At 42.8% G+C, this 68,685-nt stretch overlaps 1 long non-coding RNA gene across 1 annotated transcript; it reads right to left on the minus strand.

The window, feature by feature from the left end:
• Positions 1-7,503: 7,503 nt before the first annotated feature.
• On the minus strand, positions 7,504-42,011 carry LOC119870255. Its single transcript, XR_005355589.1, has 3 exons — positions 41,625-42,011; positions 8,060-8,246; positions 7,504-7,615 (listed from the first exon to the last, which is right to left on the minus strand). It is a non-coding gene; the product is annotated as an uncharacterized LOC119870255 (long non-coding RNA).
• Between the last annotated feature and the right edge of the window lie 26,674 nt (positions 42,012-68,685).

Raw genomic sequence — 68,685 nt, forward strand, 5'->3', positions numbered from 1 at the left:
CAAAAACTCATTATTCACAGCTGCTATAGCGGCCTGTATAAAAAAATCCAAGGCAATCTATAGACAGACTGTATTAGTCGAACGGAGGCCAGTTATGCTGCGGTAACAATTAATCCTGAAACAACAGTGGCTGAACATAGCAGCAATTTATTTCCTTCTCATACAGTCTTGTTGAAATTCTGAGTGACTCTCCTCTGTGTAGTGTGATTCATCAACCCAGACTTTGCCACTTCAGTGCAAGGCGTCCACACCTGTTTCAGCAGAAGAGGAGAGAGAGACAGAATCATGCAGGAGCTTTTCACTGCCTCAGCCTGGAAGTGACCCATTTGAGAAGACCAATATAGGACTGCCACTCCCATCTCATTGTCCTCAGCTGGTCTTAAGTCCCCTACCTGCAAGGTACCTGGGAAGTGTAGGGGTTTGTTTTGTTTTGTTTTTCTGAATGCTCAGGGAGACCTCATCATATCTACCGTCCGTGTAAACTATTAAACAGTAAGAGCTCAGCAAGATCAATATACCCAAATCAATAGCATTCTGATACATCTGAAACAAACAGTTACAAAATGGAAATTCAAATACGTATTAACTTAAAATGCAACAAAAGCCATCGGAACAAACCCAACAAGATATGTAAGATCTTTGTAGGGATGATTATGAAACTTCATTGAAAGATCGAGATGTCAATCCTCTCCAAATTAATCCATAGCTTCAATGTAATTTTGATTAAAAGACAAGTAGAGTATTTGGTGGTGGTTAGTAAACTGATCCTATAGATGATATGGAATAAATAACCCCAAATAACTAAGATAATTTTATAGAAGTAGAAAGGCTATGTGTGGCAGGTTGGCCGTGGTAGTGTCACAAGTATAAACAGACCAATGTTGCAGAAGAGGAGTAGACTTGTATGTATGTGAGTGTGGTGTTTGCCAAAGGCATCCTTATGAATTAGTGCACAGAGGAGCAGCTGGGCCTTGGGATAAGGGGATACAAAATGAGTGATCATAGAGTGGAAATCATGGGAATTATTTTAAAACCAATCATTTTAAAACAAAATTATAAAATAACTTTCCAACCATCTTACAGCAAAAATAATATCTTTAGTGTGGATTCAAATGAATGTGGGCACATTCAAACATCAAACATCTTGGGGCCTCCATTCATGAGAATGGTCAACCGAGTCATAAACTCTTATTTCTGACATTGGATTTTCTGTTTGATCCTCATAGAGCATCCTCAGGTACTTGTTTGAATATCTCAGGAATGATGAAGGGAAATCACCACCTCTCCAGACAGATTGTTTCATCTTGGCTTATCTTTGGGTAAGGAGTGAGATAGAGCAGTGGGGAGCTTACAGTGATGGACTACCCACAGGTTGCACATTCACCCCTGTTGGAGCATGTCTGGTGACTCTGCTGGGTAGGGCTGTTGAGGGTGATTCACGTGAAAGACACAAGAACTCCCTGGAAGGAAACCACTTTAGGGGAGAGAAAGTCAAGGACACCAAACTGATCCAGAGACTGGGTCCTGGGGAAAAAGGAGAAGGTGGTTTTCAATCTCCCTGAGCACTGCTCAGGTGGACTTGGTATCTTCCCTGATTTGTCAGAACAATACTGAGTCCTTTCTGCACCTTTCCTTTAATTCACCACCACCAGGTCGCAGCCCTCTCTACGGATCAGCTTTCTTCTGCTCCAAGAAGAGTTCTTTTTTTTTTTTTTTAATTTTTATTTATTTATGATAGTCACACAGAGAGAGAGAGAGAGGCAGAGACACAGGCAGAGGGAGAAGCAGGCTCCATGCACCGGGAGCCCGACGTGGGATTCGATCCTGGGTCTCCAGGATCACGCCCTGGGCCAAAGGCAGGCGCCAAACCGCTGCGCCACCCAGGGATCCCTCCAAGAAGAGTTCTGATACACATTCATTACCCTTTTAGGTTTTCTCGTTTCCCCTCACTTGTCCCCTGACCGCTATCAACCAGAATTCCAGTGCAGGTAGTCAAATTGTCCTTTTTTCCTAATAGATTAGTGGTAGCCACAGACAGGAGCTTTCTCCAGGAGACAAAGGAGAACCTGGGAAGAGAAAGAGAATTCTAGAAAACAGAATGTTTCACTTGCCTGCTGATTTTGCTCAGAACTACCCTGTCTGCCCAACAACACATGAAGGAATGCAGGCTGTGAGGAGGCCTGTTGCCCCTCATCCCCATGACAGGACCATCTGTCTGGCTTAGTGGGACACTGGGCAGCCTTCACATGGGAGCTAAGCAATTGGCCTAGCAATGTTAACTTGGGAAATAATTCTAGACTCTGTTTGAGGATATCAGAAACACTGTCCTAGCTCTTATGGCAATGATGCAAGGAAGCAAAAGTCCCATGGGGGCTACAGGAGTATTGTGAGGAGGTATTGGGAGTGGGGACAGTTCAATAATTGACAGAGTTTCCTAGAGTGAAACCAGAAAGGACAACACTCATCTGTATTGATGAGGCATTATAATACAATATTGTGATTGATTTTTGTTATTGGCATGACCTAATTTTAAGATACAAGACAAAGATGACCTAATTAGAGATTCAATTACATGTTATTTAAATATTTCTTGCGGGGAGGTGCCTGAGTGGTGCAGTTGGTTGAGTATCTGGCTCTTGGTTTTAGCTCAGGTCGTGATTGCAGGATCATGAGATTGAGCCCTGAGTTGGGCTCTAAGCTCAGCATGGAGTCTTTGTAAGTTTTTCTCTCCCTCTGCTCTTCTCCCCAGCTCTCATCTCTCTTGCTTGCTCTCAAGTAAATAAAATCTTGAAAAAGATATCTCTTTGACTTCTGGCTCTAACATGAAGAATTAGAAACATATTTATAACAACACAGTAAGGAGAGAAGTTGAATCAAATCAAGTGGTAAAGCAAAGAGACTGGAGATTCTAAAACTCAGACCCAAATATAAGATAATGATACGATGTTAACATTTGGCAAGCATGGACAAAGCAACTATAAATTTGAGAGGGACTTTGTGTGTCCCGTGAATGTCATAGGCACAAATCCAGTTGGCATCTTGGCCTATGGCCTCTTTAATCACTAAGTAACCTAATTCAACTAAAAATGTAGTCCTAAAAATGGCTTGTGAAGGTTACTGCAAAATTGTTTGGAACTACATAATTCTTTCCTTAGTAGATATTCATCTCTTGACCCCAGGAACATTTTTAATTAAGTATATGTTTTTAAAGAAAATCAATCTATAATATTAATATTAGGGTATTTGTGAGTAATATGCACATATTTAGTATTTTGGGAAACTTGTAATGATTTACAGAATTTAGCTTATTAGAATATTAGGGCAGTGCTGTAATTCCAATTTAACATGAGTAGATTTGTGATTTTAAGCTAAATCTTTTTAGAAAAATGTGTTTGTTAGTTGGACAAAGGGTGTACCTAAAAAGGAAATTGAATATATGAAATTTATACACTCAGTTTAAAATTTCTAAAGCATTTTAATAACTAATTTGTAAATCAGACCAAAAATTAGTCGAGGGCCCTCTTAAAACCAAGTGTTAAAATTTGCTTGATTTTGCAGCAAAATAATCCTCAGAGCTGAGCTTAAAAACCAAATGTGTTTGAAAGTATAACCTTAATAAATTAAGTATCAGTTTTGAAAACAAAAGTAACACTCTGGATAGTCTTTTCTGAGCATAAAAAGTTGCATGAAAGATACAAAAAACTGATGTTGATCTTTTTTTTTTAACATACCAAAGCTTTCACATCCAGTGATTACCATTCTTTCAAATAGTCACCTTGAAGGACCCACTTAAGTGATACTTTTCTCCCTCAAAACTCTTTTCCATACTCACTTTTGAGATAATTTTCAGAGCCGCTTTGGATTCTTTTACCCTTTTTCAAACATATTCAGACACGGAGAATTAGATGACAAAATTATTTAACACCAAACTTAATACGGTGGTTATCTGTGATTTAACAGAGGTACCCCAAAAATAAGAACTCCAGGTGTGGTGGAAGAGTATTTCTTCTCCCCAGGTACTTCCTGACATCTTTCTACTCACATCTCTTAGGCAATGGACTTCCCTCTCTTCTTAAATAGCAAAGAGAAAGCTTTTCTAGCTGGAACTCAACCGAAACACAAGTTAGAACTTCAACTGAAACTAAAAATGACCAAAGGTTCTGGATTAGAGGGATGTGATCCAGAGCCACGAACAGAAGTGACGAGGTGTCTTGGTTAAGTGTGGGGATTTCTCAAGCGTTCACGACACCCCCCTGGAATGCTGTTCGAAGCTATTGCAAGAATCCAGAGCAGAGAGGCAGAGACAGCAACAAAAGGGTCCCAACGCCATCGTGACTCCGATCTCCAAGTCAGCTAGGATGTAAATGAAAATTACCTTCTGAATGTGGTTGACTCTACAATTCCCTTCCGTTCAAGTAGCCTAAGACCCAGGCGATAAGAGTAAGATTTGGGGAATGGGGAGAGGAGGCAGATTAGGAGAACAAATTTGAAAAGAGAAATCCTTCAGTTTGACTTGGGGTCTTAACCACCTCCACTGTGGTTTAGGTACCAAGTATCCACTCTTATTTACGTATATTTTTTTGAAATGTGAAACCTCACATACATTGTTTCCCCAAGAGTCTGAACCCTTGCACATCACTGCTACATAATTCCTCCCAATTTTATCTAGTTTGATTAGTTAAGAAGTGGGTCCTAGAATTGCGATTTCTCCATCTTCGATAAACAAAACAAAGTTTCTTTAAAAAAATGATATAGTCTCACCCAATTTTCTTTTTGATCCCTGTTAAATCAATGACGGTGAACAAAGGGACTTTTTAGTATTTGTTCTCAAGTCAATTGCTTTTAATGCCTGCCAGGTAATCCTAAAAACAAATTCTACCAACCTTGCAGGGAATTTCAGACAGAGGCTATGAAGAAGCATTTCCACAAATGAATTGTGCACTTTGCCCCTTCCTCCCCCGGCCAACTATGTGTAGAGCAGGACAATGCCAACATGCCTGGTGCACTGTTGACCTACTCCTCTCTCACATGTCCAGATCAACAGACCCTGAAGGAGACCCCAGAAGCCTCAAGGACCTTTCAAAGTCACTCATTCACTCATTCATTCACTTGTTCATTCAAATCAAAGCTTTATTAAACATTTAACATGTACAAGACACCATGCTAGGCTCTGGACACCATCTATTCACAGATTGGCAAAGTTTTACAATTTGATTTCTTTGTTCAAAGTACCATCAAGGACACAGCACCTCTCCAGAGAGATTCTCTACTTAGCATTGGAAATTAGAGAGTGGCTCTGCAGGCAAAGTAGATCACTAAAGATTAGCAAAGATATCAACAGTCTAAGGAGGTTCTAAGTTCTCATTTATTCCAGAATGACCCTAGGACCTCAATTAGAATATATGGATAATGAGGAGGAAATGCATTCTCTCCTGGGGATAATGATGGCAAATTTCTAGTGAAAATGATATCTGCATATATGAAGCAGGCAAGACAGTGTGTGTGTGTGTGTGTGTGTGTGTGTGTGTGTGTGTGTGTGTGTGTGTGTATTGGGAGGGGGGAGCTGGAGAGGCCTGGGTTCACAGGCTGGCTCCCACATCTGTGAGCTGGGGTACATGGGGAAAGCATTCAGCTTCTCTATGCCTCAGTTTGCTCATGTACAAACCAGATAACATGCCCTCCTGTCAGGTGTTGTGACAAACACATACCATGAGAGAGGAGCTTATCACTCTGTGTGGCACACAGCAGGTACCCAGATAAGCACTGAGGGAATGAACAAATGAAGGAATAGGAAAGTAGCTCATGTGGACACTAGAGAAGAGGAATGAGCATCAAGAACTCCGAAGAGGAAAAAGCAGGGTGTCTTTCTTTTTTCTCCCTGCCTTGTGCTTGCTTTCTTTTCTCTGTGGCTTAGGCCAAGGTCAGGAGGGCCATGCATAGAAAGATCCAGCGCTAAAAAATGGCTTTTCTGGATTCATGGGGACACACGTGAGAAGATGAGGATGCAGTGTTGTCTGAAATTGCTCAAATAGGATAGTCTTATTTCTACAGCCATTCCAGAATTTCAAGTAGCTATTATTAAAGATACTTGTATTGAAGAATTGCCCTACTTCTAATTTGGAAATGATACTTGGTGTTCACTTGGGCCTCTTCAGAAAAACAGGCCACGAAGATTCCTTCCAGTAGCCCTTGGAGTTGGCCCAACCATGGTCTCCCCTTACTCCTCCTGTGCCTTTCTTTCCCTTCCTACTCCTGGTGAGGCTGGGGTTAGAAAGGGGAGCGTCCTGAAGTTACATGCTCCAGACTCACCTGCACAAAGAGTTTTCAGGGATAACTGCACCTGTCTTTGAGGTGCTTGATCTCTGGCCTCCCCACACCCCTGCCCCCGGCCCCACCTTAATTTTACCTGCTCTGCTCTCCAGATAGTTTCAGGAGGTGCCATAGAGGATGATTTGTGTATCTGTAAAAAATTTTTAAAGTCATAGTACTCTTTAAAATGACTTCAGCCCAGGCACCTGGGTGGCTCAGTTGGTTAAGTATCTGACTCTTGCTTTTGACTCAGGTCCTGATCTCAGGGCTGTGAGATCGAGCTCTGGGTTGGACTCTATGTTGAATGCAGAGCCTGTTGACGACTCTTTCTCTCCCTCTCCCCCTCCCTCCCTACCATGTGTGCTCTTTGTCTCTCAAAAAAAATTTTTTTAATAAGAATTTTTTAAAATTAAAAATAAACAAAATCATTTCAGCCTAATTCCTTAATGTGACTCAGCTCCAGTATACTGATTTGTAAGATGGAACAGTCCCTCTGACACTGGGTGGTGAAATGAGATCACGTAGGAGGATCACTAGTCAGGAACCAGGTGCCAAGGAAAAGTCAATTTTGATTCTTGGTATCTCACACCACCTTGTGATGCTCAGTTCATTGTGTGGAATGAATTCATGGCCAATGTTTTTCATCAGCATTAGGCAAGCTGGAAGGGATGGGGTCACCTCATGTGAGACACAGGAGCATCTATAGCCTTGGGTGTGTAGCAGGAGGGATAGCGGGGGAACCACAGACCCTGGCCTGAGCCAGGCTGTCCTTTATGGAGCTGCCATTGGAGGTTGAGTCCTAAAGGGGACATTGCTCCCATCTCCATCCAGAAGATCTCACTTGAGGGATCCCTGGGTGGCGCAGCGGTTTGGCGCCTGCCTTTGGCCCAGGGCGCGATCCTGGAGACCCGGGATCGAATCCCACGTCGGGCTCCCGGTGCATGGAGCCTGCTTCTCCCTCTGCCTGTGTCTCTGCCTCTCTCTCTCTCTCTCTCTCTCTCTGTGACTATCATAAATAAATAAAAATTAAAAAAAAAACAAAAACAAAACAGAAGATCTCACTTGAGTCAGCAGGTTGGGCCATTTCCCGCTGCCCTCTGACCCCTCACTGTCACACTGTCCCTTGGGCATGGTGCTTCCAGCTGGCCCTCCTCATTGAAGGCAGGGTGTGTGCTCTTACCATGCTCACCCTTCCCCAGATCTCAACATGTCTCCAACCTCAGTGACAGGATGCAGAGTCCAGATTGATGGTGTAAAGGTATTAAGAGTCTAGATTTCTTCCAACAACACAGAGAGGAGTTTGAGCCTGTGGGGGAAACACAACCCCACAAGTCTGTACTCCAGCCCTTAAATTAGGGAGCTAAGGTGCAAGAAACTAGGGCCAAGTTTCAAAGCCTCAGCCTGGGGCTCCTGGGCCAGGGCGGTGCCTGCCAGGATGTCCACATCCATTTCTCAGTCTGTTTTGTCCTGGACTGCATCTTACTCCATCACATGGACAGTTTCCTTTTCCCATCGTTCCCCCATGCAGATGAGGACTTGGGAGTTACTAAGAAAAGAAGCTCAATTGTCCCCCTTGGCTTATCATTACTAACCAGGCAGAGGAAAGCTTCAGCCCACCATTGATTTAGATTAGCCCCTTCGTTTCAATATTATTAATTACCCAAGTTAGCATACAGCGTGTCAACATCAAACCCCTACTTTTTTTTTTTTTTTTGAATTAACTCTTTGATTTGCAGCTCCACTGCTGTACCTGTTTTCTTTCGGGCCTCTGTGACCAAAACAGAAAGACCTTGCAGATATGGTTGCAACTATCACAAGCAAAGTTATTAGGCTGGGGACCGACACAGGTCACTCCTTTCCTAGGATGCCACCAGGTCAATCTTTCGAGGTGACGTTTCCAGAAGAGCTTGACATTTGCCAAAGCTCTCTGTCGCATCCTGTGCAAAGTAAACAGAAGGGTTAATTTAGTTCTCTAATCTCTTGTTATAAGCCTAATTATTTTACATGTCTTCATTTCATTAATGAATTGCTGCTTTTTACATGCAGCTTCTTCCCCATTGCTTTTGTTTAAACCTCCTGGTGGGAAGGGATAGATTAATTTTGTTGTGCCTTAATGAAACTGTATGCTACATTAGATTTAACCATTTGGCATGCACTGCCAACATCACCATTATGCATAATGAATTATTTTTTGTGAGTCCCAAACTACTACAGGCCTTCGGTGTTCTCCTTCAGATGCTGTGATTATCCACCTGGCAGGCACAGGACAGCAACTTTGGTCATCGCCCCTGGTGTCTAAGGAAACGACCTAGTGCCCTTTTACTTCCTGTCACTTGCGTGGGAGTGTCTAGATTTCCCCTGGTCATGAAGAACCCAGCTCTCCAGTTGATTTCCACTGAGCATCTCAAATGAAACTAGTAAGTCAATTTTGAGGTTTTCAGAGCAAAACCCTGTGCTAGGCACCTGGAGGCAGGGCATATAGTTGTTCCGTCTTTGTCATCACAGTTTAAAACAAGAGTCATTCATTGTTGCCTCCTGTGTCTGCAGGTCATCTGAGCTCTGCTTGGCTCAACTGGTAGCCCTGCGTCAGGCTGCAGTGGCCAGGGAAGCCCTGTTCCTCATGTCTGCTTTTCCTTCTGGGACCCAGGCTAGTTAGTGTCTGTTCTTACACCAGTCACAGAAGTTCAAGAGGGCAGGTGAGGATGTGCGGGGCCTCTTAAGGCCTAGGCTTGGAATTGACACACAAATTACTTTTACCCATCTATTGTTGGTCAGAGAAAGTCACATGGCCAAGTGTAAAGACAAGGGGCTGGGAAGATTCTCCTTTGAGAATTGGCCATGGCAAAAGTAGAGTTACAGGAACTGGCAAATAATTGGAGCCAACAATTAAATGGTTCATATGTTTCTGACGGTTGGCCAGGTTCTGGGATGTGGCCATCCCAGTTTTCAAAGCTGGAGCCATTTCATCCCACAATTAAGGTCAGCCCCAGCCAAGACTCTGGAACCAGTCTTGTCTCTAAACAGTATTGAAGGATCTCAAGCCAACAACTCTCTGGCTCATCACTGAGTTAGTGCTGATCCGTGTTCCATCAAGCCAGAACCAAGTCCTGTTTGAGTACAATGGGGACTACAGTGGGGACTGCATTTCCTGGCCCTGAACTTGGGTTTCCCACATTTCTGTTGCTGGACCTACCCTAACATATTGTTAAGTCACCTTCTAAGTTACTTAAGTTGCCCTGCTGGCCAACCTTTTTCTTTTCTTTTCTTTTCTTTTCTTTCTTTCTTTCTTTCTTTCTTTCTTTCTTTCTTTCTTTCTTTCTTTCTTTCTTTCTATTCATTCATTTTTGAGAGACGGAGACAGAGAGAGAGAGAGAGGCAGAGGAAGAAGCAGGCTTCCTGCAAGGAGCCCAATGTCGGACTTGATCCCAGACCCCAGGATCACGCCCTGAGCCAAAGGCAGATGCTCAACCGCTGAGCCACCCAGGCATCCCTTGCCAATCTTTTCTGAATTGTCTTTGTGAATATTTGATCTTAGGATCATCAGCCATTATTCCTTGCCTGGCCTCCCCCACAGGACAGAAAGGAAGCTCCAGAATGATATCAAGATTCGAGACTGGGAACACCTGCCCTTTCTTTTGCTACTGGAATTTTCATGTCCTAGAGTTTAGCCTATATCTCTGATCTCTGATCCTGGCCTTCCCCTTAGCTGGTCTCCCTCACTACTCTGAAATCCTGGCTCCAGGTTAAAAACCCAGCTAGCAATACCATGTAGCCAATACCAAAAATCGAAAGAATGTTAAATTGTGTCATTATCAAGGTGAAGTCCCGAATTTCATGGCTACAAAGGCAATGAACTACAAATTTCACCTGGATGGAGTCTTGATGACACATGTGTACCCTGGAAGGTGTCCAGGTGACACTGTTGCTGTGCTGTTCCTAATTCTGTACTCAGATGTCACCTTCTCCATGACATCTTTCCTGACCTCCCTACTTGCTATTGCTACTCCTACCCCTCACCCAACCAGGCACTCCCTATCTTCCTTTCCTGCTTTATTTTCATTAAGAGAACTTATCACCATCATCTGCAGTTCACATTTTACTTTTTGTTTTGTTGATTGCCTCCCTTCAACACAGTAGATGTTCCATGATTTGTCTCTTCACCCCTAGAATGTATCATAGATGCTCCAGAAATATCTGCTGAATACAGGAAGAGAGGAAGGATAGACAGCAAGCAGGAGGCTGGCCAGAGTGGGCTGTCGACTAGAGACAGCAAAAATAAAAGCATGTGTAAATGCATGAACTCACATATCATGCTGAGGACACCACTGAGGTCAATGCAGGGGCTTGGAGGCATCGCTGGGCTGCAGCCTCCCAGACTCGGCTCGCTCCTCTCTGTCAGCCAGTAAGGCATGCTCAAGGTTCTCCATTCCTTGACCCAGAGCTGTCCTTGGCCTCTCTTCCCCCCAACTCATCCACGCCTCTTGAAAACTAGCCAGCCAGCCCCCTGCATATCCACATGCGTATCTCCCATTGACTTTGATTTAGACTTTGGCCCAGATCTGTCTGCTAACGGTCTCCCCACAGGGAACTCAAATGACAATCCCAAACTAAACTGCTATTTCCTCTGCCTTCAATCGGAGATCATCTTCCTCACCAACCCCCTTCATGGCAGGTCTGGCTGTTGACACAACATCTATTTGGTTGTGCAGAGAGAATCCAAAACATCTCCTTTTACCTTCCAAAGACTTACTGACTTCACCTGCTTCTCTTACCCCCTCCATGTCGACTGCTTCTGCTCCCAACCTCCTCATCTCTTAATTGGCGATAGTGTCCTAACTACCTTCCTTCTTCAAGTCCCCTTGAACCTCGTCCACTAATGTTTTCCAACATCTGGGGGCAAAGTCCAAACTTGTTAACAGGGCATATGAAGCCCTCCATGTTCTAACTGTCCCCTCTCCAGCTGCATCTCTCCTTCCTGTTTTTTTTTTTTTAATTTTATTTATTTATGATAGTCACAGAGAGAGAGAGAGAGAGAGGCAGAGACATAGGCAGAGGGAGAAGCAGGCTCCATGCACCGGGAGCCCGACGTGGGATTCGATCCCGGGTCTCCAGGATCGCGCCCTGGGCCAAAGGCAGGCACTAAACCGCTGCGCCACCCAGGGATCCCCTCTCCTTCCTGTTGTTATGCTGGATTTTCTCTGGCTTTTGTACAGACAGTCCCTCTGCTAGAAGTTCCCTCTGCTTCCCTTTAAGATTCAGCTCAAGTGTCCTTATGATTTTGCCCATATTATATACCACATGTTTACTGTTTTTAAAAAAGATTTATTTTAGAGAAAGAGAGAGAGAGAGCATGCACAAGCAGGGGGAGGGAAAGAGGGAGAGAGGGGGGAGAGAGAGAGAGAATCTCCAGCAGATTATCTGCTGAGCATCGAGCCCAACATAGGGCTGTATCCTTCAACCCTGAGACCATGACCTGAGCCAAGATCAAGAGTCGGTCACTTAACTGACTGAGGCTCCCAGGCACCCTACACTTACTTGCTTTTTAAAAGCCTTATTTTCAGTTGCATCAGTTATGTTCAGGAAATGATAGACATGGTGGGTTTTTTTTCCTGATACATAGTAAATGTATTGTTATTAAATTAAAAATGTCCACCCACATAAGCCCCAAAGATCATCTTGGGTACCACAATTACCCTACTTTTTCAAAATGGTGAGCTGGACCATCTTGCTTTTAAAATCATGGAGTTGGAGAGGGCTTTGAGAGGCCAATCATGGCGCCTTTAGTAAGATCTTAAATATTATGCTTAGGTGGCATAATATTTAAGTTGTTAACAATTGTTGAGTGACTCCTACATGCTGGACTTACTTGTATTCATTCATTTAATCCTCATGCTAATTCTATGAAATGGGACCAAAATCACCTTACAGAAAAGAACATGGAGGTGCACAGTGGTTAAGTAATTTGCCCAAGATCACACAGTTGATAAAGTCGACCCGTCTATTCAAACTGAACCATTTGCCAGAGTCCATACTCTTACCTTAACCATATAACATCACTTCTAATAGGTTTCAGTGCCTCCAGTATTCTCTAGATGAGACTGTTCTTGGCACCTAAGCTTTGCTGCAGTGCAGCCTTTTCTTGCTGCGGGGAGGAGGGATGTTTTGCTGGAAGGCTGGCAGGATACCCTGAAAAGGTGACCTCTTGGAAATGAGCAACTCAGTAGTTTATGCTTCTTTAGTCTTGGTTTAAGAAGTTCTTTGTGGCAGGAGCCAAGTTGGTATCACTTTGATAGAATCCCTAGCTGCTGGCCTTTTGTGCTATCCTATGCATTTTTTGGTCTCCAGAGATAGCCTGAACTTTCCAGATCTAAGCAAGAAAGTTTAGGAACCAGACCATCCAATTTCTGCCTGAAACTCCTAAGGCCAACCCATTGAACATGGGACCTTTGTGCTTCTGCATGGCAGGTTCTCCTACAGAAGAACCTCAATGCCAGGTGCTGGGCTCCTGCTTCACAGTATCTATACTTCCCTTGCCCTCTGTTAAAAAAAAAAAAAATCCTAGCTTGAATCATTTATGCACCTGATTGTTTGGGAGTTTTGTGGAACCTGTGCATGTCAATTAAACAGCTCATTCCTGTCAAATGCTTGTCACATTCGCTGGGAGCCTGTGTGTCACAGCTTTTGAAATGACACAGCCCAGATGCTATGGATCAGCTCAGTGTCTCTTGCAGAAACCCATGCTCAGCTATATCCCTGTGGGTGATAAACAGGATGGATGTCCCCATCTCCTGATAAAGCATTTGTATCTACAAATGTATAACTCAAAAGGAATTACCACCAATATTCTTTTAATTGGAAATATCTTTCTTCCTCCTAAGCAGATACGTGCAAGCTCCTTTTCTGCAGAAGCCATCCATAGAAGAGGAACATGTGTGTGAAAGACAGCCTGTTTAATCTTTCCGTGTAATCAGCTCCCTGGAGCCCAAATGCTGAGTCTGTAAAAGTTGTGAGCCCAGGCTGCTCTTGTATTCACTCCTGCTGAAGACTCACTCGGCCTGTCCTGCCCCTTCTTCCCAACTTTGGCAGTGGGGCTCCTTGGAAAGCCAGCCTTTTCTATCCTAAGGGAGATCCTCCATCAAAATCAGACACCCTAGAAAAATAGAGCTTAGGCGAAGCGGCTTTTCTGATCCCATTATTGATAAGCTCTTAGAGCTCATCAATGAAAATTAGAACTTGTTAATCCTGTACATTTCCCCCCTTGATTTTTAATTACAGAAGGAAGAAGTAATGGATAACTTATGGGGCTGCAGAGACACTGAGGCTGTCAAGAGAAAATTAAATTTACGGTCAGAGAGTTTTGTTTTCTCAAGTGTCCTTGTAAAATGCAAAAGAGGCTCCTGGCATCACCAAGGCAATTCAACTGGTTTCCTAAACTGGCAGAGTTTTCCTCGAAGAAGCCCTCCTTCATTTGCCAAGAGAGTGTATTAATGACAAGGACTGGACCTAAAGGGAACTCATTCAGAAGAAAACTGCATTAAAAGAACATTAAGGGTGATGTTTTAAAGTCTGATTTAAACTCATGAAAGCAAGGAGATTTATTGTTGAAGCCAAATCGCCAAGCTGACGCGCCCTGCCTGGTAATGCATTCCGATTGGAGCATGGGGGATTGAATCTGTTCAGAAACATCACTCACGGGGGCCCAGGAGCTCCTGCTGGGGGAGAAGAAGACAGCCACAGTGGGGGCAGCCACATTTCTGAAGGCAGATGGGACAGGCTGGCATCCCACAGGGTCAACCCGCCAGGGAAGCAGGAGGAGGGTGCGCCAGCTGAGGTCAGCCTTGACATTAGCAGGTAGCTGAGCAGCCTTTGAGCTTCCCGACACCAGCCTGTGGCCGCTGGGGTGCTGTTCCCCGGGGAAGCCAGAGGCTCAGCAGGGTGTCCCACCCCTCTCTTCTGAATCCTCTTTGGGACCCCTCCTGGGAATCCTCTTGGGCAACCCCTCCTGCATGCAAATAGACCCATAGCAGAATGTCACCTACCCCCCACCCTGCCCCACTTGACCACAAGCAAAATAGAGCTTTGAGTGATACCATGCAGGTGTCTTACCTGGGCTGCAGACCTGGACTCCAGCCAAAAGGCCAGCTGCTTACCGTCTTGCAAGTGAGGATCTGATTTCTAGCTTAGAAGCATTAGTACCCATGTTGGAAAGGCACAGCGGAGCCACCCGAGAGAAATCAGAGAACGCAGCCCCAAACGTGTGCTTTCCCTTCCCTTCCCAGGGCAGGGGTGCAGCCAGCATACCTGTCATCCCTCCTGATGCCAGCTTTTATAGCTCAGCCCTCCATAGCATCGCATTCTATTCCAAGTAGCTGTAGCCCTGCAGTTTGACTTAGTACTTTTTCACTAAGCCTTGGAACTGATTCTGTTCCTGGTATTTCAGTGCCTGGACACTCATTTCCTGGTGTCTGTGCCCCTCTAAATCTTATAGAATCTTTACCATGTCTGGATGCAGGCTTGTCTTTGTAAACGGTTGACTTTGGACAGCTAAGGGACTGTAGGGATGTGGATATGAGGTAATCTGCCAAAATTAGAGGAGTCGAGAGCATCACAAGAGGAGAGATAGAAAAGCCTTTGGTGAAGACAAGTCAAGGATCCAAGACCAGGAAAGCCCACTGGAGTCAGGGTGCAAACGTGTCTCAGAGGACCGGGTGGCTGGAGGATGGGGAGGCTCCACAGTTAGCATGGGCTGTGTGATCGTTCATTGTGTATCGCCTTACTTGTACATCAAGAATTTCATAACATCACTGAGCATGAAGCTGTGGAAACCAATCAGTGTAGTAAAATGAGATAAATAATAGGACTGTACAAATTATAGGCAGACACAACTGGGGAGGAGGACATCCCAGAGGCGGTGGCAGCTGAGTTGGGCCTTGAAAGGAAAGTAGAAATTTGCCAAGAGGGGAAATGGGTAGGAAGTGGGGGTGGGGTGAGGTGAACCTCAGAGCATGACCAGAGTGGAGACATGTGGCCAGTTCCCTTTGGGGAGCAGAGAGCTGTGAAAGATGAGACTGGAAATGTCCTCGGAATCAGATCTCGAAAGCTCTCTGTGTTATGCTAAGAAACATTAACTTTCTCATGCAGCCAATAGGAAGAAGCCATTAAATGCATTTTAGGTGACTTCTGGATTATCACTAGTCCGAGGTGGCCAAACACCCACAACTGACCAGATTGTTAGCCTACTGGGTTAAAGAAGAAGAGATGAGGTGGGGGATGCATTAGTTTAGAGGTTTGAGCCTCTGCTCCATGCTGTGAATTTCCTTTCCAGAAAGTTGCTCATATGTTCAGCATTTTTGCATGTGATCCTGTGGATGTCACGGGCCTAAAACTATTTGTGGGAAATAACTTGTTTCCTAAGGAGAATTTCCTACTTCTTAAGAGATGTGTGCTGTCGTATTTAAAGATGGTATGCCACAATGCCTGCGAATTACTTTCAAATCGTTTGGCAACACATTTTTAAAAGTGTGCATGTGTGTGTGTGTGTGTGTGTGTGTGTTGGGGAGGGAGAGAGAGAAATGAAGAAATCGAGGCAAGATGTAAACAGTTGATGAATCTAGGGGAACAGTATATGGATGTTCATCCCAGTTTCTTTCAACTTTTCTGTACATTTGAAATTTTTAAAAATAAAAGCAAAGCAAAGCAAAACTCTGGCTCAAGGCAGAAGTAGCAGGAATGAATATAAAGTGATGAATTTTATGCATTTATATTCCTTCACCACATACTGTCTGAATACCTACTATAGTTGTTCAATATTTAGTTGGAACAATCAATAGGACTTAGTGCCTGACGGGAGGCGGCTGGGGGAGATGATGGAGGAGGTGCAGTAACGGAGCGCGAAGTCGCCAGCGTGAATGACGGCTGGTTCAATTAACAAAGAGACGGGAAGGCAGAAGGGCAGCAGGCCGGAGGAGGGGAGAATGAGTTCAGGTCCGTGGGCAGCATTTTAAACGGAGTGTTGATGAACTTGAATGAGGTAGGGAGCCACTAGAAGCAAGGGGAATTGAAACACTGGTATGTGAGAAATGAGGTGGGCCAAGGACGGGGAACTCTTTGGGAAGAGATGAGGGTGGGCTGGTGAAGTTTGGCAGTTGTCTGCAGATAGGAAAAATATCAGGAAATGTGGTGGGCTGGGTTTGCATGGCCTGAGAGGGCTGCATTTGGAAGATGGGAGGCAGTTGCAGAGAGAGTTTGGGGCTCAGGGTAGACAGGGAGCTTCCTCCCCATTGCACTGTGGGATGGCTTCTGTGTGAGCCTTGGAGCACGGGGTGACAGTCACAGGCCAGCAAGGCAGGGTCCGAATCCTCAGGGAACTCCCATTTTGCCATGAGACCTTCATAATCAATACCAGATGGAAAGCAGTTTCGTTGCTTGATACAGACCTTCAGATTCTTATAAAACTTCTCATTGTCTGTTCATTATCATCCTGTTCCATCCAGGCACTGAGGAGGACTTCAGGTCGCCAAAACTCACGTGGTGTGAATGTGGCAGATAGAAATCCCAGGAGTCCGAGGTAAGCAGCTATTTCCCAAATTCCATTGTGCCTCTCCAATCTCTCTTACCTCCATCACAAATAGTACAGCTCAAGAGGACTGGCCTTCTGGAGGGACATCCGAACTTGGCCTTGAAAGGAAGGTAGGAATGTTTCAGGGAAAAGGAAGGAAGATGTTCCAAGGTGAATGACAGAGCGGAATGGAAGCTAAACCATCCCAGTCATCCTCCCCTGGCCTCTTTCAGGAAAATGGGCTTGATTAAAGGAAAACCCAGAGAGTAGAATCCTGGTTTCTTCCAGGCTCTTGTCTTCTTTGACCTGAGTCTCATTCCAGGACGATTTATCTCCCTGGTTTAGGGACCTTGCTATTGGTCAGAGGCTACAGGGTGGAGCCCTGGGCTTCCATTCTGGAGATGTTTCAACTCAAGTGCCTGCAAGATTTGGGGCCCCCCCAAGTCTCCTCCCTGTCCTCCAGCTAAGTCCAGCAAGAACTATGTAAGCTATGTCCCAAACAACAGCTCGAGCATGTTCCCCCACTCCTCCAAGGGAAGTATGGAAATTGCCTTTTAAAATTCTCAGTAGACAAGTCATCATGTCATTGACACCCTCCTCCTCCTTAACATCTTCTTGGCTAACATTTATGGAGCACTTTCTATGTGCCAGGCATTCTGTGGGTTCTTTTTTTTCTTTTCTTACATGCATTTCATCTCCATAGCAGCCCTATGAGGAAGGTGTTATAATTAACCACATCTACAGATAAGGAAACTAAAGCTTAGAGCACTTGAGTAATTTGCTCAAGGTCATGCCACCAAGATGTCAGAATCACATGAGATTGACTCCCAAACCCGGGCTCTTAGAAATCCACACGACAGCTACCCTGAATCATTCTAGAGGGCCTCCATCCACATTCCGAACACGATATTGAAAAACACTGACATAGTGCTACCATTTTCAGGCTCTCTTCTAAGGATTTTGTATGTCTCCATTCCAGTATCTTCAAACCAACCCTGTGAAGTAAACACTGTAATGATCTATTTTTTTAGGGATAAATACATAGAGGTACAGAGAGGTTAAATGACTTGCCTAAGATCTGAATTTTAACTCAGGGCAGTCTGTCTCTTACCTATGTTGCTATAGCATCATGCCTAAGAGAAAAGCATGTAGAGTATTCACATAGGACTTGCAAGAGTTGGGGATCTTTTCAGGAACAATACACATACAGCGGGGACTCAGAGCACCTCATGTGGCCAGCGACCCTATATCATCCTCAAGAGCCAGAAGATGTTTGGGTGACAGTCATGGAGTATCCCTTTGTGGTCATCCTTGTCCCCAGAGCAAGAGGGAGGAGTCATAAGTGTTTCCTGAACGTAGGGTGGGCTTAATTTTTGAGTGTTAACTATGTGAAACTCAGGAGAGACCTGTTCATACTGTGAAAATCCTGCAGGTTATTAAAGTTTTTTTTTTTTTAATTAGCATACTTACTCTCAAAGTTAGAAAGGAAAAAGTGCCTTGCTGCTGGCATTTATTAATAGTTTGTCTCAGCCTAAATGAAAGCATTTTGGTAAAAAAAAATTTTCCTGCCATCTGTAAAAAAAGAAAATCACTAATTTATACATAAAGAAAGGGGGAAAAGGGAGAAAGGTAAGAAGGATAGACAGAAGGAGGGAGGGCATGAAGACAGAAAAACTTTTTTCTTAGATTGAACGACACACCATGATAATGAGAATATTAATCTGATCACCTAAAATAGTCTGGCCTTATGGTTGCCCTTCTGCTTGGTGATTCTTTTTGCCTTCGTAGGAAATATTTTGATTTAAGATTTTCATTATATTGAATCTTCCTTAGGTCTTAGAGTGGTATGACCCAGGGTGACATTCAAGATTGACAAACCAGTTGTAAACCAAAGCTTACAATGGGGTTAGCTAGGGTCCCCAACCAGTCAGAGCAGGTGCCCCCTGGTACACAGTGTCCATAGGAATAAACTGGATCTCAGCCCTCAGATGTCACTGACCTAGAATTTTAAACTGAGATCATCGGGAAAACAATAGAGCAATCCATTTGCTCCTCTCAGCTCATTTTCCATAGGATTTAAATAATCTAAAGTCCAGTCAGAAAGCAGAAGAGTTCAGCAAAAAGAGGACTGAGCCGCTTAGCATATCTAGAAGGGGGTCTACACAGCAAGGTTCACAAGCTCCACTCATAGGAGAGTTCATACATACAAGGGATTTTATGCCAGTGGTTTTCACTTTGAAACTACCTTAGTGTTTGCCTTGTTTTCATCAATCTGTAGATTGGAAGCTGCCCATGGAAGCTGCAGAGGAAAGAATTAGTTCTGGAGACAATGTTCATTAATAACAGCAAGAGAGACAAAGAGGTAAAGAGATGGGGGAAACCCCAACAACTAGACACAGCAACTCCAAACACACGCGAAGCTGAGGTCAGCTAGTGCAGGGGCAAATAGTCCTGTAGAGCCCAATCAATACCCCCAGAGGGCAGAGCTTCATCACAGTTATGCATGCTGATGACTCTGGACCACCAGGAAAAGATGAAGTTTTCTAAGTAGAGAAGAAAATCATAAAAAGTTGAATATAATGAATGGAAAAACTTTGTATGCATTTAAAATTCTAAAAGGGAAAAAAAAACCCTAAGTAATCCTTGAGAGAGCTTGTTATATGTCTCTCAGGGTATGAAATAAATAATGTTACTGTGTTTCTTTACATGAATGTTTTTACATGTAAGCAAGTAAGAGTAGATTGCTCCATGGTATAAAGGAAATAGAATTATCTATGAGATTGTTAACTGCTGAATTTTCCAGTGAATTAATAGCCAGAAGATAAGAAGAAGGAAGAAATTACGTTTTCCAGAATTTCAAGGAGGCTGGAACAATTCACTTGGTCAGATGGAACTGTTCACCTGAAAGGTGGTTGGAGAGGGTGGGGAAGGCCTGGGTTGCACCTTCCGGAGATGGGGCTGCATAGGTGTGTGAGGCCTAGTTGGCAAGCCTGCACTTTCAGGAGGATTAGAAGACAGGAGGGGAGGCCAGCAAAATGACAGGAAGCTGAGAGATACACGATCCCATCTCTTCCCAAACGTGAATCTCTGATCAATTTACCAGATTGTGAAAGAGGGCAAGATTTTTTCATGCAATAGCTAGCCAGGCACTAAATTAACCTGAAACCTTTGGATTTAGATGAATTGGAAGAAATGAAGAGGAAATAAGGTCATGAACTTGTAGGAATTGTAAGGAAGATGGGTGGGTTCAGAACTTTGGGGGCTTGAACCAATTTACCTAAATCTCTGAGGCTCAGGAAAACCCAGTAGAAATCTGGGTCTCTCTCTCTCCTCTCATAGATATGTATGTTTGTATGTATGGGTGTCTGTTTTTGACCAGTAATTATTGAATCCCTACTAAGTGACAGATGTTGTGCTAATAAGTGCTTTTATGTTCATGATTTCATTTAATCTTTAAGCCAACTCTTGTGAGGTAAGAATCACTCCAGTGAAGAAATTGATGCTCAGAGAGGTTAATTCGCTTGCCCAGAGTCAAAGTCACACAGCCAAAGAATGGTTATTATAAAACATGGTCTTCCTGCCCCGTTCCAAGCAAATTTTAATGCACCAGGAAAAGCCGTTCTTTATTTCCAAACCTACATTCTCTCAAATAGTCAGGGAGTCTGTCTTCTGGTTGTCAAGTTACTAAACCTTGACAACAATGAAGGAGAATTTTAATGTTCCAAGATTTCAATAGATCTGGGGTTTGTGTGGGAAATTGAAGATGCAGGTTTAATGCAGGACAAGGAGGACAGCCGTATCTTGTAGATTTAAGGCATTTGCTGTGTATACATGTTTGGAGTCGTTTTCTTCTGTTACCACCACTGCCAGAGATAAAGAATGAATGATACCGAGTTCACAGGACTGATATCCATCAGCAGCAGTATTTATTTCCAGTCTCATAGGAATAAATACAAGGATGTGCTGATAATTATGCCTTGATACGCGGAAGAGGATAGAAAAACTCTTTCTCAATTTGTCTAGCTCACTGTGAATAATAATGCTGTCCGTGTGTTTATGGGAGGCAAAGTATTTAAAGCTCTATTGTTATTTTCACAGAAAAACAACTCCGAGAGAGGCAGGTTTTCCGTATTCAACGGGAATGTAGAGTTTATCTTACAGAACATTGCTGTCTTTCCTTTTCTAACGGGCATAAATTCCTGGTGTTTAAATGCATCAGAGACACTCTACCTTCACTGTGAGATGAGAGAGGCTTCCAGAATGTCAAACAGAGCCCTTGTTTCTTGACTTCTGACCTAGCTCTGTTTTGGGGGGTTTTTTGGTTTTTTTCCTTTACATGACTCAGACAGGCTCTTGGAGGCCTAGAGATAAAAGGCCCCATTAGAAGTGCAAAATATGACTATTATTACCTCCTTTAATAAGGCTTCTTGCCAATTTTTCAAATGACTAGATTCTGCTTGCTAATTATTACTCCACAGTTCCTGCATTTTCTTTCCCTGAAGGAGCCCAATTCCAAGGAAGATGAAGATGAGTGCTAAAAAGTGTGTTTACTGCCATCTATGGGATGGAGCAGGGCTGCCACAGCAGTGGATCCCCTTCCCGTGCAGCTCCCGGGAAATTCCAGTTGCAAAGCCACGTGGAAATGTACTGCAAGCACAGGCATTCACTGCAGGAGTCCGCGGGAAAATACCCCCTGGAAAGTCATTTGTATAAAGTTTTCTAGAAATAGAAGTTCATATTGCTGTTTTGGAGAGTTAGAGAACAAACTCTCCCCAGTTCAAGGCAATCATATTTTCATGTATAGTGACATAGGGGCACGTGGGCTCCCCTCATAACTCAGGGTTCTAGCCTGTGAGTACCCTCCAATGTCCTAGCAGAGAATGGTAGAACTAGAAATTCACTTGCTGGATGATTAATATTCTGGAGAAGGCCAAGAAGCAGGACACAATAAAGACTCCTGAATGGCCGAATAAAGTATCTAAGGTATATGTGCTGTGTGGCCTATGAACTTGACTCATGAATCAGGCTTCCTGGGCTACTATAACAGATTTTGCTGGCTAAGTGTCAGAAACTCAAATACAAGATGGAGCAGAGATTTTTGAAAGACAGACATTTGAGGGAAGCAAAAAGTGATGGTGTTTATCCTAGAACCTAGGGAGAAAAGAGGAAACAGGGAAAAAAAGAAAAACTCAAGAGAGCAAAACAGCTTGGACAATGATGGTATAGTGTGGCGATCAGTTATCATATCAATGATTCAGTTATCAAATAATGGTGAGATTTTGTTAGGTCTCTTTAGCCATGAACATGAAAAGAGCAAGGATATGACTGCATGATACACAGAAAGAAAAATATAAATAGTTCTCAAAATATGAAAAGACGCTCAACCTCATTCAGAGAAGAAGCTGCAAAGTAAAAGCAAACAAAGACAAAACCACTGACTGGGGGGGATATATTTGCAAAACAGATATCAGGTAAAGGTATATCCATAATATACCAAAAACTCTTAAAATCTGACAATAAAAAAATAAGCAACAATTAGAAGGGAGGCAAAAGATCTGAACAGATATGTCACCAAAGGAGACATACAGATAGCAAATGAGTGTGTGAAAAGATATTTGATATCAAAAGTCATCGGGGAATTACAAATTAAAACAACAACGAGATACTACTATCCACCTATGAGAATGGCTAAAATCCAAAACAGTGACGACACGAAGAAATGCTGTCAAGGATATACGGCAACAGGAGCTGCCCTTCAGTGCTGATGGGAATGCACAGTGGTTGGGCCACTTGGGAAACAGCAGTCACACATACTCTTACCATACAATCCAGCAAACATGCTTCTAGGTATTTATCCACATGAATTAAAAAGCTTAGGTCTCCACAAAACCCACCCCGTGAATGTTTACAGCAGCTTTCTTCATAGTGGCCCCACATTGGAAGCCACCATGATGTCCTTCAGTAGGAATAGATGAAGAAACTACATCTGGACAATGGAATAATATTCAAGGCTCAAATGAAATTAGGAAGCCATAGAAAGACATGGAGGACAGGAAAGAAGCCAACCTGAAATCCTACACAGTCTTTGACTCTAACTAGATGACATCATGGGAAAGGCAAAGCTGTGGAGATGGGGAAGGAGATCAGTGGTTAGCAGGGGTCAGGAGTGGTGAGGCAGGATGAACATGTGGAGAAGAAGGAGTTTTTAGGGACGTGGAACTATTCTGTATGATGCTGTAATGGTGGATGCATGACATTCTGTGTATATCAAACGCAAACACAAAGAGCTAACTACGACTTAGTTAATAATAATGTATCCATATAGCTTCAATCATTCTAACAAATGTGCCACCCTAATGTGAGCTCTTAATAATAGGGAAAACTGTGTGGTGGGGTGGGGGCGGGGCAGAGATGAGGTATACAGGAAATCTGTACTTCTGGTTCAATCTTTCTGTGAACCTGACACTTATATTTAAAAAAAGAGTCTCAATTTGAAACAAGGGATGGACAGAGATTATTAAGGAAAATGAAAACAATAAGAAAGCAGGTATCACAATCCTAACATCAAAGTCCAATTTAAGCCAAACCATATTAGAAGAGACGTAAATGGGCACTGGGTAAAAGCCACATTGCCAAGTATAAATATTTTTTTAATAAATGAGTTAATATTCTTTGCTCATGGATGGACAAAACTTCAAAAGAAGGGTTCGGTTGCAGATGGTGCTGCTGAAAGCGTGGAGCAACAGTTCCGCTCTTAGTGACGGTCGCCTACTCTGTGAAGGGCAGTGTAATGGCACTTCCCCAAATTACAAATGCACACGTCCTTTCTTGCACCCAGGCATTCTCTTCCAGGAATTTAACCCACAGATAGACTCCCACAGGTACAACATGGAGTAAAAACAGAGATTATAATTGTGGCACTTTGGGGGGGGGGGTCTTTGATAATGGCACCAGATTGGCTACAACTAGGTGCCTATCAGTAGGGGCAGCTTCCATAAATAATGCTGCACCCACACAGTGGAACAGGATGCTGCCGTCACGTGGAAGGAGGCATCCCTTTACATATTGATGAAGAGCGATGACCAAGATGTAAGATCTTAAGAAGCAGGGTGCATACTGTGTCAGAGCATGTCACCTTGTGGGAAAACAACTATCTGAGGAGAGAGGGATAGCCCATACCCCGGCAATGGCAGGAACGTAGCATCTGTTAGAGACGGGAAGCCGGAGGTTGGGACCTTGCAGGGAGAAAGACAGGATTATCCTTTTCTGCTCTTTTGTCTCTCTTCTGGAAAAAAAATGATCTAAAATAATTTAAAAATGAATAAGGCAAGAGAGTATATAATACATTTTGGGATGTTCCCATTTACTCTTTTTAAACGTTGATCTTCAAAATGTTGGTTAGTTCTAGTTATCTGGACAATTTAATTATGTGGAACACCTCATTTCCTGACGATTCTGGATGAATAAGGCATTACTCTGGTTTGCTGACTTATGCACAATTACAAAGTTAACATTATCATCATAGCACAAAAGAGATTGGAATTTAGAACAAAGGGTGGGGATACTATTCAACAAGACATTAAGGCAGAAGGAGAATGGATGAAGTGGAGAGAGTCTGTAACCCTCGCACTGATGGAGGGATGAAGGTCTAATGAACAAAACAGACGAGCCTTGTGTGAAGTGCCCGCTTCCGAGCGTAATAGGCAACGCTTCTGTTCACAAAACTGCGAAGCAGGTTGCTGCCTTTGTAAGAAACGCTTTGTTAGGCACCCGCACTGACAGGGAGAACAGTGTGCAGTGCTCACGAGGTGCTTGGGAGGGATTGTAAGGAAGGCAAAGGCATAACTTCTGCTCCAGGAGAAGCCTGTCGCTGGCTAGAGGACCCAGAAGAAGACTCGGCAATGCTAAGCGTGCCCTCGACATAAGGACCCGAGTGCCAAGCAGCTTCCTTGAAAGAGAGCAGAAGTTGACCATCAGGCTGATAGGAATTGCAGAAATATGCCTCTACATGTTTTAAAAATCTGGATGTGTCATATGGAAATTCAGATTTTTTTTTAGAGCTTTTTTGGAAAAATTGGAAAATCTAACAATGTGGGGCCTGCTTTTCCTGCATATTAGCGCTGACTAGAGTTGAGCAGGGCTGTCTCTCTTTATACGGGACATAAGCATGGTGGTTAACCAGGGTCCCCAGCTCTCCCTCTTCCCCTGCACCTGGCCCTTCTCTCTCAATTACTTGCCAGGATCGGTAGGTATTTCAGTTCGTAAATCCTGAGCAAGACACAAGAAGGGCCAGTTAGGAAATGTGTTATAGAAATAGAAGATTCTTGGACAGATTTTTGAAAGGCAAGATATACTGGCCTGGTGGATCAGGTGTGTGAGACATTTTAGCGGGAAGCTATATAGAAGGCCAGAGTGTTTCCTCTTCACCAAACATTGGACCAACCACAGGGTGCCTATGCTTTGGAGAAATCCAGATAATGCTGGGTAAGTAAGGTGTTAGCTCCGACCCTGTGCCAGGCCTTTTGTAGGAGCACAGCAGTGAACAAGATGAATGGTTTCAGGGAACTTACAACCTGCTAGTGGAGGTGGCCGATTTACAAGAAAATGAGTTCTTACATGGAGATTTATACACCATAACTAGAACTGTGAAAGGAATGGACAGAGAGTATTGTCCTAGGGAATTTTAGTGAAGGCAGGCAGGGAAGGGGATATGGAAGCTGAGACCTGAATAATGAAAAGGGTCAGTTAAGTGAGGAATGTGATCAAGAAGGTGTCCGGTAGAGGGACCAGCATGTGCAAAGGCCTGCAGTGAGAGAAGGGGAATATTCCCGATCCTGGAAGGACAACCGGAACATCTAGAGCATAGTAAGGAAAATGGTAGGAGATGACATTAGAGAAGGAAGCTGAGTCAGACCACGGCCATCGGAGTAAAGCATGAAAGCTATATCCTACTGTGAGAAGCAGCTGTGAAGGGGCTTTAATCATAGGGAAGGTCCTGATTCATTTTTTAGGTCGAAGGAACTCGAGAGATGAATCTAGGAAAAATAAGGCAGGGCTGCACGGAAGGAAGGCAGGGTTTAGAGCAGCACTGGGTCTTGGCCCGCTTACCCTTTCAGCTGCCCACAGCCAGCATCAGGACACTGGTCAGCAGCCCTCCCCGTTTAACAACCATCCACGCCACTCTCTCCTCGGTGTTTCTCTCATCTCCACCCTTGGTGCTCATGTTGTAAAGCTTTCCCCTATAACAGAGTATTGAGGGAGAGTTGGCTTTCCTCGTCTCCTCTTCCCACCCCTGCAGTCCCCCCTCACACGCACACTTGCACACACTCACACTGCCAGTGTGTGCCCACACACGTGATCTCAGCCCCGTGCTTAGGGACGCCGGTGCAAGCAGAAAGAGGCAGGTGGAAGGGTTTTGCCTGGCTAGAGCGGAGCGTGCCAACCTGAGCTCAGCAGGCAGGATGGCAGTTAGGTAAAGCAGGGCTAATTGGTAGTGGGCTTTGAAGCCCAGGACAGGAGGAGTTTTAATCTGATTTGGGAGGCAGCTGGGAATTTTTATGGGTGTGTGAAGAGGAGAGCGATGTGATCTAAGTGACACTGGAGGGAGATGATTCTAGATGATGTGTGTCCAATAGAAGAGAGGGGACCCCCACAGGCTGGATGAAGGGGAGCTAATGGGGAGACAGGAGTTCACATGTGCAGAGATTACGGTTTGGACCAAGGATGTGGGACGGAGAAGGCAGACAGAAGAAGAAATAGGAGGATTTCACGTCCAATTTAGGTGCCTCTGTGTGTGTTGGGGGGCGGGGGCGGGGTGGGAGGCTGGCTACAGAGATGAGCTGAATAACTGGGAACTTGCTTGACTATGACATGGGGACTAGAAGAGGATTTGGTGGCACAGCCAAGAGAAATGTTTAACAGACCACTCACATAGCCCTCCTGTGGGAAATCGTCCCTTCCTCCGTGCATGCACTGTGGGTGGTGAATTTTCTTTCTCTCAGGTGTACATTGCTTTCTAGTCTTGTAGCATGATGCTAAGCTGTAATACGTCTTTGTCTGTCTGCGCCTGCACTAATCTGTGAGCCCCGAAAGACAGAGGCCCTATTTTACTCGCTTTCTAATTCCCAGTGCTTAGTTATTAGTTAGCACAGGGCCTGGCCCTTAGTAAGCGCTCAACATGTTTCGGTGAATGAGCAAATGAATGAATGGAAGCTTTCCAGAGGCATGCCATTGAACCCCAGCCACCGTACAACACCGTAAAACTTACAAATTGTGTGGCAGCTGCAGCATCCTTGGAGCAGTTGTGGAGATCGGGTTACAGCTGGGCGTCCCACAAAGCCCCAGCCTCTAGGGCAGCTGACAGGTGGTCCTGGAAGTTGGGCTTGCCTTGGCGGAGGGGAGGCCGAGGCCGGAGGAGTTAGGACAGTGCTGGGGGAATCTGAGATCAAATTGCAGGGCTGTTTAAACACCTTAGGGTCACAAATGGGCTTTTGCCTTTAAAATCCCATCTGCAAATATGTAGCCTTAAACTGTCTAAATAGCCCCCTCTTAATGTTGTTAAATCCCCAGGTTGGTAGAAGCCATTGGAAAGGCTTTGTGAGCTCTCCGGTTGCTTTCACTGGAATTAGGTTTGTGTTACGATGAAATGTGAAGCCTGGAAAAGCCATAAAAATGAACCTTTCCTACCACATGCTATGCCACCAACCAAGATCAACCAAATTCATTAAATGTTCTAGATAACTGCCTTTTATTCCATGTTTACCATGTGCCGCACGTTGGTTTTATACCCGTTATATCATTAGCAGTCGCAACATGTGCATGAGGCAGGTGCTCCTGCTCCCAGCTCATTTATTTGGTGAGAGCTTTCTGCTGATAGTGTTAGAGAAGGAACGATCTGGGGAGACAACTTAGGTTCAAGCTCCTAAGTTTGAGAGCCAGAAGGCTGATGCTCACAACGGGGTAGCAATTGGACAACTGCCGTCCAAGGGCTAGCAACCAAGCAAGCTTCCTGTCGTTTCTGCTGGAATATTTCCCCTTCAGAGACATAGCAGAGTCAGGCACCCGGATAGACACAGTGTCTCGGCCGTGATCTTCAGTGCAGGGATGTTTTTTACTTTGTTGTTCATGCAAGCCCTGGCAGGCAAGTCGGGGAAATGACTTGAATGAGCAAAGTGGGAGTATCTTGGGAGCCTGTTCCTGGTTGGAAACCCTTGGTCAGTTAGGACCAAGATCAGAACCATCTGTCTGCTCTGGACTCTGCTGGAGAGCTGAGGGAATTGGGTGTTTTATTTGTGTTCATTTCGATGGTTAATTATGTAAATATGTGTCTATTTAGCCACTAAGCATTTAAATCAGATCTGATGGCCATATTGGTTTGCTTCCCATACTGCCCCGGTGAGGAGCACATCATTGCCAGTAACTTTCGCACGAGGAGAATTACAGATTGCTCATGCAGACGTGGCGTCCTCTTTATTTTGAATACTTTGCATTTCTCTTTTTGGATTTAAAACAGGCCCTTGGTACACAGGTCCTGTGTTTCTCATCCCAGAGTATGTAACTGAGTTTACCTTATGGGGTAAATACTCTTGACATGCTCCATGCTCCCAGCTCTCACCTTCCCTGCCTGCAGCCAGCAGATGCCAAGCCGACCCTCCAAGCCAACCCTGGGAGCTGGGCCTTGGCAGCCTGGAAGCCTGGTAACCAGGGATTGCATGATGCACAAAGCCTTGTCAGCTACCCCGACCAGGCTCCCACATTATTTCTAGAACTTCATTCCAGGCACAATCTCCATCCCAACTTAGACTCTTCTGCAACTAAGTTGATGACTACGTCATTTTGCTAATGGTGACCCGGATATGGGTTTCTCATTTTTACTTCCTGGGAACCAAAAGCCTTAGATTCTGTGGAAATCAAACAAGAAGAGAGAGCGAGTCAGAGTAGAATTTTCCCAGCCTCTGCTTTCCTTCCAATCGTGGATTCCCTGGCTGGGGTCTGCCTGGACAGTCTGCAGGAATTTGGCCCTGAGTGAAAGAGGAAACATTGTGCTAGGTGGACCACGTAGATATTCTCAGGGAAGGTGCTGTAAAGGACCCACAAGGCTCTGGGTAGAGGGGCTTTTTAAAGCTTCAGATCCTTTCAGGCAACTCCAGATCTCTTCTTCCCCAGCCGTCGTTTATATTCTCTCCCTTCCCCATCTGGCAAGTACTTTGTGGCATGGAATGTACTCCGTTAGCCTATAAACAGGTCAGAGTTTCTTTCCATTCTGGACATAAAGTCTCATGGTTTAAAAAAATAAACCCCCCAAAGTACACTGGAATAGACTTTCTGGGGGACACTCCAGCAACACGAATCAAAAACCAAAAAGGGGATTTATCCAAAAGAAACAGTCAGATTCATACTTTGAGCTCTGAGTATAAGATGTTCATCAGAGTGCAGTTTAGGTGAAAGCAATGGGGTTCTGGAGTTTCTGCTGAGTGGGGTCAGGCAATGTCTCTCCCACCATATGCATCTGCATCCACTGGTTTAAGAGGCTGAGCGTAGGCTAAGTGAGGAGCTGAAGGGCCCCTTGATGATAAAATAATTGAAACTATTTTTTTTTTGAGATTAAAGCATATACAGGCATGTCTGGTAAATGCGGCCCCAGTGGAAATCAGATGGGGGGGAGAGCTCAGATGAATAAAGGAGGAAGCAAGCTAGGCTTAGCAGCAGGACCTCATCATTAGAAGGAACCAGTGGTTTGGAACACAGCATGTTAGCTGATATCAGCACTGGAACTGATCCTCCCGCTGGTGATGATCATTCTGGCTTGCCTGGGATTGAGGAGTTTCCTGGGGCCTGGGACTTCCAGTGCTAAAATCAGAAAAGTCCCAGCAAACTGGATAGTTGGCCATCCTACCACTACCAGGGAGATGTGGTTGGCACTCAGAGGAAGAAACTATGTGAGAATGATTGAGTGTGTAGCTCAACACAGGACATACTGGGCTTGGAGCAGCCTTGCTGCGGGACCCAAGCTGAGCTTGTCAAAGATGTTTTCCTTCTCACTTCATAGGGGTAGTAAAAGCAATAAAGATCATCAGTTTTAAAGTACAGTAATGGTATTTTGGTTGTGCCAACATTTGGAATAGCCAATCTTTAGAACATGGTGGTGAGGTGGTGCAACAAGAGACTCAAAGTTCCAGCCTAAAGGGCACTCCGGTGCGACTGTGCCATGTGGGAGGTATCACCTTGGCCTGGCTGGCCGTGGGAGCAAATAATGCCAGGAATGACCCACTGACACACATAAATACCCCTGAGTGCTCTTGGAAATATTTAAGGGGGAAGACTCTAAAAAAGATGGGAGTTGGGGCCTTAGAGTTTTTAAATTGGAGTTTATGTTACTGAGACTACGTTTGTGCTCACTGGCTAGCTCAGCCTGAGACATTCAGGTCGCGTTTATGAATAAAAAATTAAAATACACTGTCTGATATTAGGAAATTGATAAGTAAATGATACTATTCATAGTCATTTGGAATAAAAATAAAAAGATATGTCTATAGAGCAGAAAGAGAGACATGCAAGAGAGTTACGATATTATTGAGTGGAATAAAATCAGTATGTAAAATATGGCCCTACTTTAATATAGAATGTCTACATTTTTAATTTAGATGCATATGTATGGATAACCAAAAGAGTCTGGAAGGTGAACAATTAAATGGACTTTGAATGGTGGGATTTGGGGTCATTTTCATTCTTATTTCTATTGGTATCTCTCAATTCTATAATTTTTATAAAAGAGCATGTATAACGTGTGCTACACACACATACACACACTGAAACTATCTGCACATTCTACAGAGCTGTAGCTTCCCAAACCTTTTCATAAAAAAGCCATCCTATCTACAATTTAAGATGTATTTATATTGAACACCAACACCTTACCATTCTGTTCATAAAGCACAAATCACCCTTAGGCCTGAGCTAAGAACTATGTGCATTTTGAGGCTCGGGGGGGTCGGGGTAAAAAGCATCCACCTAAGTGCTCCTGACCCTCTAGGTTCAGGAATTGGGGGACAGGGGAATTAGAACTATTTCATTTTGCTGGCAAAGGGGTCCTCAGTGCCCACACTTGCATGAGTAACAGGCCTGGTGAGCTGCCTGGACTGGGGTAGCACCTGAGGAGGCGTCTCAAGACGGGAGTATGGCGAGAGCACGGGCTGTGGCAGGGGTCTCTGGGGGCTTTTCGTGGACGGGAGCCCTCACGTGTGTCAGCCCAGAGCCTGGCGAGAAACAGAGGTGAGGGGGCCTGGCCTCCCAGTACGGGCTTGCAGCACTCGTCAGTGTCAACAGCCACCAGAGCCACAGGCACTGTGCTGTGTTCTGTAGCTCAGCATTTTGTGAGACACTTTACGTAGTATGAATGCAGTGGCATTTGTTAGGCTGGATTTGCCATCCCCCTCTACTCCCAGCCCAGAGAAGTAACCACAGGCGGTAGCAAAGGAGCCATTCCGGGAAGGGTGCTGGGCTGGCACTGTGTATTAGAATGCCACGGCCTGCTAGCTGATGGCCCAGACGGTGGAAACGAGAGGACACAAAAGCTCCTCTGCTTGCCATCTGCAACACGCCTTTACTGTTGATGAGCAGAATTCAGAGGACTTAAGAATTGCATACTTAACAGAAGCTCATCCAAACCTCTTTGGTCTGGATAATGGGCTGGAAATCAAGCTCTTGCTGAGAGTTTCTGGTTCAATCAAGTCAGAAAATAACTTGAATCTCAATTTTTTAAATACATACAGTTTTACAATATGATTGAAGCAGTCCTTTGGCCTTGAGTTTTTACCAGCTAACCCACATTTCTCCATTCCTCACCTACCATCCAAAAATGCACACAGGTCTGTTTTAGAAGATTTCATTGTTCCCAAGCTGTCAAGAGAGGAGCACTTGCCTAAAGTACTTGGTCCGTGAGAGGGTTTTACGAGAGGTAGCCTGACTTCACCCCAAGGAAATACTAGAGCATTTTTAAGTTGTCCCGATTGAATTCTTTAAAGTATGATAATGTTTTAGAAGCTACACATTGGGACATAATAATTCCTGAAAGCAAATCATATGAGTAATAGCACCTCTTGTAACTTTAGGTGACTTTTCTGTCCATCGAAAATACTAAATTATGTGAAAAGGCATCTTTTCCACTATGTGTAAAGGTAGGGGACAGGGATATAGAACAGAAAAGAAGGGCATACTAGTAATTTAAATAGTTTAAGTAATGGAGATTTCTGGAAATATCAGTAAATGGAATTATGCTCTTCAGGGGGTTGGCCTTACTTGGTACAACACTGTCTTTGGAGGTTTCTTGGATTACCTAGTGAAGCTCTGCAACTCCAGTTGGAGTCAGGAGCTCAGAACTCACAGACTTTTTTTTTTTTTTTAAGATTTTATTTATTTATTCATGAGAGACACAGAGAGAGGCAGAGACATAGGCAGAGGGAGAAGCAGGACACTGGGATCATGACTGAGCACCCAGGTGCCCTAGAAGTCATAGACTTTTTAAATCTCAGCATTTCCCATCTTTCCTGTTTGGATGTCTGAAGCAACTTTAATGGAAACTTCAGTTCCTCATGCATCCTAAAATGATAAAATTGCCTCTTGCTGCTAAGCTCTCTGAATGCTCATTAACTGCATGCACATTTACTCAGGCCAATACTATTCCACCTCCTATTGCTTTCTCTCTATTATTTTTTCTATTTTTAAAATTAGTATTTCCCTATAGGAAATACAGTGAGGTCTTCTCTTGCCCCGAGGTCAAATTCTTTAAGGCTGTTAGAACTGGCAGGGAGATCCTAGCCCTGAGCTAGTCCGACCTCTCCTTTCCACAGGTGAGGAAACTGGGGTCAGAGTAGTTCAAAGACTTGTCTACAGTCACAGAATGATTTTCTGCAAAATGAATAACAGTATGGATTGTGTAGCATGACAGGCCTCGGAGGTTACAAAGACTGCATATGCACCCCCGATCCATCCTTTGCCCTGTGGCCTGAGGCATAACCACGTAACCACAGACTCCACGTCATCCATCAGTGGGGACAATAAAATATATATTAAGGGTTGTTATGTGGACTAAATGGGAGCTAAAAGAATGTCTGCCCCAGGATAGACTTTCCATAACTGTCAATTTCTTTGCTTAAAAAAGACAAGACACCAGAAGAAGTCAAATATTTACGGGACTAAGATGGCCAGATTTCTCAAATGTATTTTAGGCCACAAGGTAGAACTTCTGTTCTTGACTGATTTCTGTAATTCCTATAATTTGTATCATTTCTTAAAACCCCATGTCTCCATAGGAACTCCCCAAGACCAAAATATTTCTACCAATCGCAGAACCCCGCATCCCTGTGCTTTCCTTTTGGAGCCTGCAAGGTGCTTTTCACCTCATATGGTGAGGGGGAGGGAACTTTCTTGACATTGGCCTGTATTACTCAGGATGTAGTTCAAGATCCAGGGGATGGACCTCCTGGTAAGATTCACTTAGTAATCATAGAAAATCAGGCTGAGCACTTGGCGTAGAATCAGGAAAATTAGGAGATGAATGGACCATTGTGAATATGAAACATAGTCTGCTTTTCAAAGTGCGAAGGAAGAAAAGAAAGATACAGGCAATTATCGCCCTGTAAACATCAGTTCCAGCTGTAATAATTGTGTGTGTGCGTGTGCGTGCGTGTGTGTGTGTGTGTGTGTGTGTGTGGTTAAGTAGCAGGAAGGTGATGATATCAGGAACAATAAGTGGCTTAGGCTTCAAAGAAACAAATCATGCCAGCACAATAGCTTTTTTTTTTTTTGACAGAGTTATGAATAGATGAAGGGGAAATGCAAGAGATGTAATATATCTTATGTTGGTAAAGATTTGATATGTCTCAGGAAATTTTATTTGCAAAATTAGCTACAAGATCACAAGGAAAGGTTCCTGATAAATTGCAGAGTATCTGGTTGTAGGAAGGTACAGAGATGGCTGTCGGGGATGGCCTTATTTAACGCTTTCATCATTAATTTGGAAGAGGGAGTGAATCTTTCTGTGTGTTCATCAAAATTGCAGGTTACACTAAATCAGGACATGGTGTGAACACTGATCTGCCAGAGACGACACAAAGAGGTCCCCAAAGAAGCAAAATTGGACTGAAGCAAGAGCCAACTGAGAAAAGCCGTGTGTTTAGGTCTGTTGTGATATACTTGTAGCGCGTAGAATGAGAACCTTGTAGCAAAGTGGAATTGCACAGATGTGGAGGAGAAGATGGACAATAGAAGGAATCTGTTCAACACACACTCGTGGTGACCCGCATTTGCTGGGGGGCCACTGAGTGTCAGTTCTGCATGTGGATTTTGCACTCAGTGAGCAGGTACTTGATGGAGGCTTGGGATATTGATAATCCAGGGATAGGAGAGGAACTTAAAATCTTGCATAATCTAACCACTACTCACCAAGTATAGTCTGACCTAGATTTGACTCCCTTGTCTTCTAGGATTTATAGATTTATCATTTATAATTCTATAGATTTACATATTATCTGTGGGTCAGTGGTCCACTTTGAGTTAAGTTTTGTAATAGATATGAAATATGGGTCAAGGTAAAATTGTTTTTGCACAGGGACATCCAGCATTGTTTCTCAAAAAGACTATCATTTCCTCTTGATAGTATCATTTCCTCTTGTACCTTTGTACAAAATCAGTTCTTACCTATGTGTGAGTCTGCTTCTGGAATCTTTCTTCTGTTGCACTCATCTATGTGTCTATCCTTTTGCCAATGACTCACCGTCTTAATTACCATAGCTTTCTAGTAATTCTTGAAATTCTAGTAATTCTTGAAATTGCCAGTCCTGCAACCTTGTTCTTCTTTATCCAAATTGTTTTGGTTATTCTTGGTGCTTTCTTCTTTCACATAAATATCATAAACAACTTAACAATATCAATAAAACATCCTCCTGGTATTTTCACTGGGATTTCTTTGATTCCCTTGACCAACATGGGGAGAATTGACATATTAGCTATACTGAGTCAATCCATGAACAGAGTATATCTCTCCATTTATTTAGATTTCTTTGATTTCTCTCATCAGTAGTTTTTTAAAGATATGGATCCTGAGGATCCCTGGGTGGCTCAGCAGTTGGGCGCCTGCCTTCAGCCCAGGGCATGATCCTGGAGTCCCAGGATCAAGTCCCACATCAGGCTCCGTGTATGGAGCCTGCTTCTTCCTCTGCCTGTGTCTCTACCTCTCTCTCTGTCTCTGTCTCTCATGAATAAATAAATAAAATATTTAAAAACAGAAAAAGATATGGATCCTGCACTTGGAACTAATTGTAAATGATATTGTTGTTTTTTAATTTCATATTCTAATTTGTATTATTTATGTATAAAAATGCAGTTGTTTTTGCATATTAACCATGGATCTTGTGGCCTTGCTGAAATGACCTCTTGGTTCTAGGACCTCTTTGTAGATTCTTTGGAATTTCATAATAGGCGATTTTATCATCTGTGACAGAATTTTATCTCTTCTTTTTCAATCCGTATGCCTTTATTTCTTATTACCTTATGGCCCTGACTGGGACTTCTAGAAAAATGTTAAATGAGAGTGGTAAGAGAAGAAATTCCTGCATGTTCCCCACCATAGGAGGAAAGCAATCAGTCTCCATATATAATAATGTTAGCTGTGGGCTCCCAGTAAATGCCTTTTATCTTAAGAGAGTTCCTCTCTATTCCTAGATTCCTGAGAGGTCTTAATCATGGATGGATGGATGGATGGATGTTGGATCTGGCCAAGAAAATTCTGCATTCATTTTGAGAATCAAATTATGATTTTTTTTTGTTTTATATACTCTGTCATCTCTTGGAGAAGCTAAAAGTGAAAATGCGAATTTATCCTGTACCACAGTTCTTAATTTTATATAAATCTAAGTTTTTGTCAGATAGCATATTCCTTTGCCTGAAGACCTTTTAAAAACATTTCCTGCAGGGCACATATGATGAAAATAAATATAATGTTTTTATTTCTCTGGTAAATTCTTTATTCTTCCTTCATTTTTAGAAGATATTTTTTTACAGGGGTAAAATTCTGAATTTGACAGTTTCTTTTTTTCCTTTTGGTGCTATTGTCCTTTCACTGTCTTTTGGATTGTATAACTTCTGACAAGAAGTCTATTGTAATTCTTATCTTTGTCTATCTCTATGATATTTTTTTTCTCTAGTTGCCTTTAAGATTTCTTCCCCCACCTCCCTTGGTTTTGAGCACCTTGAATATGATGCTGGTAGAGAGCGTGTGTAGGTGTTTAGGATTTCTTTTGCTTAGTCTTCTTGGATTTTCTTAAATTTGTGATTTGATACTTGTCATTAATTTTGGAAAACTTTCAGCCACTATTTCTTTTCTCTTTTCCTCTCTTCTCTTGCTGGGATTCTAAGTATACCTATGCTAGATCTTTGTTGTTCCCCAGCTCTTAGATGCTCTGTTCTATTTGTTTACTTAGCAGTAGTTTTACTCTTTGTGTTTTAGGTTTTTTTAATTCATGTTGACATGTCTTGAGGTTCACTGATTCTTCCTTCAGCTGTGTTGAGTCTACTGATGAGGCTCTTGAAGGTGATACTGAAAGCTGTCACTATACTTTTTCCACTTAAGCATTTTTATGTGACTTCTGTGTATAGTTTTCATTTCTTTGCTGAAATTACCCATCTTATCCTGCATACTGTCCTCCCATCTTATTAGAGTCTTTAAGATATTAATCATAGTTATATTGAATTCCTTGTCCAAAAGTTCCAACATCTTTGTCCTATCTGAGTTTGGCTCTGTTGTTTGCTTTGTCTCTTTGCAGTGTGCTGTTTTCCGTATTTTTTTTAACCTGCTTCATAACTTCTTGTTGAGAGCTGGACATCTTGTATGGAACAGTAGAGACTGAGAGAAGTAATCTTATGTTAAAAATGGGCCTAATTTTCTTATACTAGTCCTTTACTCTGCAGTTTTAAATGAATCCAATAAGGATGCGAGTTGTGTTTAGGGTTTATTGTTGCTGTGGCTACCCACAGTGCACCACATGCTTCAAATGCCTCTAGTGATGACATGTGTGTAGGACGGGAGCTGGTTCATCATGGGGTTTTTCTCAATGGCTGCCTTACCCTTAGCATTAGGTCATCCATTTTTGCTGCACCTCAGAGATAGTCTCTTTCCACACTATTGCAATTATCCCTGCAGAAGCCACTGTCACTTGACATATGTTAGCTTGGTGATTTGACAGGGACTTCTAATGTTCAGATAATATGTCAGACTTGCATAGTCACCGTGCCCCTAAATCTCATGGGTTTTCACTTCTTTCTGAGTCCTTCTGCCTCTTCCTTGAGTTTAGAAGATTCAGTTTTTCTATTTTTTTCTCCAGCTGCAGTGGGTTTTCACCAGTAGCAAAGAGCGACCATGTCTGCTGTCCATCTTCCTAAAATATAAAATTTATGTTCCATAGGGGAGGTAGGGGAAGGATTGGGGAGAAGGGGGTCCTCCCTTTCCCACAGCCCTGCCGTGGACTACTGCAAGCGTGCACTTCAAAGGATGCTTTCTTAAGACCCTCACCATTATTTTCTTGTGAGCACTTGGGGAGGTTAATAGAAAAGTTTACAAGTGGGTAAAAATCTAAAGCCCTTGGCAGTCCTGTTTTCTGTGCATTACTCACCCATATTTAGACTTTGCTTACATATGCTCAGTCTTCACTGGTTTGTTAACTTTAGCTAAGCTCTTCTTACTGGTGTCCAGATGCATGTATCCCAGGTAAGAAAATGTTCTCACCTCTTCTCTGTAAGCACCTGTCATTCCCTACCTCTCTGACAGGGTAAATAGAAGATATGGATTTGCTGTTTATCTGTTTGTGTGCATGTATATAGTTGCTGTGTTTGCTGCTGTTACTATTTTTGTAAGAATGAGCATGATACTCTTTCCAGCTTTCTGCATCCCCAGATGGAGCAGAAAGTGTCTGTTTGCTTTTGATGAGACAACTAGAAATCTGCCCTTCTGTCCACCCATGCATCTACCCTTCCTTGTGGCAGTGTTTTTAGGGATTTGGAATTGAAGGTCCTAATGGAAAACTGAAAAATGCACTCCCTCCTATATTTTTCTACCTCCTATACTTATTTGAATTGTTTGATATTTGCTATAGAATCCATTTTGGATATTTTTTCATTATTCTCCTTATCAAGTCAATAAAATCTTCAGAAATTCTCTTGTGTTGAGAGAGCACATGAATTACGTTATTACAAATTTATTTGCCCTTGATAACACTTCACAGAAGCTTTTCTAAACCACATTTCCCATTTCCTATTTCAAAAGTATAAAGCCAACAGGCTATTCCATTATTTCAAAAAATAAAAGAAATCATTCAATTAGTAGTGTGTCAGATGAAAGGGGCACTTTGAATTGTGGCATCATTCTGAACATATGAAAAGCAAAGTCTGCACCTGTCATAACTATGGGATGAGGCATGAATATTCTATACATTTCTGATTAATCAAAATCCATGCAAAAATATCAGTCAGATCAGAAGAGTCAGAACTGATTAAACCACGTTTAGCTTATCTGTATTGTCCTGGTATCACACAGATTAGAATAGAAGCCAATGTGATAGTGAGAGAACAAAAGACTTGTCAACCTGACACTATTTTAAACACAGAAACAAATGGAATCTTGCAAACCAATTCTGATTAACTAAACCTGACTCTACCTTGAAAAACATAATAATACTTTTATGATTTTAATATGGTTATCAGCACATCCTTTCTATTCTAAGATATCTAGACACATAATCTTCAGGTATTGGGAAATAACATCTTCAATTTGAGAATAACATGGTCTGCAGTATGCCAGCCACATACAGGAAACTACAGGGCAAACTTGTCTCTGGTGTGATTAAAAGCTCACTTGAAAGGACCTCTTTGCATGTGGAACTTTTCTGGGCAAAGGATAGAGAGCTTCTTTGTCTTCAAAGAGCTTCAAAGGATATACAGAAAAAAGCATGTGCAAACTGGAGAATCAGATGTGTGAGGTAAGGAAAGTATTAACATTTTATGCTCAGCTGATGTCTAGTATCTCAGGCCTCTCCTCCTTGGCTTCTTCCCCCAAATAAAATCTGTCCAGATAGAAAGGCCCGGAACAAAGCCCCACCAGAGGGAACTCTCATTGCTATTGTGCTGGACAGGCTGAGGACTTTGGAATAGCTGGGTGGCCATGGCTGGTGATGGAGGATGAAGAGGTGGACCATAATTGTGGGGACAGCCGCTGGGGACAATTTTCCCTGTCTGGCCTAAGACGACCTTGCAGTGGGCAGATGTAGCCATGGGTCTCCTAAGTGCCTAGAATGCATTTTGCAAACAACTTATTTATCATGCCTTTTACTGTCATATTACTCACCTGAAGATTAAACCTTATGCTCTCTGAGAAAGCAGGAAAGAAAGTTGAACAGACTCAAGCTTACTCCTTCAGCTTGTCCTCTCCATTCTTCCTCTCCTGAAAATCAACCTCATTGGGACCCTACAGCCCATTTCTTGGACTCGGCAGCCTCCCTCTAGTGATACACATCAGCATTTCTGATAGAAGCACCTGCTGGTCCTGCCACCCTGGTTGGCAGAGGGTGAGGTGGTGAGCTCTTTCAATAGGGCTGTGTGCCTTTAAAAAAAAAAAAACAAAAAAACCTCTATCTCTGCCAAAAGCCATAAATGGTTTCAAAAAAGGCACTTTTCTCTTTTGTTTTTAAAAAGAAGAAAGCTTTGGAGGGAGGGGGAAAGAACATAAATTTTAAAATCCACAATTTGTTCCATTCAAAACCAATTAGCGATCAGAACAACAATGGGCTTTTTCTGGGCTTCCACAACATAAATACCACAATAGCTCTTCCAAAAACAAGTCAAGTTGAAATATTCTCACCTGACATCCCTCTTTTGTTTTTTTGTTGACGCAACCCTCCCCTTTCTTGGTTCACTTTTCTTAAAATCCACAAACTTCATTCATCGGCAAGCAACAGAAAGAAGCATGACTTATAACATTTACAAAGGCAGGGCTGAAGCTTCTCATTTAAAGCTTATTGACCATTCATGGAAACACTCCTCTATTTGACTTGCAGTGAAATTCCACTTTGACAAACCCACTGGAAGACATTTTTTCCCTCACTTTGTTCATTGAGATGAAACTTATATAACATAAAATTAACCATTTTAAAATGAACAATTCTGTAGCATTTGCTATATTCAATGTTGTGCAAGCACCATCTCTATCTAGTTTCAGAATCTTGGAAGAACTTTATTTAAAAAAAAAGCTAAGACATTTTAGGGGTGCCTGGATGATGCAGTCAGTTAAGTGTTCAACTCTTGGTTTCAGCTCAAGTCACGATCTCAAGGTCATGAGATCAAGCCCTGCATTGGGCTCCATGCACAGAATGGAGTCTGCTTGAGTCTCTCTCTCTCTCTCTCTCTCTCTCTCTCTCTCCCCCTGATTCTCCTCAACATGCATTCATGATCACTCTTTCTCTCCCTCTTAAATAAATAAATACTCTTTTTTAAAAACTAAGACATGTTGGAGTCAAACTTCCCTCAAATTCTCTAAATAAGAGATCCCTTTTTGTAAAGAGCTTCTCTAAATCTAGTCCATCCTAGGCACTCACAACCCTGATATTCTAACCAGATGAAAAGATGTTTTAATAATTTGTTCCTATAACATTAATCAAATCTGCTCCAGTACATATTCTAGACTTTGTGTTGTATTCTAAGGGTAAAAATCCCCTGGCAGTCTATGAATGGGTAGTAATGAAACTTCTACTAATCAAATGATCAATAATTTTTAATGTTAAAACTTTTTTCATGTATTACTTTTTAAAATTGTCTCATGTAGAGAAAAGGTAATCCTCTTGCACTATTGGTGGGAATACAAAATGGTACAGCCACTCTGGGAAAGAGTGTGGAGTTTCCTCAAAAAGTTGAAAATAGAGCTGCCCTACAATCCAGCGATTGTGCTACTAGGTATTTACCCAAAGGACACAAAAATAATGATTTGAAGGGATACATGATGCTGATGTTTATAGCAGCTTTATCAATCATAGCCAAATTATGGAAGGAGCCCAAATGTCCATTGACGGATGAATCGATAAAGAAGATGTGTGTGTGTGTGTGTGTGTGTATTTATGTATTTATGTATACAAACACACAATGGAATATTATTCAGCTATAGAAAAAGAATGAAATATTTCCATTTGCAATGATGTAGATGAAGCTAGAGAGTATTATGCTAAGTGAAATAAGTCAGAGAAAGACAAATACCGTATGATCTCACCTGTATGTGGAATTTAAGAAAAAACGAATATGGGGAAGGGAAGGAAAAATAATATATAAACAGAGAGGGAGGCAAACCATAAGAGACTCAACTCAAGGAAACAAACTGAGAGTTGCTGGAAGGGAGGGGGTGGAGGGATGGGCTAAATGGGTGATAGGGATTAAGGAGGACAGTGATGTGATGAGCACTGGGTGTTGTATGTAAATGATGAATCACTAAATCCTACTCCTGAAGCCAATATTATATAGTATGTTAACTAACTGAAATTTAAATGAAAACTTGAAGAAGATTAAAATTGGCTGACTAATTAGGCAGGGATGTTTTAAGGTAAGAAATCTAAATGATGCCAGGAAAACTGGAGGCAGGTGGGGAGAGAGAGAGAGAGAGAGAGAGACAAAGTGGGGGGGGGGGGGCGACAATTTTGACACAAGGAATGGGTTTGAAATTCTGTACCTTATGCCGCTGGAAATAACAATGAAATAGGATGGGCGAATATCAAATGTATGTGCCAGGACTGAGAAAGCGTGGAACTTGAGTGACACCACGAACGTAAAGTAGAATCCAAGTGTTGTGTCTTCTATGGAAAGGTTGCAGTGCTATAGTAAGAAATGCCATTTGTTCAGTGAGTAGAGAGATGTGCTCCAGAGACCACCCGTTCTGTTCCACACAGAAGTTCAGTGTTAGTCTGTGTTTCCTATTAGCTGTTGCAGGTGCTGCTGGTGTCCTACCCAGCGTCTTGCTTTGCCTTCTCCCCCCCCAACAGGTATCCCCCAGGTTTCCACATACCAGGAGACTAGGGGGGAGGGTGATGCCCACTACAGTTCCCAGGAGTGAGCCTGACTGAATAAGAATCATCCTATTCCTACAGATCAGAGATCATGACCCCTTCCTATGAAGGGCCAGGCTTTGTGACCACACAGTTCCTGTGGCAACCCCTCAAACCAGTCTGGTGAGAGCATAGCACAAATGACAGATAAATGCATGAGTGTGGCCCAATTCCAAGAAAACTGTGTTTGTGAACATTAAAATTTTAATTTCATATAATGTTCATATCATGAAATATTCTCCTTTTGATTTTTTCCAACCGCATTAAAACCATTCTTTAGCTAGCAGGCTATACAAAAACAGACAATGGGTTGAATCTGGCCCATGGGCTGCATACAGTCTGTCAACACTTGCTCTAGGGACCAGTGTGGTAATGTTCTATAAGTTGGCTACCTGTGACTTTAAGTACTCAAAATGTGCCTGGTGTGATTGAGGAATCAAATTTTTAATTCTATTTAATTTTAACTAAGTTAGATGTAAACAATCACCTTGGCTAGTATAATAAGGAATCCACACTGTGACATTTCTGACAGATTTTAGGCCTCACCCCTCTTCCTTGCCGTTGTGCCTGCATCTATATAAACAGATAAGAAAGCCTAGGTGCTCCCTCCTTTAGAACCAGTGAGAGGTTCAAACTGTGCAAGCGCCTGCCCACACCCAGGAACTCTGCCATTGGCCCCATCTCTGACTACACTAAAAAATCATGCCAGCCCCATTTTCCCTGCTCTCTTGAGTCATCTTAAACCTGCTTGAGAGGCCTGCCCTGGTCTCCTGAGAGATCTGAATTATGTGAATTATCAAACTTTTCATATCCTCCTGGTGTGTATATGGCTTCATCAGCTTTGACATCCAAACCAAATTTGGGGCAAGTGTTCAATTGCCTCTCTGGTTGTCCATACAGTGAATCATCATCATACTGGACAACACAGCTCATAGAATACCAGTTTGTTCACTGATAGGTAGGTGACTCTGTCTGGAGTTAGACTGCTGAGAAAACAATGAGAAGTCAGCTAGGGATGTCTGGGAAATTTTAATTTTTTGGAAACAAACTTCTGTCTTTGACTCAATGTGAACATGGAATTCTATAACCCATTTGCTGGGGCATTGTTTTACCTACAAGGGGATCCAGCCTTAGAGAATGAAATTGATCCTGTGTTGGGATAGTGGTCTTTAATGACAAGATTGAACTGCTGGATCAGCCCCTTCCTGAAGGTGCCACTTCCTCTCAATCTTCCGGGGGTGGGATTCCTAAATCAGATGTCTGTTAGTCTGAAATAGTCTAACATATATAATTGATTCTAAGAAGCATACTCCCCCAAGCCCATTTTAAAATCTCTTAGTCTTTAGCACAACATAGTTTATTGGTAGAATCTTTTTTCTTCTTTGAAATACATAAAATAATGTTGTAACTTAAGATAGTGGAGTCTTAGACCTGACTTTGGGATTTCTTTCTTTCTACTTCTGATTGTTTAATGTTTTATGTAAGATTTTGTTCTAGGATAATCCTTTCTTTAAGGTGGACATACGTCTTCAGTATTATAAAGCTGCATTTTCAGGTTAGCATATCTTTAGAGCATGCGTAGTTGAACCTTAGTACCAGAGTGAGATTTTATTACCTGAAGAACACATTCTCTTTTGTGAACTAAAGGCAATATGCAAAATATCATCCCAGAGTGGAGAGGTCATTTGGGAATATCGACCACATTAAAACATATTGCTAACAGGCTAACATACTCTAGCACTATTCAGGCACTGAATGAACTGGCCTTGGATAAAATGAAAAAGAGGGCATCTGCTTAATTGTATGCTTGATGCAGTCAATTGTCCCCGACTACTGGTGAGCAATCTTAACCATGAATTACATTTCTGCTATATTCAATTTTTAACATTCTTTTTGTTTTATTGCTAAAATTCAGCATAATGCAAGCATATTATTATGGGTTTTAAGTCAAGAACCACCAGGCATTACCATTAATTCAAATAGACTGAAATCCAAAATAAACACCCATTTTTAAGAGCCCAAACTCCCAATCACATTGAATTCTTTTATTATAAAAAGGACCTTCTTGCAAGTGTTCCCTCTACTCCACCCCCAAAACTCTCTAGAAATGAGAATAAGAAACTAATGAAAAATAAAGTCCTATTTTGTAACTTCAAAAAGATAAAAATACCTAGAAAAGTATGTGACCTATTTGCAGAGTACTACAAAAGTTTGAGTCGTATAAAAGCAGTCTTGAATAAATAGATTAATAAAATGGTTTTCCTGTGGAAAAGTAATGTCAATCTTACACAAAATACTTAATAGATTTATGAAATCCTCATTAACATCCAAGATAAATGGAGAGAAGGGAATATGATAAAGTAATTTTAAAGATGAAGAGCAAAAATAACCAAGAATATATTGAAAGTAAAGACTAATGAAAGACAATTTGCCTTACCAGTTAATGCAACTTCAGTAATTAAAGCAGTGTGCTAATGACAAAAGAATTGGCAGACAGATCAATGTAATGGATTTGATAGCCCAGAAATCGACCCCAGTATAGATGCGAACTTAGTATATATTAAAGGTGGCATCACAAATCAGTGAGAAAAGGAATCATTATTGAATAATGGTGCTGGGACAGATGGTTAACTATTTGGAAAAACAAAGTTAAATTACCACTCTGAAATAAATTGCAGTGGGTGACCTTTGACCTATCAAATGCTGGAGGTAAATATAGAATAAGAAGTATTCTTTCAGCATAAGTGAATCAGATGAAATCACAAGGTAAGAATAAATCATAACAGAGAATGAAGCATATGTGCCTATTGGCTCTCTTGTCCCCAGTGCCCATGGACTAGGTAAGAAAGAAGAGTTTGAAAGAATCAAATCCTACATAAAACAAACAAATAATGTAAGTACCATTATCAGAAGTTAACAAAGCTCTGGAAGGTAGAAAGTAGAGAAGCTAGACTCCAAAGCAATAAAGGAAAAAGGTCCTCTACAGGTAAGAACTGTCTTGCCCCATAAAGCCCTAAGTCAGGCATTCTCAAAGGGTGGTTCCTGGAGCAGCACCGCAGCATCTCCTGGGAACTTATTAAAAATGCAAGTTCCTCAGGTGCCTGGGTGGCTCAGTCAGTTAGGCGTATGCCTCAGCTTGGGTGATGATCCCAGGGTCCTGTGATTAAGCCCCCTGTCGGGCTCTCTGCTTGACAAGGAGCTTGCTTCTCTCTCTCCCTCTGCCTGCAGCTCCCCCTATTTGTGCTCTCTCACTCTCTCTCTGTCAAATAAATAAATAAAATCTTTTTTAAAAAATGTAAATTCTTAAATCTCAGTGCAGACCTAAAGAATTTGAAATTTGGGGAGCAGGTCCCAACCATCGGGATTTTAATAAGCCCTCCAGATAATTCTGACACACATAGCATTCAAGAACTCATGTCTAGGAAAACTCTATGCTCATGGTCAACTATGTATGCTGAGGGGACAATCAGCATGTATTTAAATAAAAGTCTGCATTCCTAGCAGCTGGGCCAGTAGAACCCCATCTCTACTACCCGTAATATTTAGGACAACTTTCTGTGTAGGAAAGGTGCCTAATATCAGTGCTGGAGCTGGAGGGAAAAGGGAGGCAGAGATTGAGAATTTCATACCCCCTCAATGCTAGCAGAGAGCAGAGGAAGAGATTTTTCTCCCTAGAATGATTTATATACAACATGGCTCTCTGAAATGGTGGTTCTGCCAAGGGAGTCTCTAGGAGTTGCCTTGGAGCTGAGGAAACAGGCATGCGCCCCAGACAAGTTACTGCCACCAGGTAGAAACTGAACCTCCCCATCTGAAAGTCAAAATATCCCTCTTGCGGTCTGTCCCCATCTTGCCCGCTGCACTCACCTGTATTTAGAGACTTGCAGTTTAGAGTAACTGTTGTTTTCTGTAAAGATAGTAGGTACTTTGGCTTTGTAAACCAGTTCTCTGTGACAGCTAGTCAGTTCTGCCAATGGGGCGCAACAGAAGCCATAGAGTATACTACGGTGGGAGTCATTTTTCTGGCACATATCCTACGTAGTGTTCTCTGAGCTCCTGGATTTGCACTTTAGTTTCTGCATTAAGTTGGGAAGTTCTCAGTCATTACGATTTCAAATGTTTCTTCTGTTCCTTCCTATCTTCTCCTACTATTCCCATTACTCGTGCCACACCCTGTTGTCCCACAGTTCCCGGACACTCTGTTTGTTTGTTTTCCCCCAGTCTTTTTCCTCTTTGATTTTCAGTTTGGGCAATTTTTGTTGAGATATCCTAAAGTTCAGAGATTCTTTCTTCTGCTGCATCCAGTCTCCCATCAAAGACATTCTTCATTTCTGTTAGTGTTTTTGGTCTCTGACATGTCTTTTCGGTTCTTTCTTAGAATTTACATCTCTCTGCTTGCATTGCCAGTCTGTTCTTGCGTGCTGTCTACTTTACCCAGCAAAGCCCTGAATATGTTCGTCATCATCGTTTTAAATTCCTGGTGTGATCATTGCAACATCCCTGCCGTATGTAAGTCTGGCTCCAGTGCTTGCTCTGTCTCTTTAATCTGTGTTTTTCACCTTTCAGTATGCCTTGTACTTTTTTTCCCTGATAGCCAAACACGATGTCCTGGGTCAAAGAAACTACTGTGAGCAAGCCCTTAGTAACGCGGTGTAACGTGTGGGGATTCAGGGGTGTTCTGTAGTCCTACTAGCAGGTCTCAGTGTTTGAGTCAGCCTGTATCTGTACTGTGAGCCTCACAGGGGTGCACCCCAGCCCCCCCACCCTAGGTAGGACAGGATGGTGAGAGGGGGCCAAAGTTGGGTATTTCCCCGCCTCCTGGTTATGGCTCTGAAAAAATCCCTGAGCAGGTGAGGCTGTGGTTAGATAGGTTCTCCTGTAGACAGATCTTGTGAAGAACAGAATCCCCTGACATTATTCAAAATTGTTCCTTTTTTCCCCTCTTGCTATGGGAGGCATGTTTGCTCTAAAAATGCACCATGAGGGTCTGGTAAAGCTCCTGGAGGGAAAACTCTCACAAGAGTGGGGATCCCCAGTGCTAGGATCCTGCCAGAGTTTTTCCCTCTCAGAGCTGTCCTCGATGAGCCTCCAACAATGTGTCAGTTAGGGTTTCAGTTTTCATAGTGTGCCCCACTTCCAGCAGATGTTGCCCTCCAGTGGATTGTGATTCTCTGTATTTGCCCACGCATCTCTGTGCTTTTGAGGCCTGCCGTTTGCCCCATGACCGTCCTTCTCTTACAGATTGAAGAAAAGTTGTTTACGTCTCAGTTCCTTCAGCTTTTTACTTGTTGTTAGGGTGGAGGGGCAACTTCCAAGCTCCTTCCGTGCAGAACTGGAAATCAGAAATCTAAAGATGAAATTGGAAAGCATGGGTTCTTAACCTGAGTTTAATTAGTGGATTTAGTAATCCCTTGATTTCTCTTCCAAGATGCACTGGCGATAGCGATAAAGTGGCTTTCGTTGGAAACTCTGGCTGGACGACCAAAGTAAGAAATCCAGGACACGGGCAAGTCAACCAGGACCCTCAGAGCTTACTGGAGAGAGATTTATAAAAACCACAGAAGAGGTAGCAGGTTGGGGTGAGGAGGCATCTAGCTAAACGGTTCTCATGGAAACCGAGTGTACCGGTTGCATGAGAAATAGCTGAAGGGACCAGGATGAGGGCCTGCTTGATCCTGACAGGTAGCTGCTAATTAGCAATCAAAACCTAATTGAGATTAACAGCTGTTTTTCTAGTACAGTTACTAACAGGGAGGCAGAAATGGTATGAAGATCATCCAAGCTCTACAAGCTGCATTTTTAACATCAGAAACTATGAGCAATATGCCAAGCGAACAGGGAGATGAAAGCGGGCCATGAACACAGAGCGGAGCTGACAGGCCAGAGAAGGCGGGATCCATAGGACCAATTAGGATGTCTACAGGGGTGCTGGAGGCAGATTAAAGGGGCAGGAGGCAAACAACAATGGAGTGTCTATTCATTGGCTGGCGTGGCCGAGGGACTGCCTGGCTCTCCCGGAGAGAAGGGCACAGGGCGGGCGCAGCTCTCTTAGCTATCAGCCCGGCCTCCAGTTAGGCTGGAAATTCTTTCAAGCGCACCACCTGAGCACCATCCCGACTAGTCCTGCTTGTAGGAATATCTATTGTGTGGAGGCCCCGGGCTCCCCAAGGGGATGAACCTGCTGACATTTCCGACAGGTAAAGCACACTGAATGGTCAGTCTCTCTCTTTGAAATTCTTTCACTGGGTTTCCTTGTTGCAAGGCACTCTCGGCCTAGTGGCTCTGGAGGGGCTCCCTTAATTACCCCAGTGGAACTGGTGGCTGCTGCAGGGGGGGCTCCAGATGGAGGAGGAAGTAGGGCTCTGTGCGCCCAGTCGGCGTGGTTTAAAGCTGCTAGGCCTGCGGCTGCTTGGCCGCTGGAAGCTCCCGAAGGCTAGACGATCGTGCCACAGCACCTGCTATGCATCCAGCGCACCTGGTAATTCATGTAATCCTCACCACACGCCTGTGAGTATGGAGGGCCTGCTACTGCCAGCACCCCCACTTTGCGGATGGCAAAACTAAGGGAGACAGGTTAGGAAGCGTGCTCTGATTTACACAGCTGTAAATCATATAGGTAGGACGTGAGCGTGTGCAGTGTGGCTCCAGGGTCGGCACTCAGCTGCCAGCCTGCACGCCCCATGCAGCCCAGCACTACCACCCTCACGTACAGCCTCGCTGCAATACAGAAGTGTATGCCCTGCCCAGAGCCGCTGACCTGGAAGCGGCATTTAGCAAGGTCCCCAGGGATTCCTGTGCATGTCAAGGTTTAAGAAACACCGTGCAATGCTACGCACCCTCACATACATATACGTCTTATGTGTATATTAATAGTTAATCAATATTAAGGATCTAACCCTCTCCTCAATAACAACGACATGCTGCAGTCAGAGTAGTACCAAAAAAAAAAAAATTAACAGACAAAAAACAAAAACTGAGGCAGTGGGGAGATGTCCTGAATTGAATGCTTTTCTCTGTATTTAGTCGTCAGGTCTGTTTTTTTTTTCCTGACCATTGGCTTGTTGGCTAAATAAGACTTTTTTATTTTTCTTGCAACTTTCTCTGCCACAGGCCATTTTCATAGCCTGTAATTGTTTTTGTTCCAGCAAATATCCCCTACATTTTGAAGGGGTGATTGCCTCTTTATTACCCTTTCTTCCTTCTCAATCTTGCCTCAAATATCTCAACTCTGAGCTTCTCCCAGTTCCAGTAGCTTAGTTTATCTCTAGAGCGCCAGGGTTCTGCTGGCGTTCTCTCCCTCTGCTCTTTCTCACACTTTCTTCCATGATCATCCTGAAATACCATTTATTAGGAACATATCCAGCAACCAGATCTCTCATACCTCACAGGTGGGAATGCACCATCAATGCAACCCCTATGGAAGACGGGTTGGCAGCTTCATATCAACTAGCACTTATACTTTCCCATGAGACTCAGCCATCCCATTCCTGGGTGCTTGACTTAGAAAAGTAAAAACTTACGCGGTCACAAAAACTTACACATAAATGGTAACAGCAGTTTTTTTAATAATTGCCCAAAACTAGAAACAACCTAAATTTCCTTCAATGAGTGAACAAATTGTGGTTCATCTATCCAGTGGAATACTATTCAGCAATAAAAAGAAGTAAACTGCTGGGATGCTAAACAATATGGATGAATCTTGAAAGCATTTTGCTAAGTGAAAAGCCCAGACATAAGAAACCCCATCTTTTATGATTCCTTTTATATGAACTTCTAGAGAAGGCAGCGCTGTAGTGATAGAAGGCATCTCTGTGGTTGCCAGGGGTCAGGGATTGATGGCCAAGGGCACAAGGAAATGTTGGGGGCTGATGAAAATGTCCAAATCGTGATTGTGGTCTTGGTTACGCTGCCTTACACATGTGTTAATGAATTACAAAGTTAAAACTTATGAATCTCATCATACACAATAAACTGTGGTGACTAATTGTATGTGTTAATTTAACTTGGCCTCATGGTGCATTGTGAGGGTGTATCTGGATGAGACAGAATAAATAAAGCAGATTGCCTTCTCCAACATGTGTGGGCCTCATCTGATCAGTTGAAGGCCTGAGAGGAATCTTTCCTTGCCTAACCACTTTGAGCTGCTGGGACATTAGTGTTTTCTGATCTTCAGACTTGAATTGAAATACTGGCTCTTCTTGGGTCTTGAGCCTTCTGGCTTTCAGGAAGAAAGTACACCATTGACTCTCCTGGTTCTTAGCAGTTTGGACTGAGATGGAAACAGTGTCAGTTTCCTGGATCTCTACTGCACCAACTGCAGGCCTTGGGGCTTCTCAGCCTCCATAATAGTGTGAGCCAAGACCTTACAATAGACAAATGTGTGCATACATACATTCTTTGGACTCTACTTCTTCTATGGAGAATGCTGGCTAACACAAAAGCTAACCCAAGATAGAAGAAGTGGGGATTCGTTATAGGCTGATATAAGGAGGAAAAGGAAAGGGTGTCAGAGCCACTGTAGCAGCTGGTGGTCATTATTGTCATCATCATAATCATCAGATAATAAATGAAAGAGCCTGAAAATACCCAGTGCTCACAGAGTAGTTTGTTCTCTGGAGTCGTCTGACTGAATTTTAAAGAAAACACATTCTAAACATGTTTACAGTGTCCTGAGGCTTTAGAGTCTGAAATGAGTTCTATATGGATGCCGTAAACTTCTTGTAATTAAAGACATGCTAAACGTTCCTTGCATTAATGCTGGGAAAATACAAATACATAGTCTCAAAGCCATTGAGAGTCAGTTACCTCTTAAGTCTCATTAACAGTGAAACTCCAATCCTGATGGACCCAAGACCCCAAACCTTTGACTGGTGGAAAATGTTTTTGGAAAAGTCCTTCCCCTAAAATGTTTCTGGAAATTCCAAGGCTATGCCTGTGTGTCTGCATGAAGTGGCCTATTACCTGGCCAGCCCCCAAATCTGTACTGTCTAACCCAGGCCTGTATTTCCACAGAAAAGCCAGACTGAGGCTGTGAGCAATCCTCCCATGGCCATTGCTCCCAAAGTCATTTACAAGGGGCCATTTGCCCTCCCTCATCTTGATACTAGGCAAGCATCAAAATGCTTTGAGGTCAGGATTTCATTATGCCTCATACATAAGACTTTTGGGATTCCTAAGCAAGGACTGCTTGGATCTGAAAACAGAGCTTTTAGCAAAGTAGCCCTTTCAATTCTCAAAGGCTCTTTTCTTCCTGATGCACAGACTGGCCTGAGATCCCTTTCAATATTAGAAGCCACTTGGTGCCAGGAACCATGACCTCATGTCACAGTTAAGTCCTGCTCTCGGGTCTGGTGTGCTTGACCAGCAGCCCCTCTTCTCCTTTATGGTCCTTGTTCACCGAGGGACCCCCATCACGCTTCACTGTATAACCTGGCTTCCATCAGGGCTACTACCCCTGTTCACCCTCTACCTCCGTATCTCTGGGTATATATGGAGAGCATTTAGCCCAAGAGTCTGTCAGCCTTGGTGAAAATCAGTGGCAATAAATAGATGCCTCAAGCGCATGTTTCAGCAGCTCTAACTCCTACTCAGCCATGCACTCCTATGACACACAAAAACATTGTTCTCCAAATATAATTCGTTTTTTATCATAAAGTGTAGTTTTTAAGTCTATGGATTCAATTCTAGAATTGAAAAGGCAGCTGAATAGTCAGGCTCTGAAAGGGCAGGAACTCAAACAGCCCTGGGGTTCCCAGGGGCATGAAGGAATGTACTGTCTCTACTTTGTGTAGGATGCCTGTATGGGGATCTATCCCTTGCAACTATTTTAATTTCATTTTCTTTTTCTAAATTGTGAAGTGTTTCATACATAAAGACCAAGTGTAGGAAATGATGTAATAAACAACCATATCTAATACTCACTACTATCAAATCCTATAGATACTGGTAGATTTGCATAAATAAAATATGACATAGCTGATGGAAGTTCTTTGCACCTTCTCCCATCAAGAGTCTATTTCTCCAGCTCTTGACTCTGGGATGGCCCTATGGTTAGTTTGGACAATAGGATATGGTGGAATGACGTTTTATGGCTTCTGGGCTTTGGTCTTAAGAAAGAGACTTCACCACTTCCTCTGTCAACCTCCCGGAATGTTGCTACTTTGTGAACAAGCCCAGGCTGGCCTCCTTGGGAGTGAGAGAGTACATGAGGGGAGGGAGGTTCAGGCATCAAAGCTGAGGCCCCAGAGATATACGTGAGGACATCTGGGACCAGGCACCTTCATCTGACAAACTAACTAGACAAAGACCTCTGAGTGAGCACTGTTGATACCATGTCAACAGTGACGTGCTCAGATGAGCACCCCCGGCCCAACTGCCAACCCACAGAATCAGGAGCAAATACACAGCCGTGGCTTTAAACTCTGTTTTGGAATGGTCATTTAATTGGAGCAATAGGTAACCGAAACAACCCCGTGGACACCCTCCCCAAACTCATCCTCTATATTCCTCCCTCCCAAGAGGTAAACCCACTGGGTGTCATTCCAATGAATGTTTTTAGAATGTTGCTACATATTTGTGCTTCCTTAAAAAATATATAGTATTGTTTTGCAGTGTTTTAAAACTATATATAAATAGTATGATGCTCTATTTATTTTATGACTTCCTTTCCCGCACCAAATATATTGAGATTTACACTGATTGATTTTACCTTTAGTTCATTCAATTTCATTACTGTGTAGTATTCCATTGTCTAGTGAGCTATATTATTTCCTTCCTTCCTTCATTGTTCCCCTCCCCTCTTTGATAAATATGGTGGTTTGACATTCAACATCTGTTCCATCCTCCTTCTAGCATGCCCTTCTGTAATACAGAGATTCTAGAGTTTAAAACTTCATTTCTAACGTTTCCCTGGGGAGAGAGGTGAGCATGTGATTGAAGTTTGGCCAATCAGCTGTACTTAGTGAGGTCTGGCAGGTGGGACGGTTTTGTAGTTTTGCAGTTTCCAGTGTGTGTGTGTGTGTGTGTGTGTGTGTGTGTGTGTGGTTTTGCAGTTTCCACTGTTGATCCAGTCGGACAGAGCTGCAGAAGGGTCTCATTTTCTGATGAAAATGATGTGATGCCACTGATGTGGCAGTGATAGACACTCTAAGGTCCAGACCCTGGCTCATAGGTACTGAGAAGCAGGACATGACACCTCTTCCCTGCTGGTGCAACAGCTGGATCCTGGGTGTAGCAGCTTCCTGAACTTGCTGTCTTAAGATTATAGAACTGGAACCAGGGGTTTGCTGATCCTAAAAGAGACTGCAGTTTCCTTGGTGACCCACTTCTGTTGTGAGTCATTCCACCTTGACTCAAATTCCCTCCAACAGTTTTTAATCTGTTTCACTCTTTGCCATAGAAGTTGCCGTTGCAGGTCACTGGAGCCTCACTGCTCTGGGCTGGGCTTGGCTGCGGGGCTGTGCTTCAAGCTGCAGGTGTGGCAGGTTGGGCTCATGTCTGCTCCATGTGTGTTCACGCAAGAGCCCAGGCTGAGAGGATTGCTACCTAAGGAGATGCTCTGTATGGCAATGGTGAAAGTGCAAAAGCACCAACTATGTTTTGAAATTTGTTTTAAATTTTGAAACAATCTCAAACTTGTAGAAAAGAAGGCTAAGAACTTCTTTTTTCTTTAAGCACTTGAGAGTAAATTGACAAACTACCTCTCATTTCATCCCTCCCCTATACCCCCGCTCCAATTGTAATGCATGTATCTACAAACAAGGCCATTCTTCTAGGTAAACAGGACACAACTATCAAAATAAGGACCACCGTACTGATTCATTATACCATCTAATCCTTGGACGCCCACACAGTTTAGCCAGTCATCTGGATAATGTCCTTTAGATGATTAGATTCAAGGTAAGCGTCTCTAACAGAAATGTCACAGAAGCGATGTTGTGTCCTCATTGCTACCTCTTGGGTGGCCCATGATTTCAGTGTGGCCTGTTACTGATGATGTCCACTTGGACTGGAGATAAGTGGTGTCACCCAGCGTTCTCTCTGTAAAGTTATTCTTTGTTTCTTCGTAGTTAATATGCGCCTTGTGGGAGGAACTATCAGCTATGTCAATACCCTGTACTTCAGCAAACTTCCTATCAACCAATTAATCTATTTATTTGTACAGACTCATGATTTCCTATTTTACTCATTAGGTATAACATTTTATTGCCATTTTATTGGCCTCAATTTGTCATCATTTTGGCCAGTGGAAGCCACTTCAGGCTGGCTTCTGCGTCCTTTTGACCTGGCTCCCATGAGCACTTCCTTGTTTTCTTGCTCAACAACAAAGGCGAGCTTCACCTTGTACTTCCCTGGATTCCAGCATTGAAATCATCCATCTCTCCTGGTTTCTTTTAGTTAAGAATGCTGCTTAAAGTCACGTTTGTACTAGCTGTGTTCATTGCTATTGAAAGTTTGCAGCTTCCAGGCCTTTTCAACCTCCTCAGTAGACAAAGCTAGGGAAACATGTGTGTTGTGTTGTTATATACACCTGTTATACGCCTCCTATGTATAATTACGTATATTGAAATCCATGCACTTACACTAGTGTCTTCATTTCTGCTACAAAACTAGAGTTCATTCTAAGTTTCTCTCTTGTCCTATTTGTGACTTCCTTCTTCAGCAGTGAGCAATGCAGCCCTCCCCCCCTTATTCTTATTCCTTGCATGTGTAGTGATTCAGGCCATCCTCCTCTGCATAAGAGATACCCCATGGCATCAGCGTCCCACCTCATGGAATCCACCCTTTGCCCCCCACTCGGCTCTGCCAGACTCCCTACCCAGCTCTTGCCCTGCATGGACACCTGCCTTAGCTGGCTCCAGTGCCCTGCCCTCTGCTCCTCCTCTCCCTATGCCAGCCGCCCTCACCCAGCCTGGCCTGGTCACCCTCCTCGCCTTCTGGGTGAGGGGGATAGAGAGGAGAGGATGAGGGAACAGAAAAAAAGAAAGAAAGGGAGGATGAGAACAAGAACCAACCACATTTTTATTCCCATTCCTGGTTTCTGGCTGGATACTCAAATGATCTCTCCCTTGTCTTATATACAGACCTGACTATGTTCTATTCCTCACCACTGCACTCTCCCTGCAGGCTACCCCTGTCCTCAAAGTATCTGATCCATTTCACCCCTTAGGATTTCCAGAAGGGCCTCTCCAGTCACTTCCACTGCAGTCTGCTTCTGCCTCTAAATCCTCCTGAACCTGTCCCTCCCCAAAGGGAACAAAGACCTGCTGATTAACCACTTCTGATTAGATATTGTAGACTGTCCTTCTGATTAGATATTGTAGACTGTCCTCTCCATCCTGAAAGTGTGCCCTTCTTGGTTTCCCAGGCCAGCGCTCTCTCTGGTTTTCAGCCTGTCATTGCCCCTCCGGCCTTTCCCATCTCTTCTGCTGGCAGCTCATCCTCAGCTCCCATGGGTGGCTCTTCCCCAGGGGCCTATCACTGGGCTTCTCTGTTTAATCTCTATTTGCTCCCTGTGAAATTTTATTTTGTCAGTTTCTTCTCTCATTTCTAGGTGGATGACTTCCAAATTGACATGGCAAGTTTGACTTCTCCGCTCTGCTATAGGATATTTCCCCATAGTTACCATGAGCTGTTTCTCTGTCTCCCCAGGTACCTCAAATTCCAGAGTTTGTTCAATGCCCCAAATTAGCAAGTTTGTCCTAGGTGATGTCTATATGTAGATTAATAAAGCACTGTTTGTGCAAACAAGAGGTTTCATCCAAGCTAGAAACTGGTTGTCTTCAATATCTTCTCTCCCTAACTCCCTGTCTTCAACCCACCCTTCATATCACTGTAAAACTTAACTTTCTAAGGCACAGGTCTCATCATACCCTTGCCTGGAAGCTTCTTTGTCTTGCCACTGTCATGGTAAAGAATTGCAGCTCTCGAAACATGGGTGCCTCTTGCCACTCCTTGCCCTTGTTCTTTCTATCCAAACAAGGTGTTTATTTTATGCCTCCATGACATTGTTCATACCATTCCCTTATGGAGGAATGCTTTTCCTCTCCTTCCCACCTGTTAAACTCTCACTGTCTTTTAAGGCTAAACTCTCATGCCACCTCAAGTCTCTCTTCCGTGTCTCACAGAATGGCACCTGAGATTTCCTAGCTCTTTGAACTTTGTCTCTATTCTTGTTATGGCAAATGTCCTGATTGACTTCTAACTGTGGTTTCTAGGACCTGGGTTGCTCTGAGCAGCTACAAAGCAGGGACTGGATCTTATTCAAGTTATTCCCCCTTTAGGACACTCATTCCCAAACTTTTAATTCATGATGCCTTTGATGTGTCAGCAGCTTTTCATGATGCTCATAGGCCCAAAGAAATCCCTAATGGTTTCACTTATCAACTAGTTAGGTCCAAAAAACAATAAATATGTATGTCCTAACAACTCAGTAGCTTTTTAGAAAAGATAATACTTGCAAATTGAAGGGAAAGATATTTACTCCATTTTTATATAATGACAATCAGATGCGAATGAGATATATGTGCTTATTGGGTATTGCACAACATCTTAAACCTTAGAATCCAATTGGAAGTCACCGCCTTCATTTCTTGCTCCACACTGATTTTCATACAGTGCTTGCTTTTTATACAGCAATTGCTTGAACCCAGCCTCACAAGGATATGATGTCACTAAGAAAGAAAGTAGTCTGGTCTAACACTGAAAACGGGGACTAGCTTGGGCCAGTAATCCTCATGCTGTCTGACATAGTCACTGCGTTTTTCTCAAAAATATTGGGTAACAGCTGAGATCGGGTGCGTTCAGGGTGGTATGGCCATAGATAATACAGAATCAGAGAAGGAGACAACCATGAGAGACTCTTAACCATAGGAAACAAACTGGGGGTCACGGGAGGGAGGGAGTTGGGGGATGGGGTAACTGGGTGATGGTCATTAAGGAGGGCATGTGATGTAATGAACACTGGGTGTTATATAAGACTCATGAATCACTGACCTCTACCTCTGAAATCAATAATACATTATATGTTAATTAATTGAATTTAAATAAAAAATTTAAAAACCATTTGAAAAAAGAATTTCTGAAGCCAATTTCAGTGAGCATTGAGTTTTCTAACAAGGCAATAAAACTTCTAAATTTGCTGGCTAAAAAAAATCAAATAATTTTTTAAAATTAGTTATTTTGTGGTGCTCTCAGAAGTTTGCCCCACTACCAGCCCCCTAAGAACAGCTTAGGTAGCTGCAGCTCCAGGGCCTGGCACCATGCCTCCCACACACAGGACCCTGGCCGATTGGATTGGGTCTAGTTATGTGTCTAGATCCTTAGATAGAGATCAACCTCACATCACAGGCCCAAATAGCTTTCACAAAGAATGAAAACTTCCTTAAGGAATGTGTAGGATTAGGAGAATTATTATTGTCATAATTTCAAACATAATCAAGGACCAAATAACATTGGAATGATAAATCCTTAAGGGCCGTATTTACATCCATCTGGCAACTGCAAATAGGAGCTTTGTTTGAGTTGCTACTTTCAAGAATGAAATGGGTAGGAGAGGGTGTTAACTTGGAGTCTGTTCTTGCAAGATTCTTTGTTTATTTGTAGTTGTATGTTCTCCTGGGGACATGAAGTTTTCATTGGATACCCACAGTGATCTGTGACCAAAACAGTAAAATTTGAACTCTAACATTAAACAAAATACAATTTAAAGATTGGAAATGTCATGTTACTACTATATCTCAAAGACTTTATGTTCCCAAAATTGATCTTGTGAATATAATTTTAATTTTTCTTAAAATTGACCATTTATCAAGTGTGAATGAAACAAAGAGGATTCACCACTTTCTTATTCCATTATTCCTTTATTTCTTTTTCTTGCTTTATAAGAAAGCCTCTCCCCATTCAAAATAGTTTAGAATTTTCATAAGTTACTTCCAAAAATGAACAAAATAATTTTTTGTCTTATTTTGTTTGGTAGATCTGAATTTTCCTGACAAACAAAAATTTCACTTGAAAAATAACATTTTCCAAAATACACATCCCTGTGTAATTTACAATCTCCATATGAGAGTCTGGTTAAATTGATGAGATTTAATATAGTCTCTAGCTTGGATGGATCTTCTAAGAGATTGAAAACCTTAATATGAAAAATCAGCCAAATGCCGAAGCTGTTACTGCATGATCTCGTAGATTAAAACCAAAATCAAACAAACAAACAAACCCCTGTAATTTATTGGGTTATTACAAAATATCCCAGTGTTTGGCATTGTGTAGACCTCACATCTAAATAATTGCTTCAATAAACTCGAGTGGTCTCAGATTAAAGAACTGCTGTTAATAACAGATATGTCAACAGAGCTTGAGCGGCTCACTGTTCTGAACAAGGACATTCTTGTCTTTCTATCCAGCTCAGCTGATGCCCCAAATTCTTACCATCCCTGGTTTCTCCAGCTCAGAGTGAAATCTCCTTTCACTAAATTCCTATCATCTCCTCCTCTACCTCTCTCCAGTTTTACCCATATTAATTTTGTCCATATCTTCTTCTCAACCTAACATTTAGGTTTATCTTCCATCCCTCATATCAATACCACATATCTCGTCAGTAGGCAAAACCTATAAGTGGTTTTCACCAGAAACTTCTAGTGAGCAAAGAGCTCACTTTTGTTACATATTTGAAAAATTACTTCTTTTCCCTATGCTCCTGATGCTTTAGTTCAACCTTTTATTTCTCATTACCTATGCAATTTATATAGACCCTCCTTAACCGTGTTCCTACCTCTGTTTTCTTCCCACCCCAATCTGCTTGTCCCAACTCTGGTTTCTTCTTCTTCTTCTTCTTCTTCTCCTCCTCCTCCTCCTCCTCCTTCTCCTCCTCCTTCTTCTTCTTTCTCCTTCTTCTCTTCTTCTTCTTCTTCTTCTTCTTCTTCTTCTTCTTCTTCTTCTTCTTCTTCTTCTTCTTCTTCTTCTTCTTCTTCTTCTTCTCCTCCTCCTCCTCCTCCTCCTCCTCCTCTTTCTCCTCCTCCTCTTTTTCTTCTTTTTTTTTTTAATGTTAAAAAAAGCTTTATTGTGCAGCCCTGGTGGTACAGTGGTTTAGTGCCGCCTGCAGCCCAGGGTGTGATCCTGGAGACCCAGGATCGAGTCCCACGTCAGGCTTCCTGAATGGAGCCTGCTTCTCCCTCTGCCTGTGTCTCTGCCTCTGTGTGTGTGTGTGTGTGTGTGTGTGTGTGTGTGTCATGAATAAATAAATAAAATCTTTTTTAAAAAATCTTTATTTATTTGAGAGAGAGAAAGTGTTTGTTGCTCAGTAGGAGGGGCAGAGGGAAAGAATTTTTTTTAGGGGGGGGGAAAGAATCTTTAAGCAGAGTCCCCACTGAGCATGGAGCCCCACACGGGGCTCTATACCGAGATTGATCCTGAGATCCCCAGACCATGACCTGAGCTGAAACCAAGAGTCAGCTGCCCAACCAACTGAGCCACCTGGGAGCCCCTATCTCTGGCTTATTCTTAACACTGCATAGCTCAATTAGATTATCGTGTTTTTAAAAATCCTATTGTGGATCCCATTGCCTAAGAAGGCCTCTACTATATGCTACAACTTATCTTTACAGCCTTACCCTCTGCCACTGCCCTAGAATTCACTCAAATTATATTATCTGTCACTGAACCTATATCCTAATTTTCAACTTCATGTCTTCTCCACTTGTAAACTTTCAAAACATGGTGCCCTGGGATCATTTACTACTGAATGTTATAGTTCTTTTTATATTTGTTTTACTGCTTTACTCTCTTATAAGCTTTTTCCACACAGTAAGAGTCATTTATTCATTCATTCATAGTGTGTTGTTTATCTGCCAATTGCCAGGCATTTTGTAGGAACAGAGGTTCAAAGATGAGCAGGGGAGGCCTTCCTAAGCCCTGCACTTACTTAGCTCACAGAAAGCGTTTGAATTCAGTTCTAATGATTTTCAGTCAGATATATATATAGATATATATATACACACACACATATATACAATATATATAATTAAAAATACATTACATATAATTCATGTTATATATAATATATATAATTAAATTTAATTGGATCCTACATTCACTTTCTTTTGTATCTATTTTAACTGTGCTAATTTTATCTCTCCAAGAAGAGTGGGGCCCTATCTTATTAGTCCTTTGTGTTCCCCATTCTGTATTCTACAGGTACACTGGCTGTGGATATTCAGGAAATCCATTTTGGTTGAATGGAGGAATACTGCATTTTCTTCCATACATGTGCTATAGTGTGACCTGGGCCAATTGTGTGTAGTCAGCAAGCACGACTGACTTTGCAAGGAGGGTAAAACTTACGTTGATGTGCTTACTTATGTATGTAGAGCCTGTGTTGGTATTTAATTTTTACTTCTGCAGTTGGAGTTTTCTGAAGCCAAAATAGCATTCAAAATGTGTTAACCTGGCACCTGATCTTTTGAGTAACTCAAATATTGGTTTAGTTCTTGTTTTCTTATCAAGACATCCAAATATTGGGCAAAGACAGATCTAAATGTCAGAAATCACTCCAAAATATTTGTATACATTTTGAATAATTTTAATGTTAGCTTAGCTTTTTTTTAACAAGATTTCTTTACATGATTATACATAGAGATGAGCAGATAGAAAGATTCAAACCAGATTATCTATTCAATTCAACAACTCTTGTTGAGTTACTAATATATAAAAATGTTAAATTCCATAGGAGAATACTGCCTCAAGGAAGTTCAGGTGTTACTGCACCAATCAAGGCATTTGTCCTTGTGTGCTACTGTGGGTGTGTTCAGGGAAATGGGAACTTCAGCAGCCTGAAAATAAAAAATAAAAATAAATAAAAATAAAAAAACACACACAAAAAAAAAACCAAAAGCAAATTTGTGAAACTATAATGAATCTCTCTAGTTAAATGAAATTATGTCTGTAAAGCACTTAACAGGGTGACTGGCACATAGTAGGTGTTCCCTGGACATCAGTTACCTTTCCCCTCATGGCTGAGAATAGAATTAATCAGCTATTTATAGTGGAGTAGAATAGTTGGGAAATTCTTACTAGAAACTTCCATTTAGCCAGAAGAACCAAATTGTTATTGTGCTTTAATTGAATTTGTCAGATAATTGTTTAACTTACTACTTTATTTCCCCTATAACACAGAACTAACTGTAGAATGTGAAAGAAATAAAATGAAACAAAAAAATCTTAAAAGATAAAAAGTTGGAAGTATCGTGGAATTGACGAGGCATCTAAAATGGGAAAGATAATGCTGAAAGAAAACACAAAACATGTATTTGTAAGTGCCCTGCTTCTGAGGATCACCTAAAGCTCCTACCACGATGCTAGACACAGTGGATTCACAATAAATACATCAAGATTGACTGATATTATAGTAAAAGGAACCGACTAGTATACCTACTGAATATGTAATTTTTAATCACACGGAAATAAGAATGTGCCAAAATTCTAGAAGAGAACAGGATTATACAGCAACCCTATAAGATGGCTTGGCCATCTTGATGATCATGAAAAGTCTTCCATTCTGTACCTGAGAGTCTGGCATATGGGAACAGGAGCACAAGCAGGGGCTTCCGGTGGCCGAAAACCCAGCTTCCAGATCTGGCATCCAGGAGATTCTCTGCTCTGCTGGTAAATTGCCCAGCTAGACAGGGACAGGGAATTGCTCTGGGGGTCCTCAGAAATGAAGGACAGTGATGCCAGCACCAACTGGCATCTCTACCTGGTCAAATAGCCGAGCGGTTACAAAGGAGAACCTTGGTAACTATCAGTGGGCGGGGTGGGGAGGGAATGGAATTATGCTCAGTCAGCAGGGCGACCTCGAAATTGTGGGAACACATCATACCAGACACACTCAATTGCTATTTGTGTTAAAATTACAACAACACAACGGGTTGTTGTTAAAACCATAGTGTTATATGTTTAGATTTATTGAAGTAATAAAGAATTGGCTCTGTAGTCTTATGACATTTTACTGGCAAATTCTGCTCAAACTGGTTTAGATCTGATTGTAATCATTGTGTAGGCTGAGAACTGGCTGGAACATATTAAAATGGAGCTTCCTGATCTTGTGGAAATCAATCCAGTCAGCAAATGGCCAAGTGAGTCGCCTCGGGGTAAATGTTAGGCCTCCACGTGGCTTCCCTTCCAAATGCACAGGCTCTGAGAACAGTTCCATAATAAACTGCAGCTTGGGCTTCTCAGCTAGCTCTGGCCAAGTCACTTAGACAATTCCCTGCCTGATGGAGACTCTAACTACCACTCTATCTGTCGACTTTAGCTTTGACAAGAAATTTCTAGGCAGCAGGAAGCATTTTTGTTTCTCCTGCGTGTGGAATCCACAGCCTGGGCTCTCCTGGCAAGTTCTAGGAAGAATGAGATATTAACACTCCACAATCATGTGCCAGGCACTGTGTTAAGCATTTTTATATGTTATCTCAACAACTCTGTGTGCTAAGTATCATTATTTTATTATTTTATAGACGAGAGAACTGGTTCAGAGTTCGCCTGAGTTCATGGCAGAGCCAGCTGGCCTCCCCCAGGGCCTGAACTTCCCATTGACCCTGCGCCCGGCTGCCTCTCTATGAGGTGGTGAACCTGGGTGCTCTCTGTGTTCTCAATGGAAGGAAGTGGGGTAACCCTGTTGTCACCTCTCTGAAGAACTCGGAGTTTGAGTGTGCCTTTGGGTGAGAGAGATGTTGCTGTTGAATCATGAATGTGCTTGGTCTAGTGGTAACTGAGCCTCCCAGAATTCTAAAACAGGTGATATTTGCCTTTTGATTCTCTCCTGTTTTCTTTCATCTTAATGACCTTTAATTTTTAGAACAGTTTCAGATTTAGAGAAAAATCGTGACAATTACACAGAGACCTAATTGGAGCGAGACATTAGTAGAGTACATTTGTCACAATTGATGAATCCAGATTGAAACATTATTGACTGCAGTGAATACTTTATTCATATTTCTTTAGTTTCTATGTAGTGTTCGTTTTCTGCTCCAGGATCCTGTCTAGGATACCACATAACATTTAATTGTTATGTCTCGTTGAGCAACTCTTGGCTGTGGCAGATTCTCAGACTGCTTGTTTTTGATGACCTTGACAGTTTTTTGAGGAGTATGGTCAGGTATTGGATTTGTCTGATGTTTCTGTCATGAGTAGACTGGAGTTACGAGTTTTGGGAGGAAACCCCAGAGGCAGTGCCATGCTCATCATACTGCAGCAAAGGCACATGCTATTAATTTAAGAACTCTATCACTTAGGAGTCACACTGCTAAGGCTGACCTTGATCATCCGGCTGAACTAGTGTTTGCCAAGTTTTTCCACTATAAAATCACTCCCCCCCCCCCCCTTACCACACACTCTGTAGCTGTGGAAGGAAGTCACTACACACAGCGCACACTTCAGGAGTGGAGAATTAGACTCCCTCCTTGAGTGTAAATGAAGCAGCTACATAACTTACCTGGAATTCTTCTGCAGGGGAAATTTGTCCCTTCTCTACCATTTACTTATTTATTCATTTACTTACCTTAATATGAACTCAGGGATATTTATTTTCTACTTCAGGTTATAATCCAATACTATTTTATTTATTTTGTGTCCAAATTGTTCCAGCTTCGGCCCTTGGAAGCTCTTTTAAGCGGGTTCCTGTGTCCCTTCAACAGGCCCCCATCATTGCAGGGTTTTCTGTTTGTGTGAGTGCGTCCTTACTTTCTGGCACTAAGAGATGTCCCAAGTTCTTTTTAGATATTTCCTGCTCCAGTCTTAGAGTCAGCTATTTTTCTGAGGAGCTCTCTCATCCTTTGTAGGAAAGGAAACCCAAAGGATCTCGAGAACAAATGGAAATCATGATATTAGGCAGGCAAGTGAGATCGTCTGATTAGATTCCCATTTTAGAAATATCACTCTGGCTGTTTAAGACTGAGACTAAAGCCAGAGTCAAAGAGACTACTGCAGTAGTCCATATGGGGGAGGAGGGAGGCGGGGGTGGGGAGGTGGTGTTTTAAACAGTGCAGGTGCGGTGAGAGCCAGACCCTTGAGAGGCAGGTCGGCTTATGTTCCCAACAGAGCCCTGGGTAGTCTAAGTCCCGGGGCTCATTCTTGCTGGCAGCAAGCACACACAAATTCGTTGGATGGAAGAGAAGGATAATTGATAGTAGTATCACTAATATTGGGTACTTCCTGTGTTCCAGGTACTGCTCTGAACTCTTAATTGCAATAGCTTATTTAGTTCTCACCACTCTTTATGCTAAGCACTGTTGTTATTTCCATTTTACAGATGAGGAACTAGAACATTGAAAGAACCAGTAAGTGGCCCACGGTCTCATAGTCACCAAGCCGAGACGTGAGCCTAGGGACCCTAACTACAGCCCTGCACTCTTCAACACCGTACTGTTGTGCCTCTTGCTACAAGATGGCTTCACAATTGGCAGCTCCTTGTTGCTACAGCTGCATCTCAGCTGCCTGGATTGGCTGCTACTCACAACACTCCTCCTGTTCCCTCTGATTCCTAGCTCAACCCCAAAAGTCGGCTCAGACAGACCAACCACTGCATCTGACTTGACACCTTCACCCGTACCTTCTCAGGACCAGCTGTTCATCTGATCTAACCTACTTCCACATTTTGACTTCCAAAAGCCCTTATTGGGCACCTGGCTCTCTTGTAAGTTGCTGGAGACATGGAGGGAATAAGAGACATTCCTGTTCTCAAAGGGCTCACAGTGCATGTGTATATATGTGTGCGTGTGTATGTACGTGTGTATATGTGCAAAAATACAGTGTGGTCTCTGACTCTGCTTACTCCATGACCCCTAACTATCTTTCAACCTCTCATACCTGTGCCACAGCCCTGGGCTTTCCACTTGGCTTTAGACCATCCCCTCCTTCAAATTCTTAGCATCCGGGTCTGTGCCCAGGTCTAGCCCCTGCTGTGTCTGTCATGACTCTTGCTGCTTGTCTGTGGGACTTCCAGACATTTGCTCTTGTGACACTTAGGCCTTCATCACCGAGAGCCATGAGGGCAGCTTCCTCTCTCTCTTGTTGTTAATAGGGTCAGCCCTGAAGTGTGCTAGGCCAGCCCAGGCTTCCAGACTGCTCTGCTCTGAGTCATGCTAATTTTGTTTCCAGAATTGTTTTTCATTCACAGTCCTGTTAGAGCTTTAGGCTCTTTTTTGGCCCCAGAAAAAAAGTAAGAGGTGAATTAGGGGTGATTTGCAGCCAGATTTTTTTCCACCACTCCATTCAGGCCCATCTGGATTTTTCAACTTGACTATTATCTGATTTGGCCTGAGTCATTCTGCCACCAAATAGTGAGACCATTTAAATAATTTGCATTATTTATCTAATGTTTGCCGTTTCAAAATCTATCTCGTATACATCAATTCCTCCAGGTACTGCCTGCTTGGTTTTGGGAAACGTCTTCTCTAGCTCGGTAGAACCTAGTGAAACCATTACCATGAGTAGTGTAGGGAGATACCAGATAATTCCTTGTGAACTTTTTAAAAAGGATGCTAACATCTCTTTCTCCATTCTCTCCAAAGGTTCCAAAAATATGTGCACTTAGGTGATGTGACACAATTAAGTGACACACTTAAGACTCTTTTCTTCAGCACTTTATTTCAGTTCTTAAGGCATGCATTTGTTTTTTCCAAGTTGTGAGCACATACTCCACTTGTGCCTTTTCCTGGCCTTTCTACACTTCTGGAGTGGCAGATCTAGATCAAAGTCTACGAGTCATGATAGAAAGGAGGGAAAAGTAGAAAAATTCTTTTCTATAGTCTTTTTATACATGTGTCTCTCCCTTTACCACCCCCCAACAAATCACTCACTCTCTAGAGTAATTCTTTTTTAAAAAAATATTTTATTTATTTATTCATGAGAGACACGGTCAGAGAGAGAAGCAGACTCCATGCAGGGAGCCTGGGGCAGGCCTCGATCCCGGGACTCTAGGATCTCGCCCTGAGCTAAAGTCAGATGCTTAACCACTGAGCCACTCAGGTGTCCCTAGAGTAGTATTCTTTTTTTTTTTTTTTTTTTTAGAGTAGTATTCTTAATCATGCTCTCAGAACCCACTTTCAGAAGCCATTTTGCAAATTATTTGTTGCAGATAGATATCAAAGTTGGAAAAATAAGTGAATTTTAATACAAAAGTGTGGATTCAGGGTTAAACCCCAAATAAGTAGCTCTCATACTCTAATGTAACAATTTGCTTTCTTGAGTGGGAGGGAAAATGTAGGCATTTCAGCTTGTGGGGCAGTTGTACCTAAACCTCTGAATGTGTTGTCCTGAGTATCCTCCGTGGAGGAATGATGGAGAACTACAATGGATTGGTGCCATCTTGTCCATAAGGGACTTCTGTTCACTCCTCTAGGGCAAGAGCTTTCTCAGTGGCTTCTGCTGACAGCTGGGAGGCAAGGTAAGTCCCAACCCAAAACATGGGCTCATCCACTTGTCCTGTCCACAGAGTAGAAGCTCCGGTAGTGGCTTCTGGGCCCAGGCCTACTCTCAGCCTTCACCAGAAAACTCTCAAAACCATTGTAAGGTGAGAATGAGTAGGCAAACATGAGAAGGGTATGTTGTGCAGACAACAGGTGGATAACATCCTGGAGACTTCCCATGAGCCCAACCTCTCTGCTGGAGATGCCCAATGGCTGGGAATGGCTGGGCCTGGGTTTCATATTCATCTCCTTTTCATGGGTGGGGAAGTAGGAGAGGAGAGTTCCATTTTCTAGTTGGGAAAATGGGTCAAGGCCATAGCTGCCTGCAGGGACCAGAGATGGCCACTTACAGGTCTTTGGTTTTGAGAGCAGAATAGCTGAGAGGGTTGTGCTGTTGCTTGTTTGCTTTGCTTTTCATAGAGGATCCGCACTACCTGCACTTCCTCTTCTCACACTCATCAGACATGTCCACACAGGTCCTATCTATAAAGAAAGGAGGAACAAAGGAGAGCATGGAACAGCTGACCAGGACCCTACATAGTGGCCTTGGTGTGACTCCTACCTTGACTGATCCTGAACCTGGACCTTGGTTGAGCTTCCTACTCAGTAAGCCTCTATGTTGGGCTAACACATTTACGAGCAAAGCTGATGCCAGAGACTGAGTTGGGGAGATGATAGAATGAGAATATTTAGGCAAATGCCTTGCCTTTGTCCTAGCTTTCTGCAGGCAGCCAGGGGAGATCCATGGCCAAGCAGATTATTTCATCAATTCCTATCTGCATTTCAGAAACCAGTATTAGCACTTTGTCTTCTGCATCTCATCCGTTGCAGGCATGCTGTCACTTGGTTCTCCCAGGGACTGAGCCATTGGAGGGTTCCCCAAAGCTGGAGAAAGGATGGGAGGCCACTTCTTCGATCTTGCTTACCTTCAGTATTTAAAATGCATTTTCAAGCAGTCTGTAAAGGATCTGGCTGCTGCTGTGCCCTCTGTGAGGCTAGTTGCCTCTGATCCACCAGGGCAGTGTTGCCTAAAGCAGGAATCAAGTTCTGTGCTCAGAAACACAGAGCTGCTGCTTAAGGAGTGAGGCAGTGGCAGGGCCACTTTTACCAGGAAAGTGTGCTGGAAAAAGGCAAGGTGTGATACTAGGCCCCCTCACAAGGCCCTGAAATTTCCATTATCCTAACTCCATGGTGATGGCATTCTAGCTTCCAGAAAGTAGCTCACACAGTAGCATGGAGAATATATATATAATGATGATCATAAAAATCTAATAGCACCTTAAGGTTTGTAAAATGCTTTTATGTCATTGCATTTTTGTGGGATGGTCCCAGGTGAGCCAACTTCAGCTGAAATTGTGTGGATGGCTCTAGAAAAACCTCATCCTCATTGTCCTCCTCTTGTGACTATTTCCCTGAAGGGTTTGCATGGTTAGAAGGAGTCTGTCAGGAAAAAGTATTTGCTATCAAATACTGGGGGGGCGGGGGGGCAGAGCATGGGACATAGGTTGGGATGTTAGAGAAGTCATGATGTATCTCTAGCCCAGCCCCAAACTGACCTTTGAGCCTCTGATGGAGGAGATAGTCTTCAGGAAGTCCTACAAGAGCTACTTTTCTGAGGGGCTGAGACTGGGATCCCAAGCAATGCTAGTTGTCATTCAAACTACTTTCTCTGGTACAGAAATGTGAAGAGGGTAGGGTGGTTGGCTCATTTGTTCATGGAATATGGCACCACTGCAGTGACCCAGCCAGAGGTAAAGAACTTGTGACATTCTTTGGCACCTCAAGGGTTTGGTGGCTTTAGTGGTCCAGGAGGCAATCCCTAGCCTAATCAGAAAGAAGCATTCTCATAGAGACACCAGATATCAGTAGGGCTTGTGAGGAGAAGACAGGAGGGGTAGGGGCCTTAAGCAGATGTGCAATGCTTCAAGGACTCCAGGAATATCTGAAGATGCCGGAAGGGGAGTGGACATTGAGGGTCACACTTAGAGGTGGAATTTATGGGCCACACAAAACTGTAAACCTGCAAAAAGTTCTGTGAACATCGATATCCATTTATTCATTTGCCCCTTGTCATGGCTCTTGGGTTGAGCATTCCCATTTTATATCTGAAGAAACTAAGGATTGCAAAGATTAAATGACTTGGAGGCATTTAGTAGCAGAGTTGGCACTCTTACAAGTCTCATTAGCACACCCTTTCATGGCGGATCTGCGTTTGCCTTTACTA

Source organism: Canis lupus, chromosome 2, assembly GCF_011100685.1.
Source record: "Canis lupus familiaris isolate Mischka breed German Shepherd chromosome 2, alternate assembly UU_Cfam_GSD_1.0, whole genome shotgun sequence".
Taxonomy (NCBI): domain Eukaryota; kingdom Metazoa; phylum Chordata; class Mammalia; order Carnivora; family Canidae; genus Canis; species Canis lupus.